Raw genomic sequence first — 72089 nt, 5'->3', positions numbered from 1 at the left:
AGCAAATTAAAAAGATTTTGGAAAAGACAGTGAGTGCTTCGCAAAAAGATTGGGCAATCAAATTGGATGACGCGTTATGGGCGTACCGAACCGCTTTCAAAACACCAATTGGCATGTCTCTGTATCAGCTGATTTATGGTAAGGCTTGTCATCTTCCTCTGGAATTAGAGCACAAAGCCTTTTGGGCATCCAAGTTCTTAAATTGTGATCTTGCAAAAGCTGGTGAATCCTGAATTCTTCAACTTCACGAGTTAGAAGAATTTCGTAATCAGGCATATGAGAATGCAAAGATGTACAAGGAGCAAACACGGAAGTGGCATGATCAGAGAATCATCAAGAAAGATTTCTGGGAAGGACAACTGGTATTGTTGTTCAATTCGAGGCTCAAGTTGTTTCCTGGGAAATTAAAGTCAAGATGGTCCGGGCCATTTGTCGTGCATAAGGTTTTTCCTCACGGAGCAATCGAGATTAAGAACCAAAACAATGGAGATATATTCAAGGTGAATGGCCAGAGGCTGAAGCCCTATTACAGAGGCCAACGACCTGGATTGATTGACCATATGCGCCTCGCCTAATGAGGGGGGCAACCGTCGAGCCATGCGACGTTAAACGAAGCGCTTCGTGGGAGGCAACCCACGTGTTCGAGTGTTAACTTATTTTGTTTTTCTTTATTTTCTTTTCTGTATGGGTATGAAACGTTGTTGCAAGTAAGGAGTAGACTTGGAGAGTATAGTCAAAATCACTTCTCAGCGAGAGGATGCCAGACCAAAAAAGCATTGCCGAATTCAGAAATTGAGGAAAACAAGGCATCCACGTGGCCACCCGTGTGCTGACACACGACCGTGTTAATATAAACAGTGGATTAACACGGGGCGCCCGTGTGGTGACACACGGCCGTGTTAATCTAAATAGTGAATTAACACGGGCGCCCGTGTGGTGACACACGGCCGTGTTAATCTAAACAGTGAATTAACACGGGCGCCCGTGTGCAGGAACACGGCCATGTTGTTTGTAACGGGTAAATTTTTCAAATTTTGTGATTTTGGGTATTTTCAATATTGGGCCCCACTTGCTATTATATCTCTTCCCTACCACTCATTCTCACTTTTTCTGATTTTGGAAACCTCTCTCTCCCTCTTCCTCCATTGTTAACCTAGCCTCCATCAAATTAAGCTTCACTTTTCTCATAGCTCCACTCACTTTAACCTCATCTCACCTTCACAAAAATTGTTCCTCTCGCCGTCCTCTACACAGTGACGGTTGCAGTTTTCACTAACCTGTCCTTTGGATTTTGAGAAATTTTTGTCAGGTACCATTATGCCCCCAAAGCATGCAAGCAAGGAGAAGGAGGTAGCCACGTCTTCTCGACCAAAGCAACGGGTTAGACGCTCTACAAACCCTCATGGCATTTTGTTTGACCAACCGGATCATCAAGAGAGGTATGTGATTCTAGCTAAACGTAAGCTTATTCCGACCCGATATATGTGTGATGCTACCCTGGATGAGTTAGGTTTGAAAGAAGAGGTGCACCGCATGTTCCACAACATCGGTATGTTGGAATACATGCAACTCGAAGCACCGACCTTCGCTCAGATCACCCTTGAATTCTTGAGTACGGTTGAGTTCAAGATGAGGAGAAGGTGGACAGGTTCGGAGATGGAATTTTATGGGCGAATTACTTTCCGCTTGTTTGATGAAGATCATGAATTATCGGTTGAGGAACTTGGGAGTATTCTGAGACTCCCGGTATCTGGACCCGGAACCCCTCCGGACACTTTTTCTGCTATTGATTTTTGGCAAGCTATTACAGGTAAAACTGGATATAACCCTAGCTCGGGAAAAGCTTCTGGAATCCATAACCCGTGCTTCAGGTATGCACAAAAAGGGTTAGCATACACCTTGTTCGGACGGGGTGATAGTACTGGGGTTGCGGCTAAGAGAGAATTATTTTTTCTGCATTGCATGGCCCACAATGAGCGAATCAATGCAGCGGCTTTCACCGCCAATCATCTGAAACAGGTTGGCCATGCAACTACTGGGGATATTTCTGTAGGTGGTATGATCATGCAAATTGCGGGCCACTTTGGGTATGATCAACTCCTGATGGAAGAGACTGCAGTAATGGGCAAGACTAAGATTGACATGCACACGCTAGTCAATCAACAGATGATTGCCATCAGGCCGACTCATTACGCTCTGATGATTCACAATATGGAAGTGCTCGCACTACCTGCACCTGGGTCCATTAGCATTGCCAATGCTGCCAACTGGTTGTACACAGGTTCAGCTCAAGCGGTAGGGGAAGATGCGCAGTTTGACCATGACCTTTCAGGTGAGGACATGGAAGAAGATGAGAGGCAAGCTACCCACGGTATGCCACCCCCACATGATTTGGGCCTACATGGTGAAGGCTCCTCTTTTATGTCTCAGGACCAGTGGGGTTGGATCCAGACGGAGATGGGAACTCTCCGCACCGAGCAGACCAGACAAGGTGCAGAATTAGACAGACAGAGTGTGGAACTGTTCCGGCAAGGGACAGTCATGGATGACATGCAGGCCATGATGCAACGTCTGATGTTGCATTTCCCGCACGATCCCCCGCCTCCTCCACAACAGTGATCACTGTAAGTCCCCTTCGTGTTTGAATTTAAACATTGGGGTCAATGTTTAGTTCAAGTATGGGGGGGGGGGGGGGGGGTTCTCCTTTCATGTTTTTATTTTCTTTTAGTTTGTTTTGTTTTTGTTATGTTATCATTATATTAGTATGTTTGTTTGTTTTGTTTGTTTTCTGTTCTTTTGGGACCTACTGTGTGTACAAGGTGATGAGAAACAGTTGGACGAGCCCGGGATCAATGGTAGTGGATGAATGACACCCCTCAAACTTAGGCTGATAAGGCACCCCAGAAGTTGATGCAACCTTGAGAAAAGAAGTCAGACACAATTTGGGGACACCGGACCAAGAGAGCGGTATGGAAAGACCAAGTCAGAAAGAGCCACATAACACGAGGAAACTTCAGAGCTTGCAAGCTAACCAACATGGTGAGATCACAAAAAGCCAAATACGAAATATCAACATGAGAGTTCAGCCAGGTATGACTTTATCATTCTGATTTTGCGTATGTCCTGTTGACACGCCACAGCATGACAACACACACTGAGGCAAGTTGTTTGTTTAGCCAGGGCCTTTCTAACCATCCCTATATGTATGTTTCCCTTCGTAAACCCCGTTGAGCCTTAGCCATTTTATTCATCGAAAACCCCATGTTAACTTTTAAGCATTATTCATCATAAATCCCCTGTTAACTTTTAATCATTCATTTCCTTTTGTGTCATAACTCGGTATGATTGTGTGAATTGCAAGATGTGCAATAAAACTAAGTTTGGGGTGGAAATCTTGAAAGAGAAGGCAAGTGCATAATAAGAGATCATACAAAAAGAAAAATAGTATGTATTTTCTTTTAAAAAAAAGAAAGAAAAAAAAAGAGAAAAATGCACTTGCCGAGACTTAAGACTCTAACAACATATGAAATGCTCGGAAAATTCGAGTAGGAAAAGAGTCAAAAGAGTGAAATTAACCCCCAGAGTATACGTGATGCACGAGAAAAAAAATCACACAACATGACTACCGAGTTCAAAACCCTTTGTTATCCAATTTTTTTTGTTTATCCCACCGTACCCAAGCCCCGTTACAACCTAAAAAGACCTCAAAAAGTGTGCGAAATCTGCTGTGGTAGTGACATTAGAATGTATTCAAAGTTAAGAGTTTGGTATTGCATACTGTGCTGTGAGTGTACACACCTAACCCTGAGAGATATTGTGAGTGTGTGAAAAGCTTGCAGGTGAAGAGGTTTCTGATGTGGAAATGTGGTAAACTGCCTGAATCGGAGAGACCTGAAACTCGATTGGAAAGGAAGAACACAAATGGTGAAAGACTAGGTTGCATTGTGGAAAATGAATTCGGGGGTGACCTTTGTTTGGACTCAATACATCACTTGAGGACAAGCAATGAGACAAGTTTGGGGTTGTGATCGGTCACCATTTCCATTGAATTCCCGCCGTTAATCCGACATATTGTCATCACTTTGGTAAGATTTATGTTTGTTTTTAGTTACTTTTGAGTCATTTATCATGTTTTGTTGGTTTGGTATCGCATTGCATTCGATTACAAGTTTATGTCAAAAAGATCTCGTTTATGCTTCGTTTGGTAGTGTCATTGTTACAGGCCATTGCACAGGTTTAAAAGTAAGAATGGTGAAGTTATGGACACTCTGAAAGGCAAAAATATGAAGAAACAGCAGGTCAACACGGGCACCCGTGTGCCACAACACTGCCCGTGTTATTGATCAGGCAGAGCAAAAGAGGAGAAGAAAAACAGAGATCAACACGGGCACCCGTGTGTCACCACACGGCCGTGTTGATTAAAACAGTGTATCAACATGGGCACCCGTGTGGGGGAACACGGCCTGTGTTGTTGCCTCTGTAGCTTGTGCTGAAAATAATTAATTATGGAGAACAGCACGGCCACCCGTGTGGTGACACACGGCCGTGTTGATTGGACGTAGCTTGGAAAACCTAATTTTTGCTTTGTGAACCGATTCTGCTCATTAAGGGTAGTTTGGACCTTTTGCTTGGAAGAGATGCATCTGAAGCTATAAGAAAGCTTGGAAGAGAAAGAAGAAGGGACCTTTGGAGAGACGAAAGAAAACATTGCATTTGAGAAGATAGCGAATACGAAGGATTTGAAGACGGCGAGATTCAAGGGCATCCACCATTGAAGATCAAACTCTCCTAATTCTTTGTAATGTCTAATCTTTACATTATGAGTTCTTTAAGTACTATGAGAGGCTAAAACCCCTGATGCCAGGGGGGTGGTCCTGATGTTATCGCATGCTATGAATTTGAACCAATGATTTCTTGATTACTATGTTACGTATTTCAATTCAATTGTGTGATGTTATTATGCTTTTGTATCGGACAAATACAAATTGATCTATGACTTCCAATGACAGGATTGTGATTGTTAGGGTTTTCACACAATTGGGTTTATGAATGCATCATCTAGGACTAGTAACTTTCATAAATCACTGTAAACCTTGATATTTTGTATGATTAAAACCAATGATTAATTGAATGGACATTTGAGTAAGAATTGGTAGTTTAATAGTTTCTTCCTTAAGGACTTAAGTAAGAACATTCTGAGGTTAGGTGATTGAATGTTTCATATGTATTAAGGAAATCTTGACTAAATTCATAACCGGTCAACTCAACCACTCACCCTAGCATCTTTTATCTTAATCAATTATTTTTACTCTTTGTGTGTTTACTATTATAAATTCCCAAACAACCCAACCATTATCTTTTTGTTCTGATAGAATCAAATTAAAATAAGTATTTCCTACGCAATCCTTGAGATCGATACTTGGAAATAAAACTCCTTATTACTACATCGGTAAAAATAGTACACTTGCTATTTTTCCGATCACCAAGTGACCCCACTTTTCACTGTTATAACACTGCGCACTTTTTTCTCTTTGTATTTCTGATAGGAGTTTCCTTCTCCTTTTTTCGAGGATTCAGAAGCCCTATCATCGACCTTATGCTTTTGAGGGTTAAACTAAGACTTCTTGCTTTGAGTCTTATCTCCTTTTCCCTTGAGTTTTTTGGAACCACCATGCTTCTTCCAAGCCTGAGCATGTAGTGCTTGTATCAAATATTGAACCTCTTTCCTTTCGACAATCCTAATCTCATGCGCCTCCAACGAACCAACCAAATCTTCCAGTTTCAAGGTTTCAAGATTGTTGGATTCTTGAATAGATACATATCATGATCAAAGTGATAGGTAAACGTGCACATTACCTTCTCAACTATCATCCTAACAGTTAGGGTTTCACCACAACACTTCATGAGATGGACGAGATTATGCACCTTCGACACATAGCCTGCAATCTTTTCATCTTTTCCCACTACAATAATTCATACTATCATCGCAAAGTCATCAATTTGAGGACTTTGAATTTCTCACCTCTTTCGTATTACTTGACAAGATTATCCCATGCCTCATTTGCAGATTCAGCATGAGAGATCTTGTTGGAATTCTCGGAACCTAACGCCGATTTAATGCAATACAGGACCTTGCAATCTTTCTTCTCCGCCTCCTTGTTCGCGACTCTCTAAGCATCGTTTGCATCATCAGTAAGCTCGGGGACGCCATTTGTAACCACTTCTAGGGTTTCATAAAATCCTAACAAGGACTTCATCTATTTGCTCCATCGATTCTAATTTTTGCCGTAAAAAATTGGAAGAGGACTCAGAATGCCATTAGTATCATTCATCTTTGCAACGATGGATTAACAACCCATGATCTTGGAAACATGATCACCAACGTGTGATTCTTGAAAACATGATCAAGAATATAATTGAAGCTCTAGATACCAATTTGTTAGTGCGTGAGACACTTTTAGTGTGTGTGTGTGTATATATATATATATATATATATATATATATATATATATATAGAGAGAGAGAGAGAGAGAGAGAGAGAGAGAGAGAGAGAGAGAGAGAGAGAGAGAGAGAGAGAGAGAGAGAACCTCTTTCTCAACTATCATCCTAACAGTTAGGGTTTCACCACAACACTTCATGAGATGGACGAGATTCTGCACCTTCGACACATAGCCTGCAATTTTTTCATCTTCTCCCATTTGCAACAATTCATACTACCGTCGCAAAGTCATCAATTTGAGGACTTTGAATTTCTCACCTCCTTCATATTACTTGACAAGATTATCCTATGCCTCATTTGCTGATTCAGCATGAGAGATCTTGTTGAAATTCTCGGAACCTAACGCCGATTTAATGCAATATGGGGCCTTGCAATCTTTCTTCTCCGCCTCCTTGTTCGCGACTCTCTAAGCATCGTTTGCATCATCAGTAAGCTCGGGGACGCCATTTGTAACCACTTCTAGGGTTTCATAAAATCCTAACAAGGACTTCATCTATTTGCTCCATCCGTTCCAATTTTTGCCGTCAAAAATTGGAAGAGGACTCAGAATGCCATTAGTATCATTCATCTTTGCAGTGATGGATTAACAACCCATGATCTTGGAAACACGATCACCAACGTGTGATTCTTGAAAACATGATCAAGAATATAATTGAAGCTCTAGATACCAATTTGTTAGTGCGTGATACACTTTTAGTGAATATATATATATATATATATATATATATATATATATATATATATATATATATATATATATATATATATATATATATATATATATATATATATATAGAGAGAGAGAGAGAGAGAGAGAGAGAGAGAGAGAAGAATAAGGATTGTTATTATTGAATTATGATCGCACTACAAAACTTAATTACAAAATATCTATTTATATACAACTAAGTGACTTGACTACTAAGTACCAAACCCTTTCCTAACTAACTTTGAGTTTGGGCCAAACACAACTTGGATTATATTACTTATATCTCAAAAAGAAGTACGAGTTGAACACTCAACTTAAACCAAAGACTATTTATTGGATCGGGTATTGGATTTAATCATATTAGACAAAATCCAACCCGCAAACACGTCTAATATTTATGATTATTTATTAATTTTTTTAATATTTATAAAATTATTTTTATTTTATAAAACTTTCCATTTTTTAATGGTAATAATGATTATTTAATATAAGTAATTAAAAAAAGAGTTTAAAAAATGTGAAGAGAGAAGTTACATAGTTACATAATTAAATAGAAATTATATTAATATAATATAAATTTAAAATAATATAAGTTTGATATTTTTTATGATACCTATAATTTTTTAATAAGATAAATTTCATTTTAAAAAATTAAAATTTTAAAAGATAAGATTTAAAGATAGTGCACTGACAATATAAAATAATATTATACATACAATTAATCAAAATCGTTATATTTGTGATGTTATATTCGAATTTTAAAAATAAACACGTGATTTAGTGGAATACTATTCCCTCATTAAATAATAGTACATATTTCATTTTCTCGAAAAGTTATAAGATTTTCTTTTTTTTTCCTATACAAAAGTTATAATATGTTTTTATCTGAAAAATGATGATGTTACCTTTACTTTTTTTAAAATATAATTTAATTAAAAATTATTATTATTATTTTCTTAAAAACTAACAAAAAAACATTATTTTTAAAATTCTCCAATTAGAGAAAAAAATTATTTTATGTAAATCACAAAATTTATGGATATAAAAACATTGACAATATAATCATTTGAACATTAACTATTGAAAAAACAATAAGGTTAAAAAAGATAATTTGTGTTTGGAAATATCTAATGAAGATTTAAAACCAAAAAACAAAGACAAACAAAATGAAAGTAAGAATATGACGATAACAAAGAAATAAATATAAGAAAAAAGTAAAAATGAAAATAAGAACATGTAGTTTTAATTTCTTTATCAAAAATTTTACCAACCAAATATATTTTTGAGATGCTTCAACATGTACCTACAAAAAAACATAACCTAAAATTATAAATTAACCAAAAAAAATCAGAAAACAAAGACAAATTACAATAAATAATAATAATAATAATAATAATAATAATAATAATATGGTAATAATAATAATAATAATAATAATAATAATAAAATGGTAATAATAATAATAATAATAATAATAATAATAATAATAATAAAAATAAATAATAATAATAATGAGGTAACATGGTAGAAGAATCCCTTAATTATATTTCATTCATGTGATTTAATTCTTGAAAAACAAAAAACATAAAATGATTTAAACTATTATAAAAGTAAAATTTAGTAAGATATGAAATTGCAAGGGGGGAATAAAAACAATAAAGAGAACAATGAAGGAGAACTAACTTTTAAAAACAATAAGAATGTGTTTGGATTAGATAATTTAGAATTCTAATTAAAGTTATTTTGTTTGAATAGAGTATTAAATATTCAATGAAAAATTTGTGTGGTCATTTTTATAAATTTCAAAAAAAAATGAGGCTAAATTAAAATTTAAAAATAAAGATCAATTTGCAATTTTAAAAAACTTTAAGGACTAATTTGTAGCTTTTGAAAATTATTAAGGATCAATTTGCATTTTTTAAAGTATTATGGGTCAATTTTCAAAATTTGAAAACTATTAGGACTAACTTGCAAATTTTACAATAATAATAATAACCAAATTGACATTCACATCCTATGGATGCTACAGAGAAATTTCAAATTGATTGATTTTAGGTATCATTTCAAAATCAGTAAATTTAACTTAAATAAAATATTCTATAAATTTTTATCATTTTTTAACAATTCAATACTCTATAAATTTAACAATTTAAATTTTCATCATTTTAATAGCTGCCAAATTGACATTAAATTTAACTTAGACAAAATGTTTTATAAATATTTATTATTTTATTTAAATTATTTTAAATTCCTATATTACATTATTACCTCATTAAAATGAGTTATTCAAACTCTAAAGAATAAATAAAACATGAGTGTAGAATGAAATAGGACATAACCAGAGTTATTTGTTTCTTTAAAAATTTAGAAAAAATGGCACGGTTAGAATAGAAAAGAAAAGATGGTAGTGGATAAATTAAATGAACATTAATAAGCATTTTAAAACTAAATTAATGGGAGTTAATCGATTAACGGGTTGAAGAGGTTATTTTAGTGGACTAAATATTAATAATAGATATAATTTAGTGAGAGTTAATAGAATTACTCGAATCGTGTAAGTGAAAGAAGTTGATTTTTTTTAAAGAAAAAAATATATGTATTTACCGTGTAAAATAATTTTTAAATTGTCAACTATTTTATCAAATTATATTAAAATATTTAAATTAATTGTATGATATGTTTGAATGGTCAATTTCGATTAAATGAAAATGTAAAATTAATGTATTATTTTTAATTTTTTTTTAACGTGACTACTATTTATTTTTATTTGTTTTATTAGTTATTTAAAATTTAAATTTATTATTATTATTATTATTATTATCTTCTTTTTTTATAAATTTTGACGGGAAAATTTAGTAAGAAAATTTATAAGAATTATAATTTGGGTTCCTTCAACATTTTTTTTCAATTATCTCTTTCACATTTGTATCTCTATCTCTCTCTTTATATCATTTTGTCTATCTATTTTTATTAATTCTCTCCGTCTCATTACATGTGACATTTGATTAAGGACGTCGATAAAGCCACATGACAACAAACATTGTGGAATCTATGAACGACGTCTTTAAAGGCACTAGAAACATATCCATCAATGTGTTAGTGAGAGCAACCTATTATAGGCTGGGATCGTTATTCGCTACCAGAGGTAAAAAATGGAGCGCGATATTAGAATCACCGCAATTATTCAGTGAAAATTACATAAAATTTATGAAGGAAGAAACTATTAAAGCGACCTAACATCGCATCGCGTCAGAGGATTTGACCATCATGACTATAACTTCATTGTTGATGAGACAAAGGATCACAACGAGGGCCGACCAATGGGATACTACCAGGTAGAAATTCATAAAATTTGGTGCGATTGTGGAAAGTTTCAAACCTTTTGTATGTCTTGTTCCCATGTCATTGTGACATGTTCCAGTGTTCGTCAAGACCCATTCTTGTAACTATCAAACATTTACAAGGTCGTAAACTTATTCAGTATCTACAATAATAGCTTACTAGTAGTAGCCAGTGAAGACTATTGGCCTACATATCCATGGACACAATTTACCACAATGAAAATATGAGAAGAAACAAAAAAAAGGTCGTCCCAAAAGCACACAAATTAGAACTGAAATAGATACAATTGAGAAAATGGAAAGATTGTGTGGAATATGTTGTCTTCCTAGTCACACACGAAAACATTATCCCAATCTTAGAACAAGTTCTATATAAGATTTAATGATGTCATTAAAGATTTTGTAACCTTCGAATTTAATATGGATAACAATTTTTGGTTACAAGACAACAATGCCTCAAAAACAAAAACACAAATCTAAATTAAAAAATAATTAACACTAGAAAATACTAAGAGATGACAATAATCAAAATAATATAATTTATTGCATATATTAGATCCCTAACGTCGTTGTCATGTTTAATTTGCACTCACATATGTTGCATAACATTATTGTCATATGTAACTGAGATATACGAAACAAGTCTTTCAATACTTCTAATTTTTTCCTCATCTTAAATCTCTCTGTCTAACTCATGATTCAAATTCCTTTCTAGCTGCTCTACGTTTTGGATGTTTCGAAAAAATATCATTATCGGACTTAATTCTTGGAAAGAAAATAACATACATGGATATTTTAATATATATGATGAAAAAAATGAAGAAAAGATTATAAGAGACGTAAGAGATATGCAGAAAATAAGAAAATATTACAAAAAATGTTATTTATGTAAAAAAATTAATAAATTTATTTGTTTTCATATAAAAAATAAAAAAGACGAAACAAATTTTGTATTAAAACGGGACCCACTCGAAGGCAAAGTTATCAAGACTCTCACCCTTATTTTATGTGATGCTCTCATGTATTGTGCTATATACTCTCTCTATCTCTTCTTCTGTTAGCATGTGATCTCGCTGACACACTCCTCCTTTATTTGTCGGCGCTTTCACACCCCTCCTAATCCCTTTTCTTTTTTTACTCTTCCATTTCACTCTCTTACTGCCACTGTTACTGTGTTTCTCTATTACTTGTAAATTGCTAAACAACTTCACTTTCAAGTCTCACCTCGTGACACACTGCATTATCATTTATAAATAACAACACCCACTCACCAACACCACTTTATATTCATTCATCCCAATTCACAACCATTCCAATACCCCATTTTTCTACTACTTCATTACAACACAAAAATGGCATTCACCGAATCAAATTTTCTCAGCCTCTTCATTCTTCTTCTGGTTATTCTAGCAAGAACCACCGCCGCACATGATTACGCAGACGCATTATCAAAATCAATCCTCTTCTTCGAAGGCCAACGATCGGGATTCTTACCGTCCGACCAGAGACAAAAATGGCGTGCAAACTCCGGTCTCAGTGATGGATGGACTTACAACGTTGATCTCACCGGCGGTTACTACGACGCCGGCGATAACATCAAATTCGGTTTTCCGATGGCGTTTACAACTACAATGTTATCCTGGAGTGTGATTGAATTCGGAGATAACATGCCTCCGAATGAACTCAGAAACGCTTTAGTCGCAATTCGTTGGAGTACTGATTATTTGCTTAAGACTGTTTCTCAGCCTAACCGCATTTTCGTTCAGGTACGGTTACTCACAGTCACGGACGGTTACACTTTTCATTGCTACAAACTTTTATATTTTGTTTAAATAAACTATTTATTGTTTTTATATTAATTCATTTGTTTTTTTTAATAAAATTAATGTTGAATGGACCACTTTCTATCTTGAAGTCCGTGATTTTCATCGGCTTTGCAACTGTTGTTCATAATAAATTTAAATTTTCGTTTCTTTACCATTTTAGATCACCCACGCGCCTAACAAATTAGTGTTACTCACCTTCCATTTTTATTAAATTAATAATTTTTTATATTTTTTTATTAAAAAAATTTAGATTAATTTTTTATTCGTAGACAAAGTTATATCCAGATTTTAAATAATTTGTGGTGTTTTCCGATTTTGATTGGTATATGTGTTGCGACTGTGATTCTAATGGTTCACTTTGCGGTTTGAATTGACATCGTTGATTTTACTATTAGGTGGGTGATCCAAATACAGACCACCTCTGTTGGGAGAGACCGGAGGACATGGACACGAGCAGGATTGTGTATGCTGTTGATGCACCTAATCCAGCTTCTGATGTCGCCGGAGAAACCGCTGCTGCGCTTGCTGCTGCTTCCGTGGCGTTCCGTTCATCGGATCCCGGTTATTCAGAGACATTACTTCGAAATGCTGTTAATGCTTTTCAGTTTGCAGATAGTTATAGAGGTGCTTATAGTGACAATGCTAATGTTAAGGATGCTGTTTGCCCTTTTTATTGTGATTTTGATGGATATCAGGTTAGGTTCATTTCATTTGATCTATATTACTATATTTTGGCTTTTTCCACTTTGATAAGTATACCATGATATTGCAATGTATTCACGTGATCAAAGATTCCACTACAAGTTAGTATATTATATAGCTATTACGAAACATCGACACTAACACCGACACATCGATAATAATAATTTTAAAAGTAAAAAAAATTAAACATAATCAAATTAAGCAAAATTACTTTTACACTCAATTTCTATTTATATATTAGCAATTATTACAACAGGGATGGGAAATAAAGTAGAAATAAATGAGAAATAAAACAAGTTATGAGAGAATGTGACGAAATAAGCGGTGGGTTTGGAATTTTGCTCTTTAATCTGATTTTGTGTTTTGTCATATTGGAGTATAGAATATAAAATGATGACGGCATGTAATGAAAGTCTTGGAGTAAATGCATCTTGAGAATTTTTTGCACTGTTTGAAAACTGACATGTGATTATGCTTCCATCACCATCAAATTAAATAAGAATGAAATTTGTGAAGCTACATTTTGACATGTCAATTGGTTTTGATACATTGTACTCCAGGACGAATTGTTATGGGGAGCTGCATGGTTAAGAAGAGCTACACAAGATGAAAATTTCCTAAACTACATTCAAAGCAATGGTAAAACACTTGGTGCTGAAGATAACATAAACGAGTTCGGTTGGGAAAATAAGCATGCTGGCCTCAATGTTCTTGTCTCCAAGGTCACACCTATTCCATTTCAATGAATAAAATATCTGACATTTTATTTTTAATATAAGTTGATTATTAATAGTGAATAAATTGTTATAGGAAGTACTAAACGGAAATGTAGAATCTCTTGAATCTTACAAGACTTCAGCAGAGAGTTTCCTATGCACACTGATACCCGAAACATCGAGTTCGCATATTGAGTACACTCCTGGTGGACTCATATACAGACCAGGTGGAAGCAACTTACAACATGCAACTTCAATTGCTTTCCTTGAATTAGTCTATGCAAATTACTTGTCCCGCACGTCGCAGACCATAAATTGTGGGAACGTTCAAGTTAGTGCGCAAACACTTCGGGAGCGTGCTAAGAGACAAGTTGATTACATTTTAGGTGATAATCCGTTGGGTTTGTCTTACATGGTTGGTTACGGTGATAAATATCCGCAACATATTCATCACCGCGGATCGTCTTTACCTTCGGTTAATGATCATCCTCAAAAGATTGAATGCCACGAAGGGACGATTTACTTCAACTCAACAAATCCTAATCCAAATGTTCATGTGGGAGCCATTGTGGGAGGACCTGGAGAAGATGATGTTTATGGGGATGACAGGGCTGATTTTAGAAAGTCTGAGCCAACCACATATATCAATGCACCATTTGTTGGGGTTTTAGCATATTTTGCTGCTAATCCTTAATTGGTGACTTGACTACTAGTATATAATATGAATATATTATATATATACGGATCTGAGTATCTTATTTTGTAGATAGATATATACAGGAGAAGCTAATGTGTCTCTCATCTTGAGAAAACCAAGAAGGAAGAGGCTTTCTTGTTGGCTGGATAATACTTAATAGGAATGTCACAGAATTTGAAGTGTCACAAAATATGTGACTTTTTTTCATTGGAGGATGAAAAACAAGAACTTATTTGTAATGTGTTTTTTTTCTTCAATTTGACAAGAATTGAGTAAGATTGTCATGTTGTAGTTGTTTGTTAATTATCTCAAGTTAGCAATGAAGCTTTTTGTTTTGATTATGCTTATAATATGCATACTCTTTTTTTTTCATTTGGCAAAAACACATATTATAAATGCACAATTTCTGGTGCAGTTGGAGGGTGATTGATGAGTATTTGAGCTACCACAACAATACCAATCTGTATTAATTGGTCTCATGAATTCAAGCACCTTATTGATCCGTATTTCTAGTTGTACCAACAAGATTTGCCTTAGCAACCCATGCGAATATTATTAATTTTGTGGCTTTAAGAAAGGAAACTGATGTTTCACGGGAATGGAACACTGATGGGGCCTAATTAGGTAGTTTGCTAGATCAAGCTTTAAGGCTGTGGCCCTCTAGGCCAGCATTCATGAATTTTGCAATAGAATAGGATCCCTATGGAAAATTTGCCCTTAAAAATTCTTAATTTCATGTAGTAAACATGAGTTTATGTATTTAACTTGGTATCTCAACGTGTAATTGAGAAGACTAATTCGGAGTATTATGGGTCAACATTTGGAGAATGAATACGTGAACATTCATTGTTGAAAAAATTACTAATAATATTCGTTCACGCAAGTGGCTAATTCCTCTCATACATGCCATAAAAAGTCACACAACACGTAACTTATCTATGTCTTCTTTCACTGTTGAGTCCCTTTTATGCTTGTTTCTTGGTGACTGGATCCTAGACAAAAGCTTTAATTATCATTACTCACCATAATGAATATTCACATCATTAATCTAGTCCATAAACAACAATCAATGCACTCGAAAACATGTTTGGGTGCATTGATGTCATATAATAATGATCCATAAATGCTTGTTTGTTGACGACTTGCCTAAGGCGGCCTTTGGCTCGCCAAATCTCCTTATTAGGGCTATTTAATTCTCGGTCATGGTCATATTCTAACCATCGCAATTTTTCAGGATGTACACAACCCCCAAACATGAAGCCCAAATGGGACTAGGTGCTTAAGGATAAAGTCATTATGACAATCCAACCATCACAATATCCCAGGATGTACATAGTCCCCAAGTACGAGACCCAATGGAGCAAGATGCTTAAGGAGAAAGTCATATGGACAACCTGACCATTGCACAGGGGCGAAGACTCCAAATCCAACTATCGTAATTTTTCGGGATATACGCAACCCCTCAAACATGAGGCTAAATGGGGCGAGATGCTTAAGGAGAAAGCTGTTTGGGCAATCTGACCAATGCACATGGGCGCGGATTATACGAGATCACGTTATTGTACACAACCTCCCAAGCACGAGGCCTAACGAAGCGAGATGCTTAAAGAGAAAATCATCTAGGGCACAGATTATACGAGATCATGTTATTGTTTAAATTTGTCTTGTCTGATTTTCTGTCCGTCTATAAACTCATGGTCTTTTACGTTTCACAAAGTAACTTAATGCTTATTGATTTCTTTTTATTGGGACTCATGACACACATATTTTCATCATTAGACTTATTCAGTAAGCTTTCTAGCTTCTAATTATAAGGCACTTTATATGCCTAACGGGTTTTTAAATAGTGATTCTTCTTTTGAAACCCTTGATTATCTCTTTCCAAACACTTTTACCATTAGTTTCCTTTCCCTGCACACCATACTTTCGCTTACATGTTTTTGTGTGCCCACTTCCACGACCTAAAACTCTTTTAACTTCTCCAAGCTTTCCTTCTTTCTCCTGTCATACTCCAATTTTTTCGGGCATTTTAAAAGTTCATGTATCCAACTTTATTTTGTTTTTATTAGAATAAAATTTCGGTTTTACAGGCAGATCGATTAAATCAATTTCTTAACCATGCATAAAATCAGTGAATAATTTTTCAGGTTTTGACCTGCAATTGTCTATTTTATTGATCTATAGTACGCGTAATTTAATCTGGTGTGTTCGTTTTATTTTTTTCGCATATTCATGCAGTTGCATTTTGATTTGTCTGTGCCTTTTCAAATAAGTATTTTTACTACGACATTTAATCTGCGATTGTCTATTTTACTAAAATTTATTTTGCATAACTTATTTTAATACGTTCATTTTATTGTTTTTTGCATTTTCGCGCCCAATTTTTATTCGTTTTGATTCCTTTTATTTTTGTTTTTTAATCAAAATATAAAAAAAATAGGGATAAATAATTAATCAATTTGATTTTTATTGTATTTATTAAAATATATTTGAATTTTTATTTTAAACTCATTTTTTTAATCATTTTGGACCCAAGATAATTGTGGAAATGCATTATTTTTTAAGCCCTAATTCTCTTTTTATATATACTGACATGATCGACCAATGTTAAAAGATCAAACAACGCAAAAAAAAAGGATCCATTTCAATTCAAATGAAAAAAAAAAGATAGAAAAAGAAGAAATGTGAAACTCAGAAGGAGGTTTTGACTTATTCCTTAAAACCATCTCCCTCCCCCTATCATCGCTTCAAAAACGCAGACTTGCCACCACCTTGATTCCATTTTTTCACACAACCAAAATATGTCACCCTATACATCATCTGCCTCCTTATACGTACACATCATACCCTCATTCACGATAACCTTTCTTCATACTCCATAACAAACCTCAACACCCTTGGATCCGCTCTTCAACTCCCCCATGTAACCTTCTTCCCATCCCTCACTTCATAACACTCACAAGCCATCTTCATAACCTCTAATTTAACCTCTCAACATATAACAATACTTCCATCTTTCTCACCAACATTAAACTCCCTCACACTGAGCACAACCACCTTAACTCCTCCCTCAAACCACTATGTTACTATCCACATGCAAACCTACACACAAATTCACGACCTCCACCTAAAACCACCTCCACTACAAACCTTCGGCTGGGCACCGTGCTTCACCCAACCACCCTCGGTCTGTACAACTCAATCCACCACCTTCATGTAAAATGACCACCGTGAGACTCCACATGTAAAAACCTCATTGTACCACTCCTTCTCCAACAACCTAACTCCTCCACTCAGCCACCCTTCGAACACGCACAACTATCTGGATCCAACACACAAACCTTCATTATTCCATCCACTACTAGCTCACGCAAACTGTACACCACATCAAACACAACCCCTTACACCACTGTGGAAAACACAACTTACTACCATCATCTCTCACCTTGACTCCATCTTCTTTTCACCACAAAAACATACAGCAGCTCACACTTTCCAGCAAACACGTCAAACACCATAGCCAACAACATCAAAATAATGCACATACTCCATACACATCACAAATCCACCACCGTATTTCGTCCATACCAAACAACAATAACCAACCACCTCTTTGTTTGACTCGCACTACCAAACCATCGGTAAAGTCGGCTCATTCTGGTCACCAATGTGTCAACAACAACAACAACAACACTGAAGTCGACGACACAACGACAATAAACTATTATGTTTCAGTTGGTATTTCATTGTTTCTTTTTATTGTGATTCTTCTTATTCCTCCGTCATTTGATATTTGAAGTACTCGTGGCTTAAATATGTTTGTATTTTTGGTCTGGTTGGTTTTGCACTATGATTACGTTCAGACTATTTTGATGTAAATATTGTAAATATTGTTGGTTGGTGATGTGTTTGTTGTTTGTTATTCATGTGTTGTGTTTAAATCAAAGCGATCTGCATGTTCAACATAATTTAAGTGTTGTTACTCTGCCAAATTTTTATTTGATATATTGATGTAACATGTTGATGCGTATACGTGTTGTTTGATTGTGTTCGACGTTATGTTTCGCATTATTCATTGCATGACGTTACAACTCGCGTATTTTATGTATTTTTAATTTGATTATGATGATTGCATTAAGTCTTACTAATTTGCTGGATTTTTCTTGCATTTACATGTGGCATTTGCAATTTGTTGTTGTTATGTTGTGTTATATCATTTCATTGCGTCCCGTACGATACATTGTGTTACGTACGTTAAGTTTCATTTTGTTACGATCTTGTTTCTTTGCGTTATGTTTCATTCGTATTTCGATTCATTTGCGATGATCGCGCTTCGCGTTAGCAATCTGTTTTTTTATTTGTGTTGGCATGTGACGTTTCAACGTCATTACGTTTAATCGGAATTACGAAAGAATTCTTGGTTGTACGAAATAATTTATGACCTTACGATAGAAATTACGGCCTTACGGAAGAATTCATAGCAATACGAAAGAATTTGTAGCAATACGAGAGAATTTATGGCCATACAAAATAATTGTGGCCTTACGAAAGAATTTGCGGCCTTACGAAAGAATTTATGGCCATACGAAAGAATTTGTGAGCTCGTGTTATCAATACACGACAGGTTTGGACCAAGTTCATGACCAGGTCCGAACCAGGTCCATTTTGCAACATCGTGTTACAATTCGTGCACACTATTTCAATTCACATCTTTACGATTTTACTCTCGTGTGTCAACACTTTTCTATTATTTTGCACGAATTTTCTTCGAACCTTTTTTCATAACTTGATTAAATCTTTTTCTCAATAAAATCGGTTGAAAAAGAAATGAGTGATGTACATCCTTCAACTTTTCGAATAAGTGAGTGAGTGGCAAACGCCATATCGCTCAAACTCTCATCTTCCGAATAAAACACTCTAATCAAACATGGATGAAAAAGGAATGGGGGATGTACATCCTTCTGCTCCTCAAATAAGCAAGTGGGATACGCATGCCTCGCTGCAGCGAAACATTCGTGATTTGCCAATAATTTTCAAACTCTCAAACTCGGACGAAAAAGGGAATGGAAGGCACATGTCTCGCTGCTCCTTGAATAAATGAATAGTTAGATGATGACAGTCTGTCATTGCATGAATTTAGTCGAAGAATCATATCAAAACAAGTGAAAGATAAGCTAAAATGAAGAAGAAAGACCAAAGAATGAGAAAAAATAGTTAAGTGTTAAGATTGGGGACTTAGTGAAAATTTGGGTGAAAAGGGGAGCAAAAGAGTGCAACTTTCGGGAAAAACCACATGCATCATCGCTCAGCATGGCGCACGCGATGAGGCTATAACGTGTATGATGATCCTTTTTTCTAGGCTTTTTCTAACGCATTTGATCCATTATAAGCTCTTTTTAAGAGGAGTTTTTGCATTTTGATAGGTGTTACGAATTTTAGAGAGCAAAACATGATTTCGAGAGTATCAAAGGAGATTTTTAGGGTATTTGAAGTCATTGGAGGCTTTTACTTCAAGGAAATTCATATGTTATTTTCATCTATCGATTATGGTATTGTAATCTGAATTATGAGTAGCTAAACTCCTCTAGGTTAGGTTGTGTTGTGATGAACTTATTTAAATATTGTTGGGTAATATGTTGATTTAACTTTGTATGAACCTTTTGATTTATAATGATATTCAATTGCTTATTATTCTTAATACTCTTTATGTGAGATACTATTTTAAATTGATTTTGGGCGCATAGGGAATACTGACCCTTACCCTATGTGTTAGACATATGGAAATTGTTGTACTTATGCTAGTTGAATAGGAATGGAGACCCTGAGTAGTGACATGAGGAATTAACGTTATGTGCATAGCCGAATCCTGCTTACGCTGGCCGACTAGGAATATGAAGCTTTGAGTAGTGCTTAGTGAGTTATTTCGTGAGGGATCGGTTATAACAATTTTGTTAATTCGCCGCGGGGTTATAGTGATAAAGCCATTCATACAGTGCACACATTTTTTCTTGTTAGAAGGCAGTCCTTGTGGATTCGATCTTTTTATTACTGCGACACTATCGGTACACTTGTCGAGAAGTCATCAAGTTTTTGGCGTTGTTGCCAGGGACTATTGATATCTCGACAAGGCGACGTTTGTGCAACATTTTATTTTTAGTCTTTTTGATTTTTGATTTTATTTTATTAATAATCATAGTGCTACTGAGATATTTCATGTTTGTATATGCGCAACTCATGATCGGCGTTGACACTATTTGATCCAGAAATTGAAAGGACCGCACATGCTATCAAGATGGCACTTAGGGAAGCAAATACAGCTCAATGGATCTTAGTCGAAGATCAACCTCTCATTTCTTCTAACTCTGAAGAAGAAGTCACTATGAGAGCTATACCACCCCAAACTATGAAGGATTACTGTAAATGAACCGATGAAGGACAAGTTTCGAGAGGGGTTGTACCGGAAGACCCTGCTAACTTTGATATTAAGAATTTTGTGCTTTCAGGTTTACGTGACAACTCGTTCGACAGGAACACGATTAGAGACACATGGTAGCATCTTGCACGCTTCTACGAAACAACTTCAATGTGCAAACCAACATATGTCACTGAATACCAGATTAAATTGAGGTTGTTTGGGTTCTCATTAACTAGAATATGAAAGTCATACAATTGCTTCCAAGAACTTATTAAAGAGTTGAAGGTGCAAAAGGAATCATACACAATGTTATACGGGAAAAAGGCCATTTCGATGCAATTCATGAATCTCTTATTTTTTGTGTTAGTGGTCCGACACCGGAAGAAAAGTGTACGCGCTTCCCTTAAATGACTCATATTATAGAAAGTGCATATAATATGGCCTGTGTTAATTTAACAAGATAGAACTTCTCGAAAACATTGTTTCCACTTCAGAATGACCCACCTCAAAAGTTCATTACGACTCATTATTTGTATTGAATGGCTTTTAAAATCACTATTTTTGTTCAAGTTTAATTGAAGCCAAGATGTCATATACCACAAACATCAACATAATGGACATATCATTTCACAAAAAAACTAAAACTTGGTTGGATTACTTTTTAGATATGATGCAAGAATCCACCAAGTTGAGCAAGATTGAAAGAGAATCAAATAAGCAAAAGTTAAAGACAGAACCATCCATTGATATAGATTTAGGTGGGGACACATGCTTTGGTTCATTTTAGTTTTTATCTAAAATGTATTTAAACTGTGACACATGTTTTATATGCAATGTTAGATTGATATTAACGATGTAAACTGTGTACATTTGCATACATTTTAATGTATATTTCAGTTTTCTATTTTTTTTTTGTCTTTTTGTGTTTCAAAATAGGTTATGTTTCTACAATAGGTTATATGTGAACAATGTGAGGTGAATCTGGAATTACATTTCTAGACGCATCCTATTTTTTTAAAAATATTCACGTGGGTTTATTCAAAACTACATTTCGTATACGCCCTGATTTATTAAACGAAACAAGGTGTATCCGGAAGTACATCTACGGGATATCCTTTAAGACATGATTAGGTTTCTAAGCTCCATATTGATCTAATACTTGTATAAATACGACTACCCCTCATCTTGTTATCAACACAAACATAAACATGCGAAGTGTCTCAATATTCATATCCCACTTTTGTCTACTTCAAAGGAGAGAAGTACCCTTTTGAATTTAGGTTCACAGAGATCACTAGTGTTTTTTTTATCTAAAATCTATACTAGAGAATATGTACCTAGACAATCGAAGATTTTTCAAACTCTATTATCGTTCACCCTCGATTGATAACGAATGGAAGATACAATTCAGTAAGTTTGGGCTAAAGACAAATGAAGATTTAACTGTTATGTGGAGTATATTTCACTGTTACGAAACAAAATGTCTAATCGAGATGGACGTGGAGATGTCGAGATCGACTGAAGATATTCTAAAGATGTTAAAACGTGATACTTGATCATGAAATGTATTGTTAGATTTACGTTAACGATTATTTATGTAATGTTACATTTTTAATATATGTCATAATAATGATAGCGGTTAATTTATGTTACAGTTTTTTGCATTTGTTTCTAGTTTTTTAAGAATAGCAATTTCAGAAAACTACAATTTCAGATTTTTTTTCCTGAGGTTTTGGTGCGTTTAGAAATACATTTTTGAATTTTAAAGGCAATTGTGTTTTTTCGCAAGATGCATGAGCACTCCTAAGGGTATGAGAATTAATTACCTTTAAAAATTAGGAGTTACTAATCCCACCATAAGTGGTGGAAAAGTACCATATGAAAATCTAAAAATGTTTTTCAGATTCCAAAGATGTGTTTTCGGACGCACTCAAAATATAATAAATACATGCGCAAATGAACCACACATTTACTTTGTAAAAAAAAGTCCAAAAATATATTTCTAAAAAAATTGTGTTCATTACTGTAATACTTTTTGAAACTATTATCTAATTGTTGGAGGCACTCTTTCAAACGTTGGAATAAGTGGACAAACTCTTAGACATAGACCTCAAATTAATAATATTTCTGGTTGAAAGTTATTAGAGGTACTACTCAAACAAAATCTAAGGGTTGATTTGTAAGTTGTAAATGCGCCTAAGAGGGGGGGGGGGGGGGGGGGGTGAATTAGGTGGTAAAAAAAAATTCTTCGATCTAGTTTCCGGTTTTGGGTTATTTGTTTAAGTGCGGAAAATTAAAATGCGGAAAGTAAACGACACCGGAAATTATAGTGGTTCCCTTCACAATCCGAAGGTACATCCACTCCCCTTTCACACGAAAGAGAATTCACTATAGTTAGAATATGGTACAGCCTATTCACACAAACGGTGATGCCTACTATCTAACCTATAGACAAACAAGTGTATGAAGAACAATCCTCTTCAACACCAACCCTTGTGTCCAACAATCCTGGATCACAAGTCAAACAGAAATAATTCTATGAATGATTTTAACAAAGATGTAGTGTTATCAATCTTCTCTTGATTGATCTTCTCCTTAGATAAATAAGTCACTCAAAAGATAATATGCAAGTGTTCAACAATAGAATGAGATGACAATTTTTATTATGAACACTTTCAAAAATTTATGGAAGGAAAAATATGAGAGAGTGATTATTTGAAGTTTGTATGAAAATTCTTGGAGGTGAAAATTCATTTTGAAAATTTAATAATTTATATTGCCAAAACACCTTTTCAAAGAGGTATCAATTCCCTCATGAACATTGATGAAAAGATATAATTTTTCAAAAACATTTTTTGCTGTAACGAACAGTGTTAACCGGTTAACCATATGGGTTAACCGGTTAACGCATGCAAACGTTAACAAAGAATTTGAAAAACTGGGCTGTTAACCGGTTAACCCATATGGTTAACCGGTTAACACTGTTGAAATGCAGAAAAATACTTAAAAATAAATTGTCTTGCATTTCAAGGTGTTAACAAATGGTTATGTTAAAAGATGCAAATGCAGATCATGATTGTTGAACACTTGTATACTAATCTAAGAGTGAGTTAGATATACCTAAGAAGCGAATCAACAATCTTGCAAACGGTTGTCTTGAAAATGAAGCTTGATCAAATGCATATGCGGCTTTGAATACTTGATGCTTGAAATATCTTTGTAGCTCTTCTCTTTTTGCAGTGATACAAGTTGTCTTCATCAAAATACTTCTTGGATTGAAGCTTGCTTCTACAATCTCCCCCTTTTTGATGATGACAACCACTTTGAGATAGATGCATGAAAGTGAAGTTTCTCTAAGTTTGATTCTCCCCCTAAGTTTAAGAACTCCCCCTAAATGAGAGGCATACAACAATTCTGCATAGAAAAACCATTAGAGAAACAAGTCTTCTCCCCCTTTGTCATTAGCAAAAAGGAAGAGACTTATGAAAGAGGAAAAGCATACAAGTAAACATACATTTTGCGATTATCAGATGAACATTGAATCACAAAGTATGACAGAATAAAATGGATTAAAAGTTAAGTGTTTGGTAAACAAAACAAGCATAAACATAGTTTAACAACAAAAACACTAGAACAACATATAACAGAAAACATAAACAAAGAAAAAACATAGTGCTTTATTCTTCTTCCGAACCGGCCTCATCCTCCTCGCCATCCGCTTCACTACCGTCATCACCTTCATCATCTTCTACGGGAAGGCTGCGGGAACTCAACACTAGGTTCCGAAGACTCTTGATAGCACGGGTGGTTTCACGGTGGTGGCTCATCATGGTAGTATAGAGAAACTCATTTGTAATGCCACCTACCGGAATAGGGAAGTTTGAAGAGGAGGACCCATCATCATATTTGTAGGAGCCGTCGTTGCTTTGAATAATTCCAGTATTTTTCATGATGGTAACGCCGTTGATTTCATTTGCGGTAGTGGTCATAGCCAAAAAAGGTTCTCTCCCGATTTCCATATCTGTGAGTTCCAAAATCCTTGAGATAAGGCGACCGTATGGCAGCCTTGTTTTGAGAGAAAGTTGTTGTTGCAGATGATACATCATAGTGGGCAGCCAATTAACTCGGATTTTGTTCTTCACTGCAAACAGAACTTGCATTTCCAAATCATTGATTTGAGACAGGTTGGAATCCTTGGGCAGCAGGACATGGCAGATAACATAATGCAGCATACGATCGTCAACCGACAGATTCTTAGCATAGCAGAGTATGCGAGAAGTGCGCTGTCCCGACATAACAACCTCCCTGGGAAATCTGCAGATAGAGTAGTAGTATTCCATCTTATCATACTGAGCCCATTTTCCTTCCTCATGATTTACACCTTTCCGAAGGAAAAAACCAGAATATGGAATCTTAAGAGACGCAGCCAGCGTCCTAAGGTCTGTAACAATTTCACAGTCTCTTACAGTTGCAGACAGCATGTGTTGTTCATCATCATTCAGATTTAAAGTAAAATGATTCAGAAAAGATTTTACCAAATCAGTGTAAATTTTCCCATTATCAGTGATGAACGCATGCAATCCTTGGTATCTCAACAACTCAGGGAAAGAGAAAGTAGTGAAGGATTTGAGATTCACATACTTACCCTTAAGCAGATGTCTAACCCTGACTTTGAAATCCATCCTCCTTTTCTTGGCGGTTTCCATTTTCAACTCTTCCTCTTCACTGCTAGATGATGATACAGGAGTCTTTCCCATTCTTGGTGGAGCCATGAAGAAGATGAAGATTCTAGGGTTTAGAGATGGATTTTTGGAAAAAGGGTTTGAGAGTTATGAAAGTTGAATGTAGAGAGATGAAGGGTTTATGGAGAGTAATGAGGGAGGAGAGAGTTATGAGGAGAAGGTGGAGGAGTAAAGCACATGCATTGAACATAAACACACGTAATAAAAATAAAACAATTAATTTAAAAATTCTGTATTTTAAAAACGAAAAACAGAGTTGCTGTTGGAAGGTGTTAACCGGTTAACCTATATGGTTAACCGGTTAACGGACTGAAATTTTTCAAAAAAAATAAATAAAAGAGTGTTAACCGGTTAACCTATACCGTTAACCGGTTAACGGACTGAAATTTTTCAAAAATAAAAGAAAAACAGCAGCTCCGTTTTGAAGAACCGGGAAAAGTTTTTTAAAAATTTTTTACGCAAAGTATTAGCACTTAACAATACGCAATTTTCGATTTAAAAATATTTTAAAGCGGATAATATTTGGACATGCGAAAGTAAGAAAAACGGAAAACGGCGAAAAAGAAGTGCTAGCATGCATAACATAAAAAACTGAAAGTAAACACATTTTTAGCAACTATACCACATAACAAGTAATTTGAAGACAAGGTTAGATGTCACCTTCATTGAGAATCCCAAGTTCTCGCCGAATCTTGAAGAATTGCTCTTTAGCCAATGGTTTTGTGAATATGTCAGCGAGTTGGTTATGTGTATCCACGAATGTAACATCTACATCTCCGTTAAGCACGTGATCTCGGAGGAAATGATGTCGGATATCTATGTGCTTCGTCCTTGAATGCATGACCGGGTTCTTTGTGATGTTGATGGCACTTGTGTTATCGCATCGAAGAGGAATGCAGCCGAGGTCTATACCAAGATCCAGAAGTTGTTGCTTGAGCCATAAAATTTGTGCACAACAACTGCCTGCTGCAATGTACTCTGCTTCGGCCGTGCTAAGTGCGACACATGCTTGCTTCTTGCATGCCCATGACACTAGTGCATTCCCGAGAATGTGACAGGTACCACTTGTGCTTTTTCTATCGGTCTTACAGCCTGCATAGTCAGCATCAGAATAACCAATCAAGGAGCATATACTACCTTTTGGATACCATAGTCCGACGTTCGTTGCTCCTTTGAGATATTTCATAATCCTCTTCACGGCGGTGAGATGCGATTCCTTCGGGTTTGCTTGAAAGCGTGCACACAAACATACACTAAACATAATGTCAGGACGACTTGCCGTCAAATATAGTAATGAACCAATCATACCTCGATATTTTGTAATATCTATTGACATTCCGGATTCATCTTGATCAACGTACGTTCCGGATCCCATAGGAGTGGACATCACTTTGCAACTATCCATATCAAATCTTTTCAATAATTCCTTGCAATACTTGGATTGGTTGATGAAGATGCCATCCTTGGTTTGCTTGATTTGTAGTCCAAGAAAATAGTTCAATTTTCCCATCATGGACATCTCGAATTCTCCTTGAATCATGGTTGAAAACTCTTCGCAAAGATCTTTATTTGTTGAACCGAAGATGATGTCGTCGACATAGACTTAAGCCAATAAGGTGTTACCCTTGATTTTCTTTATGAACAAAGTCTTGTCAACCTTTCCTTTTACAAATCCCTTTTCACATAGAAAGTTGCTGAGGCGGTCATACCACGCTCTCGGTGCTTGCTTTAAACCATATAGTGCTTTCTTCAACTTGTAAACATGTGAAGGGTTCTTGAAGTCTTCAAAACCCGGAGGTTGTTTGACGTAGACTTCTTCATTGATATAGCCATTTAGGAAAGCGCTTTTGACATCCATCTGAAACAATTGAAAGTTCATAGAACAAGCAAAAACAAGTAATAATCGAATTGCTTCTAACCTTGCTACCGGAGCGAACGTCTCATCAAAATCAATTCCTTCCTGTTGGTTGTATCCTTGTGCGACCAATCTTGCTTTGTTACGAACTATGATCCCATTCTCATCAAGTTTGTTCTTGAAGACCCATCTTGTTCCAATGATGTGCTTGTTGTCTGGTCTTGGTACGAGACTCCAAACTTGATTTCTTTCGAATTGGTTGAGTTCTTCTTGCATTGCTACTATCCATTGATCGTCGCCTAAGGCATCATCGACTTTGGTTGGTTCTATTTGAGACACAAAAGCCATGTTGAGACAAGCATCTTTGAGATTTAGTCGTGTTGCAACGCCTTGGCTAATATCACCAATAACTTTATCAATGGGGTGATCTCTATGAGTCTTCCATTCTTTTGGTAGGTCATGATGTTCTTCAATGATTGGTGAGCCATCTCCTTGTGGAATTGATTGAACATTTGAAAGTTCCTTTTGTGATATATCTATTATATCATCATCGTCATCAACAATAAGGTTATCCTCTTTCGAGGGGTTAGTTTCATCAAAACATACATGCGTTGATTCTTCAATAGTAAGAGTTCTTTTATTGAAAATTCTAAAAGCCTTACTAGAAAGGGAGTAGCCAAGGAAGATACCTTCGTCGGATTTCTCATCAAACTTACCAAGATTGTCCTTTCCATTGTTGAGGACAAAACATTTGCACCCAAAGATGTGAAAGAAGGATATATTAGGCTTCCTTCCTTTGAAAAGCTCATACGGAGTCTTTTTGAGAATCGACCGAATGTTGACACGGTTGCTAACAAAGCATGCTGTGCTAACTGCGTCCGCCCAAAAATATTTAGGAAGGTTGGAGTCACTGAGCATTTTTCTTGCGAGTTCCACCAAGGATCTGTTCTTTCTCTCTACGACACCGTTTTGTTGTGGTGTTCGTGGTGCGGAGAAGTTGTGAGAAATTCCGTGCTTTTCGCAAAAAATTTCAAAGAATGTGTTTTGAAATTCTCCCCCGTGGTCACTTCTAATGGAGATTATTGAAAGAGACTTCTCATTCTGAATTTGTTTTGCATATTTTTTGAAAGCCTTGAAAGCATCGCTTTTCTGCACAAGAAACAAAGTCCACGTATATCTAGAGAAATCATCAACAATTACCAAACCGTAAACATTACCTCCGAAACTTTTCGTTCTTGATGGACCGAAGAGATCCATGTGCAAGAGTTGAAGTGGCCTCGACGAAGACACAACATTCTTGGATTTGAAAGTCGTCTTGGTTTGCTTTCCCTTTTGGCATGCGTCACACAACTTATCCTTGATGAACTTAATCTTTGGAAGACCAACGACAAGATCATGCTTTATTAATTTGTTCATGTGCTCCATGTGTATATGAGCGAATCTTTTATGCCATAGCCAAGCCTCGTTGTTGTTCGTCATTAGGCATTTTACCTTCAAGGAAGAATCATCAAAAGAAGTCATAAAAATATTATTAACCCTTTTACCTTTTAGCAAGATGTCATGGGTGACTTCATGCTCTATCACACATTCATCTTTTGTGAAATTTATTCGGAATCCTTTGTCACACAATTGACTTATACTTAGTAAATTGTGCTTTAGGCCTTCAACATAAAGGACATCTTCGATGATGGTAACAGGAGATGCTCCAATGGTTCCTACTCCAAGGATCTTCCCTTTGGTGTCATCACCGTATGTAACATATCCTTTGGCCTTTAAAGATAGATGTGAAAATTTGTCGATGTCGCCCGTCATATGCTTTGAACAACCGCTATCAAGATACCATTGATTAGAGGTTGTCTTCAAGCATACCTACAAAACAAAATCAAGTTTTGTTAGGTACCCAAATTGCTTTGGGTCCTTGGTAGTTAGTACCCTTTTTAACCCACACATAATGCCCTGTTGGAACGCTAAAGTTTCGCACATAACAAGCATTAGGTGTGTGCCCTTTGATTCCACAATAAAAGCAAGTAGGTTGAAAATTACTTCTATATCTAGGAACATAATTCTTCTTCTTAGCACTCATTTTCTTTTTATGACTTTGATGCATAATTTTAGAATTGTTTACTTTCTCTTTTGCAACTTGTTCACTTGCTTTAACAAAAATGGTCCTATTTGTGCTTGGTTTAGAAAACTTAGAATATCCTAATCCACTTTTGTCATTAGAATACCTTTGGTGTTTAAGAATTTCTTCCAACCCAATTTGACCTTTTTCATATCTTTCTAAAACTCTTTTAAGTTGAACAATTTGAAAAGATAAGGATTCACAATTCTTACATGCAAGACTTTGTTTTTCATCCATCAACTTTTGTTTTCCACTTTCAATATATTTTTCCAAGGCAGTATTTTTTTCTTCTAAGGATGAAATTTGTTTCTTTTGGGATGAAATACTTTTATACAATGTCTTGCATTCTTTTAAGAGTTCATTTATAACATCTTGTGCATCATTGTCATAAACTGAAAAATTGCTACTCACCTCATCGATTTCTTCATCGGAGTGATGTGAAGCCATAAGAGTCATGTTCGCACATTCATCGCTTTCCGATTCCGAAGATGAACTGATCTCATTATCGTCCCAAGCGACGTAAGCCTTTTTGTTTTTGAATTCCTTCTTGCCTTTGAATCCTCCTTTCTTTGCAAGTTTTGGACAATCCGGCTTTATGTGACCTTGCTGTCCACATTCATAACACGTAACGTCTTGCATTGATGTGGATGCTTCCTTTTTCCTGAAATGGTTATTCTTTTTAGGATAAGAGGAATTTTTATTTTTATTAAAAAACTTACCAAGCTTCTTTACAAGAAGCATAAAGTTCTCATCTTCGGATGTCTCATCATCTTTGTCCCTTTTTGAATCAACCTTCAGGGCAATTCCCTTGGACTTCTTTTCTTGACTTTCGTGCTTCTCGAGCCTTCCAAGTTCCAATTCGTGTTCTTGAAGTTTTCCAAATAGAGACGCGGATGTCATCGTTGAGAGACTCTTCTTTTCCGAAATAGCGGTCACTTTCGGTTGCCATTCTCTTGTCAAAGATCTTAGGACTTTCAGGTTGAGATCATCATTAGTGAAAGTTTTACCCAGAGCGATCAAGTGATTTGTTAGATGGACGAATCTCTTTTGTAAGGCAACTATAGATTCACCGGGCTGCATGCGGAACATCTCATATTCTTGACTTAGGGTGTTTAGCCTCAATCTCTTCACTTCGGTGGTTCCTTCATGTGTTTCAACCAAGGTGTCCCAAATCTCCTTTGCCGATTTACATTGAGATATACGGAAGAACTCGTCCATACTAAGAGCGCTTTGGAGTATGTTGATTGCCTTTTTCTCATTCAGAATCTTTTTCCTATCATCTTCGTCATAAGTGTTTTTCAACTTTGCGGTACCAACTCCATTCACCGGATTGTGTGGACCTTCTTCAACTGCTTCCCATATACCTTCTCCTTGGGCCTCAAGATGTGCCTTCATTCTTATTTTCCAGAAATCGAAATATTCTCCGGAGAAGAGTGGGGGCTTGTTGCTACTTCCACCGTCTTTGAAAACCGGATTTATGCTTGCGGAAGCCATGCTGGATCTCTAGGAACAAGTTACCTATAACTTGCTCTGATGCCAAATGTAAGTTGTAAATGCGCCTAAGAGGGGGGGAGGGGGGGTGAATTAGGTGGTAAAAAAAAATTCTTCGATCTAGTTTCCGGTTTTGGGTTATTTGTTTAAGTGCGGAAAATTAAAATGCGGAAAGTAAACGACACCGGAAATTATAGTGGTTCCCTTCACAATCCGAAGGTACATCCACTCCCCTTTCACACGAAAGAGAATTCACTATAGTTAGAATATGGTACAGCCTATTCACACAAACGGTGATGCCTACTATCTAACCTATAGACAAACAAGTGTATGAAGAACAATCCTCTTCAACACCAACCCTTGTGTCCAACAATCCTGGATCACAAGTCAAACAGAAATAATTCTATGAATGATTTTAACAAAGATGTAGTGTTATCAATCTTCTCTTGATTGATCTTCTCCTTAGATAAATAAGTCACTCAAAAGATAATATGCAAGTGTTCAACAATAGAATGAGATGACAATTTTTATTATGAACACTTTCAAAAATTTATGGAAGGAAAAATATGAGAGAGTGATTATTTGAAGTTTGTATGAAAATTCTTGGAGGTGAAAATTCATTTTGAAAATTTAATAATTTATATTGCCAAAACACCTTTTCAAAGAGGTATCAATTCCCTCATGAACATTGATGAAAAGATATAATTTTTCAAAAACATTTTTTGCTGTAACGAACAGTGTTAACCGGTTAACCATATGGGTTAACCGGTTAACGCATGCAAACGTTAACAAAGAATTTGAAAAACTGGGCTGTTAACCGGTTAACCCATATGGTTAACCGGTTAACACTGTTGAAATGCAGAAAAATACTTAAAAATAAATTGTCTTGCATTTCAAGGTGTTAACAAATGGTTATGTTAAAAGATGCAAATGCAGATCATGATTGTTGAACACTTGTATACTAATCTAAGAGTGAGTTAGATATACCTAAGAAGCGAATCAACAATCTTGCAAACGGTTGTCTTGAAAATGAAGCTTGATCAAATGCATATGCGGCTTTGAATACTTGATGCTTGAAATATCTTTGTAGCTCTTCTCTTTTTGCAGTGATACAAGTTGTCTTCATCAAAATACTTCTTGGATTGAAGCTTGCTTCTACATGATTTAGTTTTAGTTTTTCTAACGATGAATGAGAATAATTTTTTTTATCGTAGGAAAAGGAGAAGCTGATACATGTTCAGAAAATCAAAATGACGACCTTTCTCATAGTATTTTTAAAGGGCTTGATCAATTCGGCATCATTACCAGAAAATAAGATAATAGGTTCAAAAGTACGATAGTAATGAAAACAAATGTTTCAGATATTTATTTCCAAATTTCAAAAAAAAAGTTTTTGATTTTTTTTTTTACAAAATAAAGATATGGTTCATTTATGCATGTATTTGTTGTATTTAACATATTTCTATAAATACATCTTTAAAATTTAGAGATATTTTTAAATTTTCACGAAGGTGTGGTGGTGTAATCCTTAAAGTGCTTTAAGTAAAAAATTATAGAGGAGTGGGGTGTAGTTAATAGAGTGCAGGTAAAATTCTGTAAATCGAGCACGCAAGAAAAAACAGCCCAAAAGCCCAATAATAATACGACGTCGTCTAGCATTGTACCTGGTTCTCCAATCTCTGGTTATTGTTATGAAGTGGAAGTGAAAAAGAAAAAAAGGGAAGAGATTGAAAAGAGAGAGAAAGAGAAATGAGCTTAGCATCTACGGCGTACGTTGCTCGGCGCGCGGCGCAGAAGGAGAAGGTTCGGATTCTGTACCGCCGCGCTCTTAAAGACACTCTCAACTGGGCCGTTCATCGCCACCTATTCTACGACGACGTATTCATCTTCACTCTCACTCATTCCCCCAATTTCAATCAACCTATTTTCTCTGATTCGTTTCTTTTTCTTTCCATTTTCAGGCTGCAAACCTCCGCGATCGGTTCGAGCAAAACAAACATGTGGTTAGTTTCCCTCACCTCTTTCAAATCTGCCTCTTTGAGACTATCGAATCTTGCAATTTGCACTTGCCCTAATTTTTGGAACTGTGTTGTAAAATTGGAATGTTCTATTTGCAGTAACGAATCTGATTTGGATTTGTGCTTGTTTGTGATTAACAGGAAGACCCTGATACCATTGATAGGTTAATAGTGGATGCTGAAGCTAGCTACAATAAGTGGCGCCATCCTGACCCTTATATTGGTAAACAAATCACACACACCCGCTGAAGATTAATATCTGGATCAACACTGTTTTCTGTTTTTCTTTTTCAGATTTTTTTTATATAATTATTATTATACGATGGAGCGCATGAATGATAGGTAATGAGACATGGTTTAAAATTAGCAGAATACTATGGTGTTGTATTTAATGGTAGGAAATTCCAAACAAAATGTATCCCCCAATGTTAGAGGCGTGGTGATTGGAGTTGAGGGGACTATCCTAATCAAGAAAATTATATAAAATATTGACAGTAATCAGTACCTGTGTTTGTCACTGTATTCCAACTGTTAAACTTACAAAGAGAGCCATTAGTATGAAACATTTCATTTGATCATTTACCTCAGCTGCAATTCGCCTTTAGGCATAGACACAATGACAATGATAATGTATCGCCAATTTTTACTTTTTCTAGTCTTAGGGGTTGCTGCAATCTGCCTTTGGGCATATAGGCACAATGGCAATGACAGTGTATCGCCAATTTTTTGTTTGTCTAGTCTTAGAGGTTGATTTTTCTCATTTAATGCATTTCTGACACTACCTTTTTTGTTCTTATTTCTTCTGTTTAATAGTTCCATGGGCACCTGGAGGTTCCAAGTTTACTCGCAACCCACCTCCACCTGAAGGGGTAAGTCATTACGGTTATAGGCTTGGTTTATTTTTTCCTTTTTTATTTGCCCCACTTATTTCGTACTTATACAAATACATATACATGAACATGTGTGTTTGTGAGGGGATAAGTTCATTCAATGAGATAGATATACATAGAGCTCTATGCAAGATACCAACACGTTGGTATAGCACTGCGAGTTTTTCTTGCCAAGAGCGTTCTGTTGACATCTCATCTGATTATGCTGTCATTAATAGTATCACTATCACATAAGATGGTTGAAACCTCTGTTTTTTCATGTGTGCTTTTAAATCTCTTTGTTTAATTTATTGAACTTTTCTGTGGCTATTAAGTTAAGTGACTAACCTAATTTTCAATATAGTCGGTAGTCAATAAGTTTGCTCCAATTCCCCTCTGAAGTTATACACTAAACATGCATTTGATGATATTAGAAGTTAGCACAATGATTCCCTTCATAATTTTTCTCTCTATGATCCCGATAAGTGAATAGGTAAATCAATTTTAATTTTCGAACTAGCAATGGAATGTTTGAAATAGTGCAACTAAGGTGCCAGGTTGTCATGATAATTGTATAATTTCGATGAAGAAAGCTATGAAATTGATAGGGTTCTTAGTTGTTGGATGGGATCTTATATGGGGGAGAGACTAACTTGTAAATCAAAGTGGGTGGGAAAGTTAGTTGGAGGAAAAAGTGAAAAAAATATGTAATAGAGGGTTGTTTAGAGGGAGAGAAGTGGTTGTGTGTTTCCACTTCAGTTTGATTTTACTTATTTGCTGTTACTTGCAATATTTTCTTCTACTTTCTTACCATTTTTACATAGAGGTGTTCACGTGACACACCCAGACAGACCGGTCCAACACGAAACCGCTTATCTAAAAACTGTCTTATAAAGGCAGCACACACCTATTAAGTATACTCAATTTAAAAAAATAAATTGTTTGTGGTGACAGTTGCCCCCATCACACTGAACGCGTGAAATAGCTTCCGCTTTTGTTGAGATGTTAGGAGAGGGAGACTTTATTGTATGCAAACCCAACTGGCTTCACAACGAGTTGATGCTCTAGTGCATTAGGTCAGTCGGTTGAATGTTCAATCGGCCAAACTTAGCTCCTGGATAGCAATTGTTGCTGGCATCACTAAGTCCTTCTCAAACCTGCACACCGAGATGTGAGACATTTGAATAGCAACATAAACATGTGGAGTTGCTGACCCATCTCACTACTCCTTGGATAGGAATAGCAGAGGCAAGTTGATTTAGGCCCCATTGAGCAAAAGCAGAATTCTAGCCCTCACTGCAGAAGAGTCCTAGTGGTATCAGACCCAACATATTTGTGGGGAATTTATCGGCCAAAGCGGATTTTTTTTCAACCGTCATGGCCAGGTTGTGAAGGATGGCAGTGCCAGGGTGTTTTATGGCGGCTTAAAATGTTGAATTTTTTTGCTTTGTGCCATCTGCCATCATTAAAACTGACTGTTAATTGGTTACTACTGTCTAGGAAGCAACTAGGGAAGTGGAAGACAAACTTCTGTGACAAGTTGTCTTCCTTCTTTTTAGAGGACTACACAGCTTTTCATGCGGGTGGTATTGATGGGTTCATTGATATAATTTATGGGCCTGGTAAGAGAGAGAAAATTGGTTATACATGGTGGATCAAAGAGGGTGTGTGCTCCATTTCAGTTTAGGCTTATAGCCTGGGCCAACGGGAGTTGACTTTGGCTTGGAGAATTTGTTCTTTATGTATTTTCTTCTACTTTCTTATGAATAACACAATAGGGTGGGGAAGTATCTCATGTGGTCTATGGTAGACTGTTGCTTGCAAATTGCCTAAAACTTCAATGATGTCTGTCTAACGTCACCTTAGTAAAAAGTTCCCAATCTCCGATAGTGATTGATTGGCGTTGATTTGACAAAAACAAAAGAAAGCAAACATAAGTTGAGTTTTGAGCATTAATGTTTGTATCTATTATTTGTTTTTTGTCGAACCACTGTTTCATTCATGAGGAAAAGTAATATCACGGGCCTTCTACTTGAGAGGTGAGGCATCAATCATTTTTAGATTATTAAATGATTTTCAAGTATTGATCCACCAAACACTTTATCACACCCTTAAAATCACCATATCAAAATCACCCTTAGAAAGAATTGTTTCTTTCAGAAATTTACTTCACTTGTGTGCCAAGTTCCTATTGCTATTTGCAAGGCTTTTATCACACACTACTACCTCCTATAAATCCATTTATCACCCTCCTGTGTACCAAATGTCAAGGTCTTGCACTATAGATCAATAATAAGGTTCAGATAGGATATATTCATAAAATGTGATAACCACTGATGGATATAGAAAAAAATAGGAGTTCCATTCTCCATTTGTGAGTACGGCCATTGTCTTTGTTGTATGCCGGTTTATCCTGTTTGCCCTTGTTGTATGCCGGCTTTTATCATGCTCCTAGTTGGTTTTCTTCTGTTTCTTATAACATTATATTTATTCCAATATATGTTACCCTGGGATGTGCTCTTTCTGACTGGATTTGTTATTATGTTCTTGGTGCAGATTGAGATAATTTATAATTATGGCCGTGAAGACAACAACTGAAGCTTTTTTTATTTCTTTCACCCCTTGCAATAAATAAAGATTTGCAATCAAATTGTTCTGTATTACTTAGATTGTGGATTAAATCACCTTCATTTATTTGTATGTGATATAATTTGAATAGTTGATACAGACTGAGTCCGTGCTGATGATGTGGAAGATATTTAATTGCTTCTGAACCAGTTGGCTCCTGGAACTTTGAATGTGTTAAGCCTCTGTTTGTACTTTTTATGGGCTCTGCCATTGTTACTTGTCAGTTCGTGTTGGGAGTTTTTAATAGATAAAACTTGTTGCATAAATTGTATGCAAAATTCTTAATTTTGATAGTTCCGGTTTTCCCAGAAACCTTGTGATAACTATTAAGCTACAATATGACGCCATTACAGCGGTTGATGAGAGTTAACTTTACTTCCTACTACTTGATCTGAGGAGCAGAGCAATATAATACATGAGATACATATTAGACATGTTAGGAAAATCGATAAATATTAAAGTTGGGGCTGATGAGCAAGTATACGGTGAAGGGCTAGCTGATATCTGTGATAGTGGTTGGTGTTTTTGAGTACGGCTCATCAAGCTTCGCAATCCTAGATTATGACTCAAACTCATATTTGCAATGGCATCAACACAATGGTTGGCTTCTCTATATACATGAGATATTCAGACTTCTCAACTCCATTCAGGCAACTCTTGATTTGTTGAAATAGACCCCAACCTTCATTATGTTTGGCTTACTATCCCTAATTGCCTCAAAAATCTTTTTATTATCAATTTGCAATTCTACCTTTTTGTAGCCTTTATCGAAAGCGGACTTGAGACCCACATCCCACGTAAGTTCCAATGTTTTTGGAGAAACCTTCATGCCACGTTCCTGCATTGTCCAGTAAGCCACCACACCCAACCTTCCCGTTGCTCTTAAAGACTCTATCTACACTAATCAGGATCCAATCTGCCTGAGGGGGTCTTCATTTTATATGGATTAATGTCTGCTTCTTTGTATTTTGTCTTTTATGGAAACTTAGACTAAATTTGTAAAACTGGAATCTGCTTCTAATCTCGTGAGTCAACATGACAGGCATCACGTAGTTCTTATGGTGTAACTTTTTGTTTCGCCAAAACCACAACGAGTGGCAAGCTGAAGCCCATAGCTCTTTCCAATCCTTCTAATCTTCATGCCCGTAGTTGTTCTGCATATTCATCTTAATTCAATCTTGCAAACCTGCATTAAACAATTTGTTCCAATATGGAGCTCTAACAAGAGAACACCAAACATATTTAGCAGCATCTAAATCTCTCAGAACATGAATAATTGTTTCAACTGCCGATAGGTCTGCAATGAACCCATAGAAACCAAACCAATGTCAACTACCACTATCTATCTTTAGTATGTTTATCTAACACTATGAATGATTGTTTTTGTTTGTAAAGGAAAAGAAATAGGCTATTTTGAAATTAATTATGAGATGTTAGACCGGAATGTGACTCTCATCGGCCGTCAGCGTACGCAAAATCGTTAATTATAATTAAAATGAGATAATAGTTTCTTACAGAAAAAACAAATTAATTTTTAAGGAACCATTTGCTTTCGCGTAATCGGAACCGGATTTTAACACATAATCTAATTGTCCGTTTTTACTTGTCTAATGTGTTACAATGCAAAAGATTTTTTAAAAATTAATTGTTTTTAATTATTTGAAAAGTTGTTTAAGGTAGAAAAAATAATTTAAAGGTACGGCTGGCTTTCGCACGTCCAATACCATATTTTAAGTGTATAAACAACCGCTTTCGCGTATCTGTTTATATTTTAAAAATTGTCTTTTTAAAAACTGAATATTTTCTTATCAACTAGAAAAGAATTTCACGGTGTTAATAATTAAAAACTGAATTTTTCTACGGTCAGATAAAGGTCCTATTCTTTCGAATCGGAATTGGTATCTCTAGGTTTCTGTTTTGACAAGAAACACTAAAGTTTAAAATAGAAAATAATTCATGTCAAAAACAATTTTCAATTAATTATAATTTTTAACAATTTAATTTGAGCATCGTCGATACGACGGTCCTCATATTCTGAATTCGACCAAATTAGTCGGACATGCTTAATACATAAGATACCGTAAGTAATATTAAAGTTTAATTCCAAAATTCTAATAATAATAATATTAAAATATGTACCGTGAATTAAAAAGTAGTAAAAGTTGCAGAAGGAATTAAGGAGCGGAATGCAATGAAGAAAACGTAATAATACATATTAAGTGCTCCAAATTGATACAAAGAAATTCTTAAACAAAATTCTAGAAAAATTATGTCAGCGATCCGAATACAGATAGATAACCTTTAAATTCTTACTAAAACTTACAATAATTTCTCGATGTAAGAAAATTATTGCTTTTATAAAAGTAATTTTTTTGTCTAAAAGAATACTTTATCTGTCTCAAAATAAAAGACTTTTAAGGTTGTTGCACATAGATTAAGAAAAGTAATGATTGAATGATTAAATATAATAATTTTATAAAATTGCCCTTAATTACTATTGGTTGTCATAAATATTTAATATGATATAATATTTTGAAAGTAATGTAGACAATATTCATTAGAGTAAAGTTGGTAAAAATCAATTATTGTTGTATTGAAAACGTAAAAAGACTCTTATTTTGGGATAAACTTATTTAGCTAGAAAGACTCTTATTTTGAGACAAATGGAGTACTAAAAACTTGGATGATGATTCAAAAACTGAAAGGTCCTATTTATAATGTCTAAATTCATACTGAGATGACTTAGATCGTGTAGGAGAAAGTGAAGATAATGGTGGAAAAGCCCTTTGTTGAGTCTGAAAAGTGGGCGAGAAATTCTGGTCATTAAGACCAGGACGGGCATCACGGTCATGACGATCCGTCCGTCATAAGGTGGGGAGGGATGACGGGCATCATCTAGATGAAGATTTACTTGTCATTTAGTTAGGACACGTCTTCTTCCTTTTCTGTCTTCTTGTTGTGACAATTTTCTCTTTGACACATCATGACGACCGTCATGCTGGCAGCAAGCCCGTCATGACAGTGCAAAATGTGTATTTTGCTCTTGTTTTCGTAGTTTCGCACTGTTTTCTCGCACGGAGACCCCTACTTGTAAAATACCTGAAATGGACACAAAATATCAACATAATATTATAAAAATAAATAGAAAATGACATAAAATTTCATGTGAATCGAGTCGAAAATGTGACATGTTTTCGAATTATCAACTACCTCAGTTCATTCCAAACAAAAGGGGTTCTTCATATTCATCTTGCTTAACCGAAAGTCCGCGATGAGACTATCTTGCTTGACCACCCAAATGAAGTCTCTAATTATTTCAGGTGTTTTCAAATTCCAGATGTTCTTCTAGGACTTGTCTTGCTCGTGATTAATGTTATCAGGGTGCAACATTTGGTATCCACTATCAACAAAAAAAGATTCAGTCTTGGATCTTCCCCGTAAGCATATATCATCACCATTACTAGGTCTAGGTGGATGAATGGATAATATTTCTTAAATGGTGATTTGAGGAAGAAAACTGGCTAAACATTCAATCCTTTAGTCTCCATTATCATTCACTAAATCTGCAACTTTCTCTATTTGTGAGTTGTTCAAGTTTTATGTCCTTACCTCATTGAGAAAAACTCCTTATGGGATCCACTGGTCAGACTAGGTATTAGTAATCTCTCAATTACCAATGTCCCAGTAGTCAACAACTTGCATTGTAGGCCAATACTTGTCAATGGTCTTCCAAAGGCTTGAATCATTTGCTTTGATAGTAACATTACAGATATTATCACTGCCTCTACCATACTTTCCTCTAAGCGCTTGACACCAAAGCCTATTTTCCCCACTCATGAGCTTCCATCCAAGCTTTAATAAACATGTTTTGTTAGTCACTAATAAGTTCTTAAGCCCAATCCTCCCATCCTCTTAGGTTTAGTAAGAGTACTCAAATTCATTACATGAATATGTTTCCCTCCCTCAATATCACTACATATGAAGTTTCTTTGCAAAGCTTAAATTTCCTTTAGGATTTTTGTGTGTGTAAGGCACAAGACATTATTGTGTAGGTTAGGATTGCCTCAATCATTGTTAGCTTGGCCCTGACATTCTCCATTATGTGGTTGAAGTCTTTATGCCTAGGGATGTTGCCAATTATAGGCACTCTCGAGTATTTTCTCAATTCCCTAGTTTCCTTAAATTCTAAAGTTTGCAACAACTCTCCCTTGACAACAACTAGTGTGTTTCTAGATAACAAAACTCTTGTTTTCTCATTGCTGACTGTAGCGGTAAATTCATGACCATTAAGCTATGGATAAACTTAACGTCAATAAAACCAGAGTCGCCACCGCGCTTTTATTGTTTGCAAAGGAAAGGGAAAAAGTACGAACAAAACCCAAAGATAAGAAGTTTTCAAATCAAAACTAATAAAATGCCATAGATTACAGGTAAGGGGGTTGGTTACACAGAGGGAAGGTCTTAGCACCCAAAGTGTCCTAGGTACTTCTAGGGAGCCCCTTTTTTATGTGTCTATGTGTTTTTGGTATAAAAGATGTTTGAGAAAAAAAGAGTGCGGGGATGAGAAAAGAATTTGTTAATTATATTTTTGTATTTGACAAGACCTTCAGACGTATGCTTACGTACCAACATAAAAATGAGGGATCAAAACCTCATAGTTCGTGGTATCAATTTCAAAATGAGTAGATTGCTTTTAATCAAAATTTAAGTTTAAAATAGGCATAAAGGGTCCAAAAGTTTGAATGGGTGTTAGTTCTTTTTGTCTTTTGAAATTTTAAGTCAATATGATTATATTTATTTACAAATTTGATTTAAGAAGAGAGTTTAAAAATGCAATGGCATAAGGCCAACGTTTCTAATTTGAAATAAGGTCTAAGTTTTGAAATCACAAGCAAAGAAGGTTTTTGAAAAAAAGGGGGGAGAGATTTTGAAATTTAAGAAGTGGGAGAAGATTAAGAGGCTAACCTAAACATAAAATTAAAAGTTAAGAGTTAAAAAGATCTGACCAATGGGATGCAATCCAACAGACAAGAATGTCATATAGAAAACCCACTTTCCCTTTGGACTTTGAATCAAGCAATTATCAACAAGCAATTAGCAATATTATACATCATGGAGATCAAGGCATCAAATAAAGATGGCCACATCCAAGCAAGCAAATTCCACATCTAGCAGTCTTCTTTGTTTTCTCATGTATCAGATGAAATACTCATTGATTAACTCAGAATAAAGCATTAGGCATGAGGTCAAAATGACAGTTGCATCAAGATCATGTAGCAGATGATCTCAAGTGGATCCTAATTCTTGCATTAGATGAAAGCTCATATCACAATCACTTAGTCTCAAAATGTTGGCATTGGCCAAGTCCTTTTGCATACAGAATGTTGCCTAATCCTAAGTCCAAAAGTTCAGATCAAACCCAACAGTCCACACAATTTTTTTTAAGGATTTTTGTTGTTTATTAGTGTCATACCCCAAAATTTGCCCGTTGGTATTACAAGGCATCTTTCAAGGCATTCCGACTTGTTTTGCAAGGCACTGACATCAAGTGAACAAAAGCCCAGCTCACAACAGGCCCAATCCAAAAGGGGCCCAAAATGGCTTGCTCGCTAGGCGAGCAACTACTTCGCCTAGCGAACACTTCGTCATGACACTCGCCCAGCGAAGCATCAGATCCAGAAAAAAGCCCAGAATGGCTTGCTCGCTAGGCGAGCAATTCCTTCGCCTAGCGAAGCTTGCGAAAATCTGAAGTTTTGGACCTCATTTTAAGCCCATTAGGTCACCACCACTACTACTATAAATACCAGCTCTTCAGCCACGGAAAAGACACACACAGACAGACGGACGGACGCAAACGGAGAAACACAGAGGAAGACGAACGGGAACCCTGGCACAGAAACCCTGGAGCTCAACTTAGAGAATTCCGAGCCGAGAAACCCTGAAGGCTGCTCTTCCGCATCCGCTGCACCAAGGTTACCGCCGCCCGATTCCATCCGGTACCAAGTTATAAACAGGTTTGCATGTCACTAATGCTTTATGCTTTTAACCGATAATCCGTACGCATGCAAGGCATCATGATTAAGTTTTCAGATGTATAATTTGATTTCGTTTAAGTATGCCTGAATGTCCTGAATACTAGTCCCTGTTGTTCATATGATTTAATGCCATGAGGTCTAGGGCTGCAGAAGCCCTGGTGTTGTCAAGCTCAAAAATCTGTCGCTGCTCGCTAGCACGTCGCTAAGCAAGCCTGGAGCGAGCCCTCGCTAAGCCTTCGCTAGGCGAAGCAGGGGCGAGGAGAGCAGTGTCTGTTTCATTTTTGCTTTTCTATCTTATGTTCATCTAACAATGATTTATTATAGTTCTGCATCATTTGGCCTGAGTTCATGACTGTTATGTTTATTTTCTTATGGTGCAATTGTCAAAGCATATTTTATCTCAATGCTCTAACCCGTGTGTTGAATGGTGTAAAGGCTTCCATATCCTCAACGAAACGGCCGACTAGGTATTCCACTTTACGTAGGGGAGACCTTCGCGGAGATGAATTCTAAATTACTTCACTTTAATGTGAAGATTCATATTGATTGCCTAATTAATTTTAATGTATTAATTTTTAATGTATTGATTTTAATGTGTTGATCTTAATGTGGAGATTCATCATAATTACCTAATGAACATTAAAATATGGACTTTAAATAAATGATATCGGACCTCTCTTCGTTACCCCCGATTACGGTATTACGGTCATGTCCCGCGAATATGGGGATACCCTTAGCAAAGACCCTTCGGTTAAATCATCATGGTCCCTCGGATGTTGCCTTCAAAAATACGATTTTGTCCCTCGATGACCCTTCGGTGTAGCCTACGGTTAAATGATGATAGTCCCTTCGAATGCTAAGGTATCCTCACAACTGTTGCCTTCAATGACCAATCGATGACCCTACGATGACCCTTATACATCCCAAGGATAAAACTACTTACTTCTCAATAGTAAGGACAGTTTTACCCTCATAAGGATAGGAAATGCCCGGAAAGACCTCGGACAGGTATAACCCTTAATTGCTCATTCATAACCTAAAATATTTTTCCCACCTTACACAACATCCTTTTTGGAAAATCACCACTTAGCATACATCCTTACTAGGATCATTGCTGAGTTATATTTTTCTAAATAACTTTCAAATCTAAATGAGATAATCACTTTGTATACATTCATGCAAGAATCATTACAAAGTTAAATTCTTCTTTTCAAAACATTTCCTACACATTTCTCAACCACCTTTTTCAAACTAGAAAACATAAATGATTGAGCAATTAAGAGCCCATGGATAACCATGGATACAAAGGGTGCTAACACCTTCCCTTTGTATAACGTACCTCCCGAACCTAAGAACCTGAATTAAGGTCTTTCCTGTTCTTTTCCACCTTTCCTTATGGGATAAAAGAAAAGTCGGTGGCGACTCTTGCTAACCGCGACATTGCGATTAAAAATCCATTAAAGTCAGTTCACCGTATGACAGAACTGGCGACTCTGCTGGGGACTACAAAGAGAGGTCCATCTTAAAAAAAAAATCATTTCTGTTTTCGGATTGTTCCTTCTTTTAAGGGATTGTTTGAGTGAAAGATCCTACACCCGGATCTAGTGTACCTTAGGTAAGTAGCAATAGATCATCGCGACTATCCGGCGTATACTGGAGTGGTTAAAATGATGGCTACGGTTAATGTGACACTTTGGATGTCCTGATGTTCCTCATGTTTACTTGAGGAAAAATTTGGCATTCGCGTGGTGTCACCAAAGCATTAACCAGACCTTTAGAACCCTAATTGACTCATCCTAGCCATTAGAAAGTAGTGAGATAACTGGCTTCGGTTCCGACTGAGGTTGGTTGATACTCGATACTACACTCTTTGAGATTGGACTTTAGGGAAGCTTCGGTCAACCACTTGGTGTTGCACTGAAGTGGACCTAAAGAAAGGTCGATGATCTGAGATCCTTCTAGAACCCGGTTACTATTCTAGGACAGGTTGAACCAACCAAACTTCAGTGGGGAGGGTATTTACCTATGGAACTCATGCAAGCCTTAAAACCTAGGATTGATTGTTGTGTGACTTGCTTGTGCTTGATAACCTCATAACATCATAACATCTTAACATCATAACATCATGACATCATAACACTGTACTAACCATTTCAAGGACTTAGGGATTTAACTTTGCTCTGTTTTGTATAAAAAAAAAAAAGAAAAAAAAAGTTTCCTTTTTTGGTAGTTTATGCAAAGTTAAATTCCAAAAGGCCTTGAAAACATTTCATACATTGCATAGCATGACATAACATTGCATAACAGGTACTCTAAAGGGATCAACGTTCTCACGGTTTTCCTCCAAACAGAAAAATGGACCTCGAACAAATTGTCAAAGATCTCCAGGCTCAGAATGCTCAACTCCAGGAGATGATCTTGAAATTATCCAAGGGGCAGGAGGAACTGAAAGCTCTCTTGCTCGAGCAAAAGGAAGACAAGAAACCGGTGAGTTACATTAACCCGGGAAGAAGGCTCAAACGACAGGCCACAAGAGTCGAGATTCGAATTCCGAAGGATCAAGAAGAGGAAACAGAGACAGATTCAGAAGATGAGAATGCTGATCCTTTCAACCCTGAGGATGACGATGAAGATTACGAGAATGAACAGTACTCTCCAAAAGATGACAAGTACAAGTTGTTGGAAGAACGCATGCTAGCTATGGAGGGTCAGAAGGCGCCCGGTCTGGATTTCGAAAGTTTGGGTCTAGTCTCCGATGTGATCATTCCTCGCAAATTCAAGGTCCTCGCTTTCACTCAGTATGATGGGGCATCTTGTCCTCAGATGCATCTGAGAGCTTACGTGAGAAAGATTCAGCCGCACACCACTGATAGGAAGCTATGGATCCATTTCTTCCAAGAGAGTTTGTCTGGCACACAGTTGGAGTGGTATTATCAGCTCGAGAGCTCTAACATCCACACATGGACTGATTTAGCGACAGCTTTCTACAAGCACTACCGGTATAATTCTGAACTAGCGCCTACTCGGCTACAGTTGCAGAATATGACTATGGGATCTAAAGAAAGTTTCAAAGAATATGCTCAAAAATGGAGAGATTTGGCTGGCAGAGTCAAACCCCCTATGACCGATCGAGAATTGGTGGACATGTTCATGAGCACACTGACTGGCCCATTCTACAGCCATCTATTGAGGAGTTCCTCATTGGGTTTCACTGAACTTATATTAACAGGTGAACATGTTGAAAGTGGCATTCGAAGTGGGAAGATACAGGCGACTACCTTTGATCCTCCGGAGACTCCTAATGGCATCACTGCCCCTCTGCCTAATCATGACGAGACTGTCAATGCTGTGGAAGATACTGATAACGATTATGACTTGGATAGCTGGATTTTCCCAATAATCGATGACGGACTCAATAATTGGAAGGCTGAAGACACTATCCCGATTTCCTTTAGTCAGGAGTAATTGTTATTGCTATTTTTGTGTTTCAAAGCATTGTGTCTACGCCCGGGGCACAATAGCTAATTTGTTAAGGGTTTTGTCATTTCATAAGCATATTCATATTCAATAAATCAATGGACTTTTTCGCATTCAAATATCGCGCTCTTTATCTTTCCTGTCATTTTTCAAACAAGCTATGTTTTCTTGCACACACTCACGTAACAATTTTCCGATCCATATCCACTCTGGATCCTGTTGATAATAGTTCTGCTACTGTTCATTATGACTTTGAAAATCCGATCTACCAAGCCGAGGATGGAAGTGAGGAGGATTGTGAAGTCCCTGGAGAACTTGCCAGACTGGTACTACAAGAAGAAAAGACCATACAGCCGCATGAGGAATCAATTGAAACTATGGATCTGAGTACTGAAATGGACAAGAAAGAAGTCAGAGGTTTCTTGGGGCACTTGAATTACATTGCCCGATTCATCCCACACTTGACTGCTACTTGCAAACCCATCTTCAAATTACTAAAAAAGAAAAATCAAGAGATGGTATGGAATGATGAATGACAAAATCAAGAAATATCTCCAAGAACCTCCAATTCTAATGCTGCCAGTTGAAGGAAGACCTCTAATCATGTATTTGACTGTGTTAGAAAATTCAATAGGGTGTGCTGGGGGCAACATGACGAGTCTGGTCGAAAAGAGCATGTCATACACCGCCTTAGCAAAAGGTACCGACTGTGAAACAAGATACTCACAGCTCGAGAAAGCTTGCTGCGCTTTGGCTTGGGTTGCTCGCCGACTAAGACAGTATATGTTGAATCATACCACTTTATTGATTTCTAAGATGGATTCTATCAAATATACATCTGAGAAACCTGCTGTCTTCTGAGAGAGTTATCACTGATAATGGTACCAAACTGAACTCTGCACGCAGTTCAAAATTAAACACCATAACTCCTCTCCGTACCGGCCAAAGATGAATGGCGCCGTAGAGGCTGCTAATAAGAACATCAAGAAGATCATACAAAAGATGACAGTAACGTACAAAGACTGGCATGAGATGTTACCATTTGCTCTCCACGGTTATCGCACTTCAGTACGCACTTCGACAGGGGCAACTCCTTTCTCTTTAGTCTATGGAACGGAAGCTGTTTTACCAGTGGAAGTTCAGATTCCCTCTCTAAGAATCATGAAAGAGGCGGGCTTAGATGAAGATGAATGGATTCGGACTCGACTCGATCAGCTAAATTTGATTGACGAGAAGAGACTTGCGGCTGTGTGTCACGGGCAGATATATCAGAAGCGCATGACCCAAGCATTTAACAAAAGAGTCAAGAGACAGGTGTATCAAATTGGCGATTTGGTGATAAAGCGTATCATCCTACCACAAGGGGATCCCAGAGGCAAGTGGACTCCCACATACGAAGGGCCATTTGTGGTTAAGAAGGTATTCTCCGGTGGAGCCATGATACTTGCTACAATGGATGGCGAAGACTTCCCGCATCCTGTGAACGCGGACATAGTTAAAAAATACTACGCATAACAGAGACCCACTAGGTCGACGTACCTAGGCAAAAGTAAGGGCATCCCGGCGAACCAAAAGGGTTCGGGCAAAAATTAGGGATAAACATATACAAATGTACACCCGGCAAGTCGAAAACCTGAAAAGGCGGCTTGGGCAAAAATGGGTATCCTGGTGGACTGAAAACCCTAAAAGGCGGTCCAGGCAAAAATTAGGGATTAAAGCGTATGACTATGTCCCGTTCTCTGTCAGCTTCAACCAAGTTCGAGGGACTGAACAAGCCAATCACCTCTATCCGACAGCAGGAGATGAGATGCTTGAAGACATGATGACAGTAGTGGAATTAAAATCAGTAGGACTTTTTCTGCATAGCTTTCTCTTTGTTTTCTTGACAATTTCCTCTTACTAGGATTTCCGTCTCCTTGTACACAAATTGTCTCTTTATAGGCCCTCTTTCAGAATCAATGCAATTTCATTTTGAAAAAAATGTTGTTGTTTTATTTCCTCTGTTTTGTTTGCGTAAGCGTCCATTAATTTGATTTGAATTGATTTATGCATTTGAATATGGCTAATGTTTATCAAAAATACCTGCCTAAAATGGAAATTGCAATTACTACGAGACTTCAGGACCAAGGAGAAGGTCTAACCACGCTTTCCAAGGAGTCCGTTGCTAATTCGATTCCCCGGCAACGCCAATTATTCCCCAGAAGAGGCCGGCACCACCATACCGAAAGGTCATCTCTTCCATCCCCAGCCAGGCTCTGTTGAGTGTTTCCACCATCAGACATAAATCAAGTATCCCCCAGCCGAGACAGGGTCATCAATACCAATATCTCCGGTCGGAAGACTGAGATTTATTCCCCCAGTAGAGTCCCCTGGGCGAACGTTTCAGACGCATAGTGCATTCATTACATCATTTCATATTACATACCTGCATACAATGCTCACATTCACTTCATTTCGCATCATATACATTACATCATTGCATAACATATACATGCATACACATGCATACCAGGTTCGCAAGCATAAAACATCTCATGCATCATGACATTGCATGAAACTAACTTTATTTTTCAGGCTAATTATCCTCCTGATCACATTCAAGGTTCGAATACAGCTCTCAGATATAATCCATCTGACGAACGTTCTGACATTCTCCCAATGGTGGCATCTCTAAGCCCACCTCAGATATTCGCTGCAAATACAACAAATATTATCAGATACAGCCTAACGTACGGTTCATTCTGATTCAGCCCAACATATGACTCTTTCAGCTCAGATACGGTCTAACGTACGATCCATTCTGACCCTCAACAACTCCAATACGGTCTAACGTACGACCCATTTGGACCTTCAAATCCTCAGATACTGCCTAGCGTACGGTACATTCCGGGGTGTAGTCTAGCGTACGACTACTTTCTTTTTCAGATACAACCTAACGTACGGTTCATTCTGCAACTCCAATACGGTCTAACGTACGACCCATTTGGACCTTCAGCTCAGATACGGTCTAACGTACGATCCATTCTGACTTTCAACCAACTCCAATACGGTCTAACGTACGACCCATTTGGACCTTCAAATCCTCAGATGCTGCCTAGCGTACGGTACATTCCGGGGTGTAGTCTAGCGTACGACTACTTTCTTTTTCAGATACAACCTAACGTACGGTTCATTCTGCAACTCCAATACGGTCTAACGTACGACCCATTTGGACCTTCAGCTCAGATACGGTCTAACGTACGATCCATTCTGACTTTCAACCAACTCCAATACGGTCTAACGTACGACCCATTTGGACCTTCAAATCCTCAGATGCTGCCTAGCGTACGGTACATTCCGGGGTGTAGTCTAGCGTACGACTACTTTCTTTTTCAGATACAACCTAACGTACGGTTCATTCTGCAACTCCAATACGGTCTAACGTACGACCCATTTGGATACTCAAATCCTCAGATACAGCCTAACGTACGGCTCATTCTGCAACTCCAATACGGTCTAACGTACGACCCATTTGGACCTTCAGCTCAGATACGATCTTCAACAACTCAAGTACGGTCTAATGTACGACCAAGTTAGACCTCCATCTACTCAGATGCTACCTTAGGACAGGTACATTTCTGAATGGTAGTCTAGTATACGACTACTCCCTTTTAAGCAGATTCAGCCTAACGGACGGCTCATTCTGCTCAGATATGGTTTAATGTACGACCAAGTTAAACCTTCATCTCCTCAGATGCTACCTTAGGACAGGTACATTTCTGAATGGTAGTCTAGTATACGACTACTCCCTTTTAAGCAGATTCAGCCTAACGGACGGCTCATTCTGTTACTCAGATGCTACCTTAGGACAGGTACATTTCTGAATGGTAGTCTAGTATACGACTACTCCCTTTTCAGCAGATTCAGCCTAACGGACGGCTCATTCTGCTCAGATATGGTTTAATGTACGACCAAGTTAGACCTTCATCTCCTCAGATGCTACCTAGTGACAGAGACGATCTAGCGTACGATCCATTCTGATCTTTCGTCCCCATCAAAGTCATCCGCCTAACGAACAACTCACTCTGGTATTCAGATATGATCTAGCGTATGATCCATTCTGATCCCTTATCCCCAACAGTATATAGCATACTCTGACTCCCCAGCGAAGTCAACAGCATGATGGATGATTCACTATACGGTCTAGCGTATGACCCGGTATGACATCCATGTCTTCAGACATCGTCTAACGTACGACACAATCGGAAGCTCGTCATCAAACTTCCTGGATGGCATCTCTAAGCCCATCTCCATCAAGACTAGCTCCTGATTGACAAGCACAAATTTTTGGGGCATTCTAGTGTTCAATAATCTTTCACCTCCAGACCACGAACGGCACATACCATTCTACTCTCTCGGTTCAAGAATATTGAACAGGGGTAGCTGTCATACCCCAAAATTTGCCCGTTGGTATTACAAGGCATCTTTCAAGGCATTCCGACTTGTTTTGCAAGGCACTGACATCAAGTGAACAAAAGCCCAGCTCACAACAGGCCCAATCCAAAAGGGGCCCAAAATAGCTTGCTCGCTAGGCGAGCAACTACTTCGCCTAGCGAACACTTCGTCATGACACTCGCCCAGCGAAGCATCAGATCCAGAAAAAAGCCCAGAATGGCTTGCTCGCTAGGCGAGCAATTCCTTCGCCTAGCGAAGCTTGCGAAAATCTGAAGTTTTGGACCTCATTTTAAGCCCATTAGGTCACCACCACTACTACTATAAATACCAGCTCTTCAGCCACGGAAAAGACACACACAGACAGACGGACGGACGCAAACGGAGAAACACAGAGGAAGACGAACGGGAACCCTGGCACAGAAACCCTGGAGCTCAACTTAGAGAATTCCGAGCCGAGAAACCCTGAAGGCTGCTCTTCCGCATCCGCTGCACCAAGGTTACCGCCGCCCGATTCCATCCGGTACCAAGTTATAAACAGGTTTGCATGTCACTAATGCTTTATGCTTTTAACCGATAATCCGTACGCATGCAAGGCATCATGATTAAGTTTTCAGATGTATAATTTGATTTCGTTTAAGTATGCCTGAATGTCCTGAATACTAGTCCCTGCTGTTCATATGATTTAATGCCATGAGGTCTAGGGCTGCAGAAGCCCTGCTGTTGTCAAGCTCAAAAATCTGTCGCCGCTCGCTAGCACGTCGTTAAGCGAGCCTGGAGCGAGCCCTCGCTAAGCCTTCGCTAGGCGAAGCAGGGGCGAGGAGAGCAGTGTCTGTTTCATTTTTGCTTTTCTATCTTATGTTCATTTAACAATGATTTATTATAGTTCTGCATCATTTGGCCTGAGTTCATGACTGTTATGTTTATTTTCTTATGGTGCAATTGTCAAAGCATATTTTATCTCAATGCTCTAACCCGTGTGTTGAATGGTGTAAAGGCTTCCATATCCTCAACGAAACGGCCGGCTAGGTATTCCACTTTACGTAGGGGAGACCTTCGCGGAGATGAATTCTAAATTACTTCACTTTAATGTGAAGATTCATATTGATTGCCTAATTAATTTTAATGTATTAATTTTTAATGTATTGATTTTAATGTGTTGATCTTAATGTGGAGATTCATCATAATTACCTAATGAACATTAAAATATGGACTTTAAATAAATGATATCGGACCTCTCTTCGTTACCCCCGATTACGGTATTACGGTCATGTCCCGCGAATATGGGGATACCCTTAGCAAAGACCCTTCGGTTAAATCATCATGGTCCCTCGGATGTTGCCTTCAAAAATACGATTTTGTCCCTCGATGACCCTTCGGTGTAGCCTACGGTTAAATGATGATAGTCCCTTCGAATGCTAAGGTATCCTCACAACTGTTGCCTTCAATGACCAATCGATGACCCTACGATGACCCTTCTACATCCCAAGGATAAAACTACTTACTTCTCAATAGTAAGGACAGTTTTACCCTCATAAGGATAAGAAATGCCCGGAAAGACCTCGGACAGGTATAACCCTTAATTGCTCATTCATAACCTAAAATATTTTTCCCACCTTACACAACATCCTTTTTGGAAAATCACCACTTAGCATACATCCGTACTAGGATCATTGCTGAGTTATAATTTTCTAAATAACTTTCAAATCTAAATGAGATAATCACTTTGTATACATTCATGCAAGAATCATTACAAAGTTAAATTCTCCTTTTCAAAACATTTCCTACACATTTCTCAACCACCTTTTTCAAACTAGAAAACATAAATGATTGAGCAATTAAGAGCCCATGGATAACCATGGATACAAAGGGTGCTAACACCTTCCCTTTGTATAACGTACCTCCCGAACCTAAGAATCTGAATTAAGGTCTTTCCTGTTCTTTTCCACCTTTCCTTATGGGATAAAAGAAAAGTCGGTGGCGACTCTTGCTAACCGCGACATTGCGATTAAAAATCCATTAAAGTCAGTTCACCGTATGACAATTAGGTATTTTAAGGTCATAAGACCACAAGCACAAATAAAATACACAAACAAATATATACAATCACAATATATGGCTCAAATGAGCAAATTGAAAATGACATAAACATAAACAAGTTAAATGAAATGTAAATGGCAAATGAATGGTAAATGACTAGAAATTAAATTGCATAAAGTAAATGACTTGAAAGTAAAGCAAAGTTAATAAAAGTTAGTCAAATGTTAGTCAAGGTTAATTATGGGTTAGTGATGTTTTGCTTTTCAATTGATTAAGTTATTCTTTGGAGAACACTTAACCATCTATTCACAAGTATGGATCCTTGAACCAAAACATTTTTCAAAGGAAGGAAAAAAGGCCAAGTTTCCACACAATACCATGAAAGATGGGATACTTATAATCTCACTTACTAGAATGCTATACCTTTAGGGTCAAATTTAGCTCTATGTTAAGCAATAGTAATTGGACTTATGTAGAAGTCACAATTATCTGAGGTCGGGCACAATAAAAATTTAGGTGCTAATGCATGTTAGAGATTTGATATAATGAACCAAACTCCTAAAACATGCCACACACTAAAAGAAAATATCAAAATGGATGGACCTATCTCATCCATACTTGTATTGGTTCATCTAACACAAGGTTATTGATGAACCAATTAGCCTTAGGATATTGAGATTTCATTGGTCAATGAAAGGGATGGGAAAAAATGGGATTGAAGATGAAGAGGGAGGGGAGATTAGAGAAACACAAATTGGTCGTTGGAGGAATTTTATCAAATGAAAATCATTCATTCATTTTGGGAGATGAAATGTACATTTCATCAATCCCCTAAATCCAATGATTTTAATCCAATAAAAGTCAAATCAACCTTGACCAAGGCCCAAGTAAATAGTCAAACATCACAAGACCATAAAAATGGCTCAACATAATTTTTACACAATTAATCAATTAAAAATCAAATTAAAAAAGCATTAAAATTCAATTTAATTTGGTCAAAATCTAAAATCTCTTCAAAACACCAAATAAATGGCCAAGAGATTTATCTTAGGTCAAACAAAGTCAAAGGACCTTAGACAAAAAAATTCATGATTTTTGAAAAGTCAAAAGTATTTTTAAACAATTAAAAATAAGCACAAAAACAATTAATTCATGAAAAATATCAAAATTAATCCAAAAATTAATTTTAATTCATAAAATGAAATAGGAAAATATTTAAAGATTTTTGGTGAAAGTCCCATATTTTTTGGATTAAAAATGAAATTATTATGAATTAAACAAAATAAATGGAATAAACATAAATTCAGAAATTAAAAAAGAAAATCAAAAAAATAAAGGCCATCAGATCTCCCTCATTAATTAAGGTGGAAGATCTGATGGCCACACGCGCGCATTCTACCATGCACTCTAGTCAACTTGTTGTACGCGTGGTATGCAAAGGCAATGGCTGAGATTATAACGTGAGATCATGATCCAATGGTTTTAGACACGCCAACACATCACCGGAGCCCTAACTCCGCTCTTCTTCTCCGATGGACCTCACCGGACTAGTCCACCACCAACCACCATGAAAACAAGTAAGTGAAGACTTTTGATTAGTGGAGTAAGGTGAAGAGTGTGGTAACTTGTTTGTTCGAGAATTTAATTCGTAACTACCTTCTCAGTTGGAGCTTCGAAGGTCAACAATGGTGGATTTGAAGATCTGGTTCCAAGGAGTTTCAAGCCAAAGTGGTGCTTCTGGTTGCTTTAGAAGGTGTCGGTGAAGGATTTTAGGTGGAGATTTCAAGTTAAAAGAGCTTCAATAGAAGAAATGGTTGACTAGTTATTTGAGGTATCAACCTCAAGAGGTTTCAAACTTTCATTGGCTTTCAAATCTTGAAAATGAAGGCAAAATCTTCCTCTATTTATAGGGAATATGTTGTTGAGCTCACACATATGAAATGGATTTGAATTCGTGTGATTGGAGTGGGAAAATTGTGATTTGCAATCCGTGTAAAAGCAAGGGTGAAAAGTGTGACTTGGGCATGAAACCTGATCATGTTACACTCCACGCTACGCATTTTGTCAACACAAACAAGTTTTCATATGCGTGGTTGTCCCAGATTGAAGCATGAGTGGTTACAAGTTCCAGGTCATGCGTGAAATGCGGAGTCCATGGCACCATGTTTGAGCTTATGCCAAATGAGATTCCCTCGTATGTTTCCTGATTTTCTTTGTACAAAATGTTTATATCATTGTAGTGAATTGAATGCAAAAAGAACCTACTCAAAAGGATAATTGAGGTGAAAATGGCAAGTGTTGAAAGTTGAGGTCATGACATGCATTTTAGGTCAGACATTTGGTCAAGCAGTCTCGACACGTTTTGGACATTTTAAGCTCCCAAGTTCATGACATCATAACTTTTGATTCCCTCATGCATTTTGATCCAAACTTGGGCTAAATGGTCTTTGGAATAAGCTTAACAAGATGCAAAAAGAATGTGATCAAAAAGATACTTGAGCTGAAAATGGCATGCCTGCCAAATGGGGGTCATGACAAGATTTTGACCTAGTTTGGCCACTTAGCCCTTTCCAAAATTGAGGTTAGGCTAAATTGATGATTAAACCTTGAAGAAAAGTTGTATAGGAACTCATTAAGGACATTTGGTTCAAAGAATCTTGTCGATTGGTTGAAAAAATGAAGAAGTTATGGGCTTTGGACCAAAAGTGAGCCATACTTGCAAATTAGGTCAACCAAACTTGTGCCAACTTGTGCAAACTTGAAGTTTTCTTGCATCACAAGCCAAAATTATGATGGAATTAGCATCTCTTAAAGAAAACTTGATTAGGGCTTGAATGATCTTGATTAGGGCTTGAAGAATGAGTGAAATGACATGGAAATAAACACATGAACCACTCTTGAAATAATGAACCACAACTTGCATCTTCCTTGACCATAATGAACATTGTTTAAACTTGAAATTAGGCATGGTCACCTACATGAACAAGGGAACAAACAAGTACCACTCTTCAGTGATGCTTGGTTAGTTAACAAGTAAATAAACCCCAATATTAGGTTTAAACTAAGAATGTGGCCATGCTTGGGAGTCAATGACCAAATGAAATGGTCATGCTAATGTTAGAATGATGCATTATATGATACCATGTATGCAAAAGGTAAGAAAGAGCGGGTAAATTTTGGGGTATTACAGTACTCAATGGGTAAACCTGAGATACGAACACAAACCGTAACTTGTTCTATGGCATCACTAGCTGGGTAGAAGTTAGGGTTCCATTTCCTCACGAATAAGTAATGATCATTCATGATCTAAGGGACATCCATCAATATCGCATATTGATCTTCCGCATTGGTGAATGTCACTAGATAATAATCCTGACCTAGGTCCACAATACTTAGAACTCCATTTCTTGCCCACATTTGGTTCAGACGATTCTCTAAGGCTTTGTACCCTATTTGTCTCCCTAACATCTTCACAATGTCTCTCTTCTTCCTAGGCACAACAATTATTCGTTTCTCCTTCTCTGAGAGTATGAGTTCAGGGCATTCATAGTCTTCAAATTTGTGTTCTTCGATCTTCAGTTCCCTGAAAGCATCTACATACCCCACATTTGATGCTTGTTTGATTGACTCTTCTCTCCTCATTGATGTCTCTCATGTGACCATCCCATTATATGAAATGGGCAAACCTCATTGGTTGATAGGCAAGTTGTTCTTCACAACCTGTTGATTGTATTTCTACTATCCATCCATTTTTAACTTCTTTCACATGCTTTGTACATTGTGATTTCTAATCTTCTTCGTCCATTAGAGTCTGATAACCTTCACTATTTTGTCTTAATAGAGCACTCATATTTTCCTTTGATTTAATAATTCTTATTTTAAACATGTCATAGGCTCGTACAACTATGTTTATTGTAAGGAAATTGATTAACGTTGGTAATGTATTTCATAATTTTTTTTTGCAATTATGTATTTCATAAATAAATTTGTATAAGTGAATATTTTTGACAAAAAAAAAGAGATATATGGAAAGTTAAATGAGGATATGGATAGTAAACCCCTAGTTAATATGGTTATTTGATCATAAAGATAGTACAAGATTTGATTACTCTAAATTGATCAATTAATGTTAAAATTTCTAACCATGCATGATTTGTTACACATGTGAAATATTAACAATCGATATATTTTATGTGAAGATTTTTCACTTTATTATGTAAAAACAAATTATTTTCTTGTTTGAACACTCCTATTGCATCATCCTTTATCTAAGTCCTACTAAAAAGAGAATTTATCATCCCAGCCTATGGGATGGAAAAACACTCTCTAGAAAACCTAAAATACCCCTCAGATTTTGGAGATGCATCTCCGGACATACTGTGTCTTAAATCAAAATGTTAAATGATCCGGAGATGCATCTCCTAATATTTTAAAATATACATCATCCATCCACTTCGAAAGGCACTTTACACATTTATTATTCCGGAGATGCAACTCTGTTTATTTTATGGAGATGTATCTACGTAACCTATCAGAATAGTGCATGTAATGTTTTGTTTATATTTATTCAGATGAAGATTTATAAACATTATGTACCATGTTATGTGACGAGATTTAAACCATACAATCTATATGCAAAAAATGACATATAAATCCAGATGGTCCAAAAATGACATATATAAATAGAGACAAAATACACGATAAAGTAGCATCCATAATGAATCCAAAGTACAACTACTATATACTACTGCACTACTGCGTATGTCGGACTACATCTCATTTTCCTCATCTGACTCATCGGCCTACAATACCCTTCGTCCTCTGGCATTGACTCCGGTACATCAATGTCTCTCGTGCCTCTGTCATGATGGCATTTAGGACTTGCCTCACATCAGACCCGTCAGGGAAGATACCTTTGTCAATGCCTTCATGTTCAATCTCCATTATGCAATGACATCTAGGCAAGACATCCTTAGCGTGATCTATTGTGCCTGCTCCTCCTCTAGTATCTTCTGACGAGTTAACCTCGATGGATCTCCTGGAGCATCATGTACCATATACGGATGTCACCCTGAAGAACCACATGATGTACCTGTCGACGTAGCTCCATTCGCTCACAACTATGGTACTATGTGCCTCTTCAAGTACCAGCTAACTCTTATAATCATCAAACATGACATCCATTTGTCTACATTTCAAAGCAAAAGGAGCTGAGACAATAGGGTGTCTGGAAATAGCCTGAGTGTAGTTGAATTGCCATATCATACGCTCATAAAAACGAGGAAGGGTGAGACGTGATCCACAAGTCAACCATCCAGAGTATAACACTATGTTGTCAAACGGCGACGTCTCACGATAATCAACATATTTGTTGAAATGTTTGTCCTCGGCAACCAAGCGGTCAAGATACAGTCTGAATGGCTATATCGCATGGTTCCCTTTGAGCGGGGCAAATACAGTAGCACAAATCATAACCTTAGTGTAAGTCGGTACACCCTCCCAGTTGGAGATGTGCAGAAAGTATTGGAGGATCCAAGCCTGGAAAGTTTAGAACACACGAATCTTCAATAATGGCATTGTAAAGATGAAATGAAAATGACACAGAAATATTGAAATACCAATAAATATTACTGTCCGTAGTGTGATGCTGCTTTTGACCTACTTCGTTTTCCACCTACATCCCTCTAATAACTTCAAGTACAAGTAGACCAAATAAGCGCCCCCCTAGTTGTACTCATGGATCCACTCGAAATCCTCAAAGTACCATAGGTAGACGACATTTGTATAAGTGACACTCTTGTCCATAAAAATCACAGTGCCAACAAAATATAGCATGTAAACTCTCATAGCATACGCTCTATGAAGCCCCCACCTATTTGTTATCATCTATAACTTGCTCTGCTCTTTCGAGCTCATTCGTATATACATTTTTCAGGAGTTCAAACCTAGCATTAGCCTTTATAATTCTCTCAATCTCCGTCAACGCATCCTCTGGGTCAACTCCCAGATAGTCTACCATCATCTCTAGTGCCTCGTCTTTTCTAATTCTCCCATGATCTAAAAGTTTCCCCCTTATCGAAAGATGCAACAAACACGACACATCGTTGAGTGTGATAGACATCTCACAAAGCGGGGAATGAAATGATGAGGTCTCAGTGTGCCATCTCTCCATAAATCTAACTAATGCAATCTCACTGTCTCAAATATGTCTGGCAGTATGGTTTGGATACAGAGGAAATACTCACAACTTTATAGGGCCTCTTTCAAATGCCTAAGGTGGCTCTGGTTTATCATCCGCAACATCCTCACCATCCGGAAGTGGCACTGGCTCAGCAACATCAGTAGTATCAGTAGTCAGAGGTGGCATTAGCACAGAAGCATCATTAGTTGGAGGTGGCATTGGTGTCTCCGGTACCTCTGGCGCCTGAATAGGTGAAATCTGGCGTCTGTAGGAGGATGAAGGGATTGATGTGTCGGTAGGTGAAATTCGTCTCCTACGAGAAGAAGAAGATGGACAAGCATGAGAAGAAACATGAACCCCGGAAGTATATGCCTCTACATGGCTAGAGTGAACAGGAGCCACTGAAACCGGACTCTTCTCCCGCTGCATTGAGGAAAGTTGTGCAATCCTACTGTGCCTCAATCTATCGTGTCTATCATCCATAATGCTTGTAAGTAAACCAAACAATTGGTGCAAACAAGCAACACTACAAGCAAGAAAAGCAAAAAATAAAAATACTATTAATTTTCGGAGATGCATCTCTGGTTTCTAGGAAAATTAAACGTTGAAAAATTTCAAAGATGCATCTCCAGAATTTTCTGCAACTCTTCAGGTCCGTCAGTGGCGGCAATGCAGACATGTAAACTCCAAAAATAATGGTATGATTATCATTTTCAGCCAACAAACATGTTTTACAGTATGTCTAAACTATCATTCATGCAATTTCTACTCATTTCTTACCTTAATCATCAACTTCTACTCATTTACACAAAAACTCAAAAACTTTTCAAAACATCAAAAAACTTACAAATTTAGAGTTTACTTCAGAATTGGATGATGTCTCTGATGCACTTGATGTTGATTGAAGAACCTCTGAATTTGGTTGTTTGATTTTGGAGTTGGTTGATGAAAAACACTTTGAAAGAGTTTGAGCAAACTTTAAGTTTGTTTATAAATGAGAAAGGAGAAGAGTTCTGACGCGATTTAAGCTCCAATACCTTCCGGAGATGCACCTCTGAAATAAGTTTGAAGATATATCTCCAAAATATTTTAACATTAAATCAGAAATAGATGCGTACGGAGATGTATCTCCGAAAACTGAGAAGATTGTAGTATTTTCATATAATACTTAAGTAATATATAAGGTGCATTAAGAAATTTCCGCGAAAAAATTATTTTTTATATCTTCACTTTTTCATGATTTGTTTCGTTTTCTTAAACATGTTTTAAAAATGTCAACAAAAGGGTTTGCTCCATTGTTAAGTAGTTGGCTCATACCGAATAGATTATGAATTCAACTTTTGAGTTGGCTCATACCTAAAAGACCATGAGTTTAACTCCTTATATAAGAGATTTCTTTAGTGACATTTGTCCAAATCACTTAAACTTTAATATCATCAAAAAAAAACTTTTTGAAACAGTCTATTTAAATGCAATTTGATTTTGTCCACGATGATGAGATTTCCGATTATATAGTTTGGTCAAGCACGCAAAATACGTTGCAAACGGGACTTCTTCCCTTTCTGATTAAACTTGTACTAGTATCTCTCTTGCTTTGTTATTTTTAAGATGCATTCACATACAAATTAATGAATTTATATGTGATTCCTTAGAAGAAAATATATGTATTTTTTATAAACACTAGTTTCAGTGGGGTCGGTCTTACTCCAAATACAAATATAGCCAAAAATCATAGTATAAGGCATGTCGAGCTTTGTTCTAAGCTGTCAATGAGTTAGAAGATGTATCCTATGAAGCAAAAGTGTCGTTTGCATATTTAATATCTAGAAAAGTCCGTCGCTTTTTGTGTATTTTTTGGTGCTGAAAAAATTTACAGGTTGCTGATATCATTTGATTTCAACTCTTACCAGCATATCCCACTGTTTGTTATTATATGGTTTTGCTTCAGTTTAGATGGTGTTAAACACTACCATTCCCAGTGCCCGTTCAACATCATTGCGCATAATTGGAGCTCTAATTGCAATGATGTTGCTGTTGTGGACCATTAGAAGTGGATATCAAACCGCAACTGAACCTAGGCGCCAATTGTATGGCCAATGGATTTCACATGTTGGAGTCTTGATTATGCTTTTTGGTTTCTTGCTTCTGGCTATAGGGCTACCCATAATTGCAGACTTGTTTCTTGGCTTGTCAGAGGAGCTACAATATCCAGAGGAAACTGATCTTCATCAGAGTATCGTCGACCTGAAAGTGAAAGTCGATGCATGTGTCTAGTTTTAGCCTGAAATCACTACAAGTCCACAAACAGGGCATTTATCTCCTTTAATCTTCACTCTTTTAATTATGTGATGAAGCAGTAGATTAGACTTCAGTGCTTGCATAGACACATTTAGCCTTTACTGTTTCATCTTCTAAACACATGATGTTTTGTTATATACTTGTTATAAACACATGTTAGTTCTCCAACTTAACTATTGTGGCACTTGCTATAACTCTTTCCATAGTACAAAACCTATATACAATGTTAGCCATACTGTCTTTTTTCTAGTTCAAGTTCTTTAACGATAATCTAATAGTTAATATTTTCTCAATCTTACATAAGATATGTTCTCTTGCCTGATATGTTGTCTATGTGTTGGTTACTGTTCTCACAATAAGTGTGTATAGTTTAATAATTGATATGCCTAGTGTTTTTGTGTGACATAAAGAGTGAGTAAGTTAATTCGTTAATGCTTTATGGCCAATTGTCACATCCAAATCTGATTCAATCAGTCTTATATTTTTGAAGGCTCAAATGGTTTAGCACCAAAATGAACCTTCAACTCAACAGCAAGAAGTAAAAGTGTTTTCCTCTATTTTTGAAGGCAGAACAAAGCTGTGAATAACATTTGCCACAAAAGATCCATGAGCAGATGGCTTAGTTGACAAATATGTTAAGTGTGCGACAACATTTGAGAGTTGTCAGTCACAATTTTTACAAATAAGGGAATTAATCAAGGTTCAATTTCATAATAAAATAAAATGAAGATTTATAGACACAAAAAAAGGGGAGATTAACTTATCCTAAACCATAATTACAAATGGAATGCGCAAATTACTGAGCAAAACGACAAGGTTTGACTGAGCTTAACATTGATTTCATACAAGATGTGTCATGTACACTTCTTTTATCAAAATTTCCTGCATAACCAAGGAAGTAGTTATGCACTTAAACCTCCCAGACTGCAACGGACACTGCGAACAATTACTCTGTATGGGATACCATATCCAAAGACAAGGACTTCCAACTATCTTCTATTTAATAACTTCGCCGATGAATCATGTATCCTATATCTTTTGCAACTTATAATAAAAAAAACATTAAAAAAAAAGTAAAACAACAAGGACATTTGAAAAACTTTGCAATACTCCAGGTATGAACAATAAAGGCTACTGCGAACATGCTGCACAACGAGCTAATGAAGTCCGTTAGTTGTGTTCTCAAAATGACTTCAGAAGATTTTGATTACGTCTGTTTGGTGGTTGTCTTAAATCTTTTATAAAGTTGAGTATAACTATAAATTTTTAGAGTTTTTAAGTTGGTGATTAAGAGTTTTTTTCTTTATATTTATATTTATGTGTGTAAGAATGAAATTATTAATCTGTATGCTTATGCATATACAAGTTAACTATGCAGGACAGGATCGATAAATCCTTGTTACAACCCATATACCCTTACTAATCCTAAGTAGGGTCCTGATTTTGACTCCTAACAACAAAAGTACAATGACACACAACCAAATTGTGAAGCTATGCTATAAGATATGCTTCTTCTTATGCCAAAACTCCCACAGCACCCAGCAAGATTTTCAGTTTTTCCGACAACTTAACTATTTTACAAAATTAAGACCAACTAGAGTGAATTAAGGGTATGTATATATCCATATAGATACGAATTGAAAGACTAATTGTAGTTCAAAAGCAAAGTAAATAAATTTATCAATCTACCTTTTCTTCAAATCTACAAGATATGCTTAATAAAATCAAAAAATTTATTATGCCTGAACCTGAATTCGTCTAAAGGAAAATTCCAGATATAATTCTGATTATATTTACTTATTCATTTTCTTATAACAAGAGATAAAACCCAAACACAGCACCATTGAACTACAATGAAGGAATCAAAATTAAGCAGAGGCAATGTGAAGCCGAAAACTAAAAATTCCATTGAAATAGAAAATGGTAATAAAAGTACATATCGCGAATAACGAACACAAAACCCTAAAAATTTGGAACGCAAACAGAGTAGTGAGAATCGAATCAAATCTAATCGAATGAAATCAAATGAGCTTGAAAGGAAGAGGCCAAGGAGTAGACCTGGGAACTTCCACCTTATCTTTCATACGCTCGATCATTTGTTCTCTCTTCGGACGAGATTTTCCATACGATCCCTTGAATCGCTTCCCTTTCTTTGTCTTTTTATCACCTCGACCGCACAGTATCGGAGCTGCTTCGCCGGAACAGGCAGACGGCGTCTCCGTCGACGTTGCTCTTATCAACCACCTCGCAGCGACGGTGCACCGCTGCATCGCACTAGCACCACTCGCCATAGACACTTCTCTTCTTTGCTGTTTGCTGCTCGCGCTTCGGTTCATGCACATCACGCAACAATTACACATTATACTGGATTATGGGCCGGGCCAGGCCCATTATTTTCTTAAAGAAGGTTTAAACATATTTTTATTTCATGTAAATTTTTTTTTGAAGTAAATGATTTTTTTTTTAGTCTCTAAAAATGTAATGAGTTGATTTTGGATGTGTTTATTGTTTGTATGATTTTATTGGCATGTTATTGATATATAATTGAAAGGAAGATTTTGAAAACATGAGAAGAAAATATGATTTGATATTATCAAAAGAGTGATTAATTTGGGTATTTTAGGTTGATTTCAAAAATATGGATTATGTGGAGACTCTTAGATTGGTAAACAAAATAAACCGATCACCATTAGATACATTTTGATGTTTGGATTGATTGATGTTGGTGTTTTTTTTTAGTCTTAACAGTTTCAAAAGTTTAAGTTATTACAAAAAAAAAAATTACAAAAAGTAATATAAATTAGTTACTTTTCACAAATTTGATAAAAATATATATAAATTGATAATTTTTCACAAGATAGTAAAATACACACTAATTTCATCTAAATGATAATGAGTTAAAGCTCCATTTAAAAAATGGTCCATTTATTTCATTTATAGTTTTGGAGGCAAGATACATGGAATTTAAAAATAACTAAAATAATTTAATATTTGTTTAATTTTAAGAAAGAAAAATATGTTTCAATGTCCTTATTGAGTCTCATTCTCTCTCTTGTTTGCTTTGAACAATGTTCCTCCCTTTTCTACTCATTCTCTCTTTTCGTCATCATTTATCATCGTCAACACGTTATCGTTAGTGTCATTTCATAAATACTATTGTAGATGGTCATCTTATGTTGTCATTATTACTATTTTAAAAAATGTTGTTGTTGATTCTTGTTGTTTGCTCGTTTGTCATCGTTGCCACTGACTCTTCTAGTTAGTTTTAGTTAAATTTGAATACTTGTCATTATGTGTGTGTTTGATTTTCTAAAAAATGAAAGACTGGACAAAACATCTTTTTTTATCAAGTTTGATGCAAAAACTAATTATGGGATTGGACAAAACAAGTGATAGGGGACGGAACAAAATCATAAATTTTTGTCCCTCACTAAATAACTGACAACTTTTTGTCCCAAAGTACAAATTTTTAAAAAATATCAATTTTATTTTTAAAACTTTTTTCTAAAAACTCTCTCTCTCTCTCTCTCTATATATATATATATATATATATATATATATATATATATATATATATATAAAATAAAATACAATTAAAAAAATTGTCTAGTGCTCTGAATGATAAACATAGCATAGTACAAAAAATTTGTGTTATACTGTTCAATACTGCCCTGCTTTGTTTTGTCCAAAACTTATTAGTTGGTGAATCAAAATATATTATATAAAAAACGCTATTAAATACAATCTCGTAACAATATGATCTTATTACAAACAGAACTGACTAGTAATAATAAATACAAAACATATTTACAATAATATTCCCCCTCAATCTCAAGCATATATGTTAGATGCGTCCAACATGTTACATATGTAAATTATCCTAGGACCTCGTAAGGACTTAGTTAACATGTTTGCAAGATGATCATTAGATTTGATAAAATAAGTCTTGTTGATGCCTGAGAGAATCTTCTCTCAAATGAAATGGCAATCAACCTCTATGTGTTTAGTTCTCTCATGAAAAATTGAATTTGCCGGGAAGTGAAAAACTGATTAGTTGTCACAAGCAAGTTCCATATGACCTATCTCCCAAAACATCAAGTCTTTAAGCAAATTTCTTAACCTTATAAGTTCACGTGTTGCATTAGTTATAGCGCAATACTCAATACTCAATTTTAGTGTTTGACCTTGCGACAACTGTTTGTTTCTAACTTTTGTTTCTAACTTTTCCATGAGATTAAGTTACCTTCAATGAGAATACAATAGCCTGAACGGGATCTTATATCACCAATATCTCCTGCCTAATTTGCATCTTAGTATCCAGGAATATTAGTGTGACTTTTATCCATATAAATAAGTCATTTGCCTAGTGATCATTTGATGTGTCTTAGATATGAACAAATGCATTCCAACAATTATCACATGGTGAATTGAGAAACTGACTAATTACACTGACTAAAAATGTAATATATGTCGGTAATAGTAAGATAATGTAACTTTCAAACCAATCTTGTATATATGTTTAGGTCAGGATAAGGCTCCTCTAATTGGGTATAAGTTTCGTATTTAGATCAATATGTGTATCCACAAGCTTACAACAGGCATATTTGTCTCCTCCAAAATGGCAAAATCATATTTCATTTGAGAAAAGGCAATACCTATTTTTTATTGAGCAACTTCAATTCCAAGAAAATAGAGCAACCGACCGAGATCGTTTACCTGAATGTGTTGCTTTAGGTGTATAATGTGTGTGATGAGCAGCTACTAGTTGGCCTATAAATAGTGAATTTTAAATAACTTGTTCACACAAATCTTTCTCTACTCCTTTTGCTTCTTACTCATTCATTAGAGCCAAATTTCTGCACATTTTTCTTCTTTTTCTCGGTGTGGTATTGTTTTTATGTTAATGTATGTATAAGGGCTTCCAATAGAGGACGCATGTCAAGAGGTTCGTCCTCAAGGGCTGCCCCATGTCTAAATGCTCCTACCTTCACAAACCTCAAATTTCTAACCGAGACTCATGCGTAAAAATTTCTCAAACTAGTGAATTACCGTATTGCGAGGGGAATGGAATTTGATTTGAATGATTTGAAAGGTTTTGGAGAAGTGGGAGAGGTTTTGCAACAAAGACAATGGGTGAGTTTCAATAATTTGATTCATGAAACAAATAAGAGTATCGGCCTAGAATTTTACACGAATGTGACATTTGGAGAGGTAAACTCCTACACCTCATATGTGTGAGGTAAGTATATTGACTATTCCCCTTCTCCTATTAATTCTATTTTTAATTTGAAATCTCCTCCTATGTGTACTATCATGAATTATAAATAAGAGCACAAGGTCATAAACAAGGAAATGACCCAGGTAATTTAGATACTTTTTATAGACCAGGGACGAAATTGGTAGTAGAGCGTGGCTTAGCACTACATCTCAAAAACACCGAATTCCTCCAAATGCTGAGGTCTTGGGCCTCATTTTCTGTGCAACCCTTAGAGCCCGCATTTAATCAATCACAATTCATCGTGAAGCGTTGTTTATGTCTTTTAGCTCTTTTGAGGGGGACCTATTAAATTAGGGCTATTAATTGCTGAAAATATCAAATATATGGCTAACGCTACATAAAAGGCTTGTGGGAATTTTTGTGTTATAAATGAATTGTGCCGGAGAGTAGGTGTGCATGTTTACCCCGACGATAAGAAGATTAGTCTAAAAGCACCACTCAACGCTTCAACCATAAGGAGGTTGCAAAACATGCATCAAGGAGAAGCTGCTTAAAATGATCAACAAGACAATCAACTTGGAAATGATGAAGAATTCGACCAACCACAAGTACAACAACAAATGCAAGGTTAACAAACATCAAATTTTCAAATAAGAATGGAAGCTCACGCAGTGGGGGTTACAAGATGGATAACAAAAGTTTCATCCACTTTGTATGTTAAACCATTGAGATTTGCTCCTATGTTGAGAGACTTCTATAATCAGCAAGAAGACTATATGACAACTTAAAGATTAAGAATTTGGTTTGCATCAACTAAAGAGATGGAGAATTACTTCACCAACCAAGATCAAGAGAATGCAATGAGGAAAGACCATATGCACGCATAATGGACGAGGTAAAACAATAACTTCAACAACACAATGAATGATATGAATGATCTTTTCCGTAACAATGACATGTGAAAAGACATGTAGTTTATTTTAATTTTTAAATTATTTTTTTATATTTTCAAATGTAACATAAAGAAGAGTAATCACCACTATAAGTGTTCTTCCCTATTTCTACTATTCAGTTAAATGTATTTAACGAACAAGTTGGTAGATGTGTTTTTTTTTCTTCCAGATTTGCAAGTTTAACACTTTAGCATTGAACAAATGATCCAAAAAAAATTTGATCATTAGAATAGAAACTTGCAACTTGAAGGCAAAGGATTAGAAAATAATCAATAGACTTGTACTCAACCTACAAATACCTCAACTAGTAAGGTTTGAGCCAAATTAATTCCATTATTCACTTTTCTTTCTTTTTAAGTGTATCTATGCATTATTACTTTATCTGGTTTGATCTATTTTCGATTAAGTTCATCTAGTTTGAATGACACACACCGAGACAGCTCTTTATTTATAACTTTGAGCCTTTTTAAACCACAAGAATAGCCTAAAAAGACACACTCATTTGAATGATACCCAAATTTTTTGATGGTTGTAGGGCCTGAGATGAGGATAACATGCATAACTAAAAGTTTTGAGGAACTTATAGTCAGGAGCCTGATGATAAAGAGCAAAGAATGGAGAATTCATGTGCAATACTGTAATACACATCCTATTAATAAGATAAGCAGCAACTTGAAATGCACGATCCCAAAACTTTAAAGGAATAGAGGCTTGAGCTAACAAGGTCACACCGCTCTCTACTATATGCCTATGTTTTCTCTCCACTAAACCATTTTGATGGTGAGTGTGAGGGCATGTCAATCTATGGACTGTACCTTGTTGAGTAATAAAAGTAGTGAAAGGTTGAAATTTACCACCTCTATCAGTTTGAACAACTTTAACCTTGCTGTTAAACATAATATTAAGGGTGAGAACAAATGTTGTAAAAACTGAATGCAATTCAGACTTTTGCTTGAGTGGAAAAATCCAATAATATTTGGTAAAAGCATCCACACAAGTCAACATATACTTAAATCCATATGAGGAAACCATAGGTTCCATAAGGTGAAACTCAAAGTATACATGGTTATCTTTGGCAAATTGGCTAACTGAGATGAGGTTCTTGGTAATTTTAGGGACCAAAAGCAAATTGTTTAGATTAAGTTTTGACAAGTGGATTATGTGTGGAGTGGAAAGAGGTAGACCCTATATATGTGATGGACAAACCTTGGCCAATCCCAAGTACCAATTGATCTAAGCCAAATGTAAAAACATTATCCAAAAAATTATTTGCAGTATTGGTGACATGACGAGTTGCTCCAGAATCTGGATACCACTGAAAATATGAGAAATGAGTGCTGGTGGACTTTGTCCCAGTTAGGTAGGCTTGAGGTTGATTTTGAGAGTATGAAGGATAAGGCTGATTGGTTGGCCTAAAGGAAAAGCCAGTTGGAGGTGCTTTTCAGGAGCCAACCACTGATTATTAGGAGTGATAGAAGGTGGAACTTCCGCCAAAGGAGACATAAATTGGTGTTGAGATGGAGGATAAGGTGTAGGGTTTCTCCATTGATATGACTGTTGGGGTGTGACTAAGAGGCGATGATAACACATTTTAGCATCATGTACAAATTTATAGCAAATTTGGCACTGTATACATGTTCTACCGCCATTTCTACCACCACCACGAAAGCCAATGGATCTACCACCTCTGAAACCGCCACAAGTTCCATCAAATGAGGAAACAGACTCATGAGAAAACATTTGGACTAAGCATCTTGAGGTGCATATAGTTTGTTAGTCAAAGTATAATAAAGTGTAGTTGCAGTGGTATCTTGAGTTAGGTTAATAAAAAGAGGCTTTTGCACAGGTGTTTGAGGTGCTCGTTCAAGACTAGCTTCATGAGATAGAATCATAGTTTCAACAACAATGACGATACACAGTTCATCACGATACTGAATAATCGAAGCAAGACCTTGATATTCAGTAGGAAGACCATCCATAATCATTTTTAACTGATCACGATGTGAGATTGGATCACCTATAGATTCCAGAATATCTACAATTTGTTGAATTCATCCAAGATTTTGAGCAATTATGCGATTACCCTTCTCAATGTCGTGTAACTCATAACGAAGTTGTCGAGATTTTGCATGTACCTAAGTGCGTTGAAACAAATCGTTTATATACCACACTTCATGTGCGTGAACGCACTTCACCACACGTGGAAGAAGCAAATCTGAGAGCGTAATCAACAACCATGTAAAAAGGATAGAATATTCTTGCTACTACGCAAGATATGCCGAATTTTCCACATCGGAAGCACAATCGTCAACCTAGAGATAACACAAAGATATATCAGGATTCGTGAGATGACGATGCAACTTATGAATGCAAATGATACCTTTGACTTGCTGTTTCCATGAGAGGAAGTTGGAATCATCAAGCTTGATGGTAATTTGTCGCGCGAACGTTTTGAACGCGTTCTTTAAGGAATTTCCAAAAACCGATTTCTCAATGTTGCACGAAGAATTTTCATTCTTCGAAAGTGATGATTGTGAAGTTTCAGAAGAAGTCATGGCGAAACTAGATTAAAAGGCTTTATATACCATGATAGAGAATAAAAAAGGATGAAAAATGCTTCATCATTTAAAGATATATATATATATATATATATATATATATATATATATATATATATATATATATATATATATAAATCTCTTATTGATTCCTTGTTAATCTATTATAAAGAGAGAGTTCCTTCGATAGTCTTTATGCACTAAACATAACTAACTAAGTGTGAGTTCAACATATAACTAATTTGTACACACTATAACAACCTTATCTAAACGTGTTTTACAATTCACTTTATATTCTTAAAACATAATAGCTTTATACTTAAAAATACAATGTTGCATGGATCACCTTAAAAATACCAAGCAGAATGACTTGTTTGATTTGATAGAGTTTAAGAGTCCTCATCCTTCTTTAATATTGTTGGAGTTGATGGTGAAATATTTTCTGTTTCAATTTTCCATTATCATTTTTAAATTTCCTTTTCAAAAAAAAAAAAATTAAAAATATTTTATTAAAAAAAAGAAGATAAAAACCCTACCCGGCATTGCCAAGTATCTGTCCATTTCCTTCATGTGGGGAGGCCAACGCCTACGGTTACAAACTTACTGATAACAGTAAAAGACCGACAACCGTACCATCAGCGTTTTCATAGCGGACATGAACGTCAACGGCGGCGAGGAAGATTCTCGCCACGGAGGTTCGGCGGTAACTCTTCAAACCACCGATCAACTCATCGCCAGGTGCATAGCTCCTGTCAAAAACGAATTCCTTCGTCCTCCTCCAGACCGAACTTCCTCCCAAAACGACGACGTTTCAATCCCAAAGGACAAAGCCCCCGTTCTCGCCAAGGAGAAGAAATCCAAACGCCAACTCAAACGCGAACGTCGTCAGGTACTCCTTCCACCACTCGCATTTCCATTTCCATTATATAGCATGCAAATACGACATGACGTTTCACTCTGTACTCTGTAGGATCAAAAATCAACGAAAAATCTGTGTCCAGAGATTTCCAAGTCCGGTGATGTTAATTCATGTCGTTATCAAGATAAGTGTCGTTTCAGCCACGATATAGAAGCTTTTAAGGAACAGGTATAGGAGGTTATCACTGTACTGAATTTTTTTTTGAAACCCTAATTTTAATCTATGTAATTAAGAAGAGTTTTGGATTTTGAATGAGTGCAGAAACCGGCTGATTTGGAAGGAGAATGTCCTTTTTTGAAATCTGAAGGGTCTTGTCCTTATGGCCTATCGTGTAGATTTTTAGGTACTCATGAAGAGGGTAAGCCTTTATCTTCTAATGGATTGGAGAGAAGGTCTGAAGTTAATGGTTTTAGCAAAGATGTTCAAAAGCTTTTGTGGAAAAATAAGATGACTTTCCCCAAAGCTGATGCAAAACTCAAAAGTCTTGGCCTATTGGTATGTTCTTTATTTGTTTGTTGTTGTTTATGGTGTTATGTCTATTATTTTCCTTAGAAAATGTCATAAATGATTGTCATTCTAGTGACTTTGTTACTTAGCTGCTACTTCACATTAGAGTAGTCAATAGCAGCCAATAGTGGAGCAGAGGCCGAGCACTATGGGAAGAGCCTTAGCAGTGCAGAACACTGGTAAATAGCGGGATAGCGGAGCAGAGCGGTTCCCGGTCCAGAGCAGTTTCTGGCCCGCTATCCTTTCCCCCTCTAAAAAATCGAAATTACCCCTTAAATTTACAATGCTCTAAGGGTAATTTTGGGTTTTTCAATAATATTTGAGTCTAGACAAAACCTTAACCTTTCTTCACAGTCGTCTATGCACTTCAAGAGTCAATGTGTGCTTTGATTTATGGGTAATTTATGAGTTGAGTTATTTGTTTAATTTTATATTAAATATGTGTTTATAATTATTATATGTAATTTGTCAAAAAAATGATCAAATAGAGAGGTCATTCTGCTATCCCACTTTTGGGGTCGGCCGCTCCTTGCGGTATTCGGGAATGACTACTCTGGTTCACATAAGACGCCGGTATGCGTGTAATTGTAGTCGCACTACACTATTGATGGCATGTCTGATGATCAAAGCGTGTCTATGTGTCTGACAACAACACAGGTGTTTGCTTTAAACTACTTTCATTTTCTTAAATTATTATCTGCCTGCAGTCAGTGTTTCATAACTTGCAAATCTTCATCAACATGCTCACAGTTTTTCTTCCTAATCAATTATTACTATACTAAAATAATAGGTTTAAAATGCCTGTCAGTATTCCTTTATGATTATCGCTCAAAATTCACAGGTTG

General features: G+C 36.5%; 4 protein-coding genes across 5 annotated transcripts in view; 3 read left to right on the top strand and 1 right to left on the bottom strand.

The window, feature by feature from the left end:
* Positions 1-11581: 11581 nt before the first annotated feature.
* LOC127085058 (endoglucanase 24) lies at positions 11582-14837 on the top strand. Its single transcript, XM_051025625.1, has 4 exons — positions 11582-12312; positions 12768-13067; positions 13635-13796; positions 13885-14837. The coding sequence occupies exons 1-4, from the start codon at positions 11899-11901 to the stop codon at positions 14482-14484; spliced, it is 1476 nt and encodes a 491-aa protein (XP_050881582.1). The 5' UTR covers positions 11582-11898; the 3' UTR covers positions 14485-14837.
* A 17936-nt stretch (positions 14838-32773) lies between these two features.
* LOC127079288 (NADH dehydrogenase [ubiquinone] 1 beta subcomplex subunit 9) lies at positions 32774-36912 on the top strand. Its single transcript, XM_051019692.1, has 5 exons — positions 32774-32990; positions 33074-33115; positions 33272-33353; positions 33944-33999; positions 36556-36912. The coding sequence occupies exons 1-5, from the start codon at positions 32862-32864 to the stop codon at positions 36595-36597; spliced, it is 351 nt and encodes a 116-aa protein (XP_050875649.1). The 5' UTR covers positions 32774-32861; the 3' UTR covers positions 36598-36912.
* Positions 36913-62973: 26061 nt separating this feature from the next.
* LOC127085136 (30S ribosomal protein S31, mitochondrial) lies at positions 62974-63445 on the bottom strand. Its single transcript, XM_051025711.1, has one exon. It carries the CDS (start codon positions 63429-63431, stop codon positions 63111-63113), a length of 321 nt encoding a protein of 106 aa, XP_050881668.1. The 5' UTR covers positions 63432-63445; the 3' UTR covers positions 62974-63110.
* A 6911-nt stretch (positions 63446-70356) lies between these two features.
* LOC127082937 (tRNA-dihydrouridine(47) synthase [NAD(P)(+)]-like) overlaps positions 70357-72089 on the top strand; it is a 5515-nt gene continuing 3782 nt past the window's right edge. Inside the window, exons 1-3 of one of the 2 annotated variants that reach the window (XM_051023165.1) lie at positions 70357-70707; positions 70789-70905; positions 70999-71232. In XM_051023165.1, coding sequence (XP_050879122.1) covers positions 70474-70707; positions 70789-70905; positions 70999-71232 — 585 coding nt within the window. In that variant the 5' untranslated portion in view covers positions 70357-70473. The remainder of the gene's footprint in view (positions 70708-70788; positions 70906-70998; positions 71233-72089) is intronic. The other variant, XM_051023164.1, reaches the window with a different exon arrangement.

This window comes from Lathyrus oleraceus, chromosome 5, assembly GCF_024323335.1.
Source record: "Lathyrus oleraceus cultivar Zhongwan6 chromosome 5, CAAS_Psat_ZW6_1.0, whole genome shotgun sequence".
NCBI lineage: Eukaryota > Viridiplantae > Streptophyta > Magnoliopsida > Fabales > Fabaceae > Lathyrus > Lathyrus oleraceus.
This window is presented reverse-complemented; position numbering and strand designations above follow the sequence as displayed.

Excerpts from the sequence above, each read along its gene's own strand:
- LOC127085058 (XM_051025625.1), top strand. The coding sequence starts at position 11,899 with ATGGCATTCACCGAATCAAATTTTCTCAGCCTCTTCATTCTTCTTCTG. Across the intron at positions 12,313-12,767 it reads CTAACCGCATTTTCGTTCAG|GTGGGTGATCCAAATACAGA; the intron begins GTACGGTTACTC and ends TTTTACTATTAG. Across the intron at positions 13,797-13,884 it reads TCAATGTTCTTGTCTCCAAG|GAAGTACTAAACGGAAATGT; the intron begins GTCACACCTATT and ends AAATTGTTATAG.
- LOC127079288 (XM_051019692.1), top strand. The coding sequence starts at position 32,862 with ATGAGCTTAGCATCTACGGCGTACGTTGCTCGGCGCGCGGCGCAGAAG. Across the intron at positions 32,991-33,073 it reads GCCACCTATTCTACGACGAC|GCTGCAAACCTCCGCGATCG; the intron begins GTATTCATCTTC and ends TTCCATTTTCAG. Across the intron at positions 33,116-33,271 it reads TCGAGCAAAACAAACATGTG|GAAGACCCTGATACCATTGA; the intron begins GTTAGTTTCCCT and ends TGTGATTAACAG.
- LOC127085136 (XM_051025711.1), bottom strand. The coding sequence starts at position 63,431 with ATGTGCATGAACCGAAGCGCGAGCAGCAAACAGCAAAGAAGAGAAGTG.